Source organism: Pempheris klunzingeri, chromosome 22, assembly GCF_042242105.1.
Source record: "Pempheris klunzingeri isolate RE-2024b chromosome 22, fPemKlu1.hap1, whole genome shotgun sequence".
Lineage (NCBI taxonomy): Eukaryota > Metazoa > Chordata > Actinopteri > Acropomatiformes > Pempheridae > Pempheris > Pempheris klunzingeri.
Window position 1 is genome coordinate 13,456,512 of NC_092033.1, and position 70,512 is coordinate 13,527,023.

The 70,512-nt window shown below is 42.3% G+C and overlaps 5 protein-coding genes across 6 annotated transcripts in view; 3 read left to right on the forward strand and 2 right to left on the reverse strand.

The window, feature by feature from the left end:
- Positions 1 to 762: 762 nt before the first annotated feature.
- LOC139221603 (methionine aminopeptidase 2-like) lies at positions 763 to 8,725 on the reverse strand. Its single transcript, XM_070853517.1, has 11 exons — positions 8,550 to 8,725; positions 6,473 to 6,568; positions 6,317 to 6,379; positions 6,049 to 6,151; positions 5,090 to 5,251; positions 4,231 to 4,412; positions 3,583 to 3,677; positions 3,349 to 3,445; positions 2,467 to 2,570; positions 2,172 to 2,287; positions 763 to 1,873 (listed from the first exon to the last, which is right to left on the reverse strand). Exons 1-11 carry the CDS (start codon positions 8,704 to 8,706, stop codon positions 1,621 to 1,623), a joined length of 1,428 nt encoding a protein of 475 aa, XP_070709618.1. The 5' UTR covers positions 8,707 to 8,725; the 3' UTR covers positions 763 to 1,620.
- Positions 8,726 to 9,932: 1,207 nt separating this feature from the next.
- vezt (vezatin, adherens junctions transmembrane protein) lies at positions 9,933 to 24,553 on the reverse strand. Its single transcript, XM_070853768.1, has 12 exons — positions 24,404 to 24,553; positions 22,985 to 23,122; positions 19,071 to 19,160; positions 18,758 to 18,942; positions 17,159 to 17,443; positions 16,133 to 16,279; positions 15,587 to 15,734; positions 14,882 to 15,240; positions 14,222 to 14,415; positions 13,156 to 13,262; positions 12,835 to 13,042; positions 9,933 to 11,608 (listed from the first exon to the last, which is right to left on the reverse strand). Exons 1-12 carry the CDS (start codon positions 24,437 to 24,439, stop codon positions 11,085 to 11,087), a joined length of 2,421 nt encoding a protein of 806 aa, XP_070709869.1. The 5' UTR covers positions 24,440 to 24,553; the 3' UTR covers positions 9,933 to 11,084.
- A 410-nt stretch (positions 24,554 to 24,963) lies between these two features.
- On the forward strand, positions 24,964 to 44,548 carry fgd6 (FYVE, RhoGEF and PH domain containing 6). Its single transcript, XM_070854111.1, has 21 exons — positions 24,964 to 25,213; positions 26,826 to 28,908; positions 32,284 to 32,395; positions 34,273 to 34,340; positions 34,466 to 34,496; positions 37,241 to 37,392; positions 37,798 to 37,954; positions 38,386 to 38,473; positions 38,997 to 39,047; positions 39,138 to 39,196; positions 39,284 to 39,355; positions 40,030 to 40,098; positions 40,252 to 40,335; positions 40,518 to 40,597; positions 40,724 to 40,826; positions 40,924 to 41,067; positions 41,154 to 41,256; positions 41,473 to 41,567; positions 41,710 to 41,838; positions 41,928 to 42,076; positions 42,820 to 44,548. The coding sequence occupies exons 1-21, from the start codon at positions 25,204 to 25,206 to the stop codon at positions 42,860 to 42,862; spliced, it is 3,882 nt and encodes a 1,293-aa protein (XP_070710212.1). The 5' UTR covers positions 24,964 to 25,203; the 3' UTR covers positions 42,863 to 44,548.
- A 1,412-nt stretch (positions 44,549 to 45,960) lies between these two features.
- Positions 45,961 to 47,758, forward strand: ndufa12 (NADH:ubiquinone oxidoreductase subunit A12). The gene is made up of 4 exons (XM_070854005.1): positions 45,961 to 46,063; positions 46,859 to 46,944; positions 47,130 to 47,217; positions 47,501 to 47,758. Exons 1-4 carry the CDS (start codon positions 45,975 to 45,977, stop codon positions 47,679 to 47,681), a joined length of 444 nt encoding a protein of 147 aa, XP_070710106.1. The 5' UTR covers positions 45,961 to 45,974; the 3' UTR covers positions 47,682 to 47,758.
- A 6,108-nt stretch (positions 47,759 to 53,866) lies between these two features.
- Positions 53,867 to 70,512, forward strand: part of tmcc3 (transmembrane and coiled-coil domain family 3) — a 37,738-nt gene continuing 21,092 nt past the window's right edge. Inside the window, exon 1 of one of the 2 annotated variants that reach the window (XM_070853732.1) lies at positions 53,867 to 53,955. In XM_070853732.1, coding sequence (XP_070709833.1) covers positions 53,911 to 53,955 — 45 coding nt within the window. In that variant the 5' untranslated portion in view covers positions 53,867 to 53,910. Of the gene's footprint in view, positions 53,956 to 68,288; positions 68,538 to 70,512 lie in introns of those variants that run through there. The other variant, XM_070853733.1, reaches the window with a different exon arrangement.

Below are 70,512 nucleotides of genomic sequence, written 5' to 3' on the forward strand. Positions count from 1 at the left end.
GGATCAGGCATCAGGGAGCGCTGTACTAAGACAAGGAGACTTACTGAGGAGTTGGCAACACTGGTCATTTCCTCGACCTGAGAAACGTCGCAGCGTAGTGACGCAACCAGCCAGGAAAGTTTAATAACACCTCTGTAGATGTGTTCATCATCTAGTCCTCTAGTGCAGGTAGGAGTTTGGGTTCAGGTGTTTTGCATTTATGAGGACACAGCGCCCCCTTGTGTCCTGTAGGAGTAACTATTTATCAACGTTCCTCCACTCGTTTTCAGTTTTTTCTTTTCCTTTATTAGATCTTTATATAAAAAGAAATGACACAGTTGAACAATGTTCAGTCCAAACATCCCCAGGATGTGGATGATGCTCACTTTATCCAACCTGTTCCTAACTTGTCATGATTAATAAGAGTCCCGGCCTGAAGACATCTACATGCCAGTTAGTGACCACAGGAAGTAAGACTTTTGTGCCAATCATCATTCGATTTGCATGAAATGTTCACGGTTGTGGATGTGATTAGTGGCTGTTCTCTAGCGCCACATAGGGGACACAGGAAGTGACATGTAACTCCTTGATGCACTGTCTGAAATTCTGAGCTTGGCATGGAAGGTTCGGCGTCCAGCAACAGGACGAAGCCGACGTGCACAAAGGTGCAAGGGCCCTTCAACGCTGCTTGCAGCTTTAATTGTACCTATAATCAACCTAAAGATCCTGTTGTGAGTTTAGATTTCTTGTACCATCATATTAGAGACACCAGAAGAGGTCAGCTCACAATGAGCAAAATCATTTTAATCATCTTTTTTTTTTTCCATACAAAAACATTTTCAGGGAGTTCAAAATGAAGCTTTTTAATTGGGAACATACAGTGGCAGCAAACCATTTCGAAGATATTTTACAAATATCAAAGAAACGATGATAGAGGGCCAGAGTGCAGAGTTCCCTCCTGTAGCGACAGAAGCCAAACATACAGCTGCAGATGCGCGGTGCCTGTATGAAGATGGCGTTTATTACTACGACACCCCGAGGTTTAAATGCCGGGAACTGTCTGCAGAGATTTCTTGGCCATGCATCGGCCTGATCACTTCTTAAACCTGTCAGTAGCATTTGTGCTTAATTTAACTCGAGCACTAAAGCACTGGAGGCTCAGAGTGGAGCCATAGAAACTTTAAAAATGAAAGGGAGGGGGTCGTTCCCACGCTCAACATCTCTCCAAATACTGTGTGCACCTTAGCTTCAGCGGCGGCTTAAATAAACATTTAACTGTTCGACAGTTAACTTCTTAATGTTTTGTAAAATGAGGTCCGTGGGACACTGAAGGAAACTACGACGCTTCGTCCGACAGAAACGTGTTGGCTTGTTTACAATTTCTTTAGCTGTGGTTGATGATAGAAAACTCGCAAAGCCAGTCCTCCTTCTTTGCAAGCCGTGAGTGGTGCATTGTGGGTAGAGTGCAGTAGCATTTGGCATCCCTCAAAGCTGTAGTGAGACAACCACGTCCTGTTTTAGAAGCTTTTTTTTCTGGAGGAGGAGGAGGGGGGGTTGCTAACGGGCTCTGGAGGTGCTGTGGTGGTTGTAGGGAGGGGGGGGTGTTGAAGGGTGGGGTTGTTGAAGGGTGGGGTGGGGGTGTCAGTAGTCGTCTCCCCGGCTCACCACCTCCTTGCAGGTGGGCCTGAGCAGGATGGTGTGCTCAAACTGAGCGGTGTAGCAGCCCTTGGTGTCGCAGAGGGGGGGGTAGGGGTCCACGATGCCCAGGTCGCACAGGTTCTTCAGGGCCATCAGGTACTTGCTCTCGCCCAAACGGTCCAGCCAGCGCCGGCAGAACGCCAACGTGCCAAAGTTCTCGTTGACGACGTTCAGCAGGTGCTTCGCTCTGGGCAGCCTGGAGAGGGAGGAGACATCAGTAACTTTAGAGGCCGCAATTCAAATTGGGCACAACAACACTGCTCTTTACAAGACACGTTGTTCTAAAGGTAGTCCTGCAACATGTGCTTGCACATGCTCTACATTGATTTACAGACTTTTATCCTTACCAGACATCAAAGATTCCAGCAGTACGTGTAATTTATGAATTCTGGGTGTGATTGTTCACACAACATGTCGATCAACATTATACTGACATAAAATAATAGCTGCATGTCTTGTGAGAGCAGGAATTCAGCATGGAGAGTGACTCTTACCGGATGGGGACGTGGCCGACGTCAAAGTTTTTCATGTAGTGAGAGCACTCCATATCATCGTGGACCACACCTTTACCTGTGCTGCCAAAGGTCTCAATGGCATAAACCTCCCCCTCCTGCAGGGAGACAACACATCATCAATAACGGGACGACTGTGAAAAAGCCTCTGAAGCCATGCTTCACATACAACTGCATTTTCATCCCATTTGTCTAAAGTACTAAATGTGTTTGACACGTGAGCCATCGAGTCCCAAAGCAGTATCAGTCAGGACGATGACAGTCATAACCAACTCACCTCCATTCTCGTTGCTTCTCCTCCTTTTACGATGGGCACGGTCTTGCCAGCGTGTATTCTGTACTGACCGATTGAATGACCGTTCAGGTTTCGGATTGGCTTCACTGGAACATAAACAACATGTTTTGTTAACAAAAAAAAGGCACTATATTATTGGAGGTAAATCCCCCAAAATGTTGAAAAACGAGGTTTTTGACACAAAGATTCAGGTCTTTATGAGTTCTGCATTAAGCATCTAATGTTCACACTAATGAACTAGTGATTGGCGATTACACAGGTTCACTGAGCTCTGATGGCAACAAATCTGTTAGCACTCTGTCAGTTAAGCTTTCATTGATATCATATCAGTAACTTACTTAGCATTATAGATTTGAATCAGGTGTTTAGATCAGGTGACTCATGAAAGATAGGGTGAGCTACATAAAGCAGGCTACAGCTGTTATTCCGTTATTTAATCACCATTTAGACGAACAGAAGTTTCAGATCTGATCTTATCAGCAGATATTCTGTATTGAAGATTCAAGACTGAGATTGAGACTGAAGACTTGGATCTGGACTCCCTGTCCGTTCGCCCCAAACACGAAGTGCATTTTTTTTTGGCATTTCCATACAAAGTTAATGCAAAGGTGCAAATGGATGCAGATTTGCGCCGAGCAACCAGAATCATGTGAATGACGCTTTCGTGTAGTCGTGAAAAATTCAACTGCCTGGTTCTAAAAATGTGCCTGTTTGATTCTTCTGGTTGTTGGATTCCAGCTACCAGTTGTACTTTACTATGAACCACGTTAACTCGACAGTTCATGTCTGCAAATGCACACCAAGGGTCCCGCGGTCAAACTCGTACATGAAGTGTGAACATAGTGTGTCGTTAGAAGAACCAACCTTGGTATGTTTTGCCATCGAGCTCGACCTCGTAGGACTCCATCACTTCTTGAATCGCCTCTCCAACATCACACAGACGCACATCAATGCCAGCGTTCTGCAACAAACAGGAAACCATGAGCTTCGGGCGCCGTACACCGAAAAAATACATACACACTAGAGTGAGTGTTTGTGTGTGTGTGTGTGTGTGTGTGTGTGTGTGTGTGTGTGTGTGTGTGTGTGAGTGAGTCATACTTTGATTCCAGTATTGGTGGCGTCTCTCACGGCCTCCAGCAGCTTGTCATACTTTGGATTAAATGTGACGGTGAAGGCACAGTCAATGATTCTCCCTGTGAACAGACACAGAACACAAAGCACAACAGTACGGCTTTAAATAGATTTGAGGCTGGTTAATGTTCTCAGAGGTTATGTTGGAACTATTTTGCCTCTCCTCAAACATCCAGCAGCAGAATACCAGCAAAGCAGATGGAAAATTGATTTTAAGCTTTTTAAAGCCGACGACAGATTAACATTTGATGCGTCCATGTGGAGTTGTGTCAGTGTTGTGTAAAGTGTAATGACCACTATAGAAAGTTTTGAATTTATCATCTCTCATCCCGTCTATCATCGCTATTCAAGGTTTCATCACATTCAACATCACGCCTGCATTACAGGACCATAAAACAAAGATGGAACCTATCTGGAAAAAATGTTCAGTGTGATGAATCGTCTATCGGTGCCAAGTTTGCAGAGTCTGATATTGATTTCCGTTTTGTACTATAATGAATGAGAACCCCTAGCTGCCTGAAATCCTCTGTGGCAGCTACTCTACTCTAACTGTTATGCATTCAGGGTGGGCCCTTTAACATCAGCACAAAATGCAGTCGAGGCAGCACTTAATACCGTTGATGTGCGTGCCGAAGTCGATCTTGCAGACGTCGTCGTACTGCAGCACGGTGGTGTCTCCGGCGTTGGGAGTGTAGTGGGCAGCACAATGGTTGAGGGAGCAGCCGGTGGGGAAGGCCAGGCCGGCGTTCAGCTTATTCTCCTTAATTGTCTTGCGAGAACAGTCCTCCAACCGTTCGCTGAGGGAGAGGGGGGGAGAAATAAAATGTGAAGAGGAAATTAAAAAAAACTAATAAAACTAGAGTTAGCGCCTCGTGGCTGTATGCCTCTGCCAGTCAGGTTACAGTTTACATCAAGGCCTTTACAGACTCATATATGTAGGGAAGACTTTGAAGAAATTGTTGAGGGTCTAAGGATGGAGTCAATAAAAATACCCCCAACACTTGACACATTTTGGCGAATTAGCACCATTAAATGTATGATGAATTAGCTATTAGCTATTGTACAGACGACTATCACTGGACTACTTTGATACTGAGGAGAACCTAAAAACATGATGATTGTCAGGCAAGTTCTGGAGTTTTTTCTTTTATTTCTAAGCAGATTTATGGATGTTTATTCATGATGACTGTTGGAAAGTCACACTTGGATCTGAAAATGTGTTTCATGCTTGTGTTCAAAAGGACGCAGCAGTCAGGCGCTGAGGGTTTTCAGCACTTTAATTCCCTCTGCTGCCTCTCCAAACAATAATAACTAACTTTTTGATGTTTTTAGAGCTCAGATCTACACCATGTCCCTTTCACCCCCCTGATGAGGCTCCTCTGTTTCAGGACTGTGGGTCTGGTTTCGAACGGCCACATATGCATGTAAATAATAACAGCGATGAGGTGGATCGCAGCGATAAAGGCAGCCTCACCAGATCTCAATCATGGTCATGCCCGGTTTCATGAAGCTGCGGACGTGCTGGCGGACTTGTCTGTGGGCCTCGGCTGCCTGTCTGAAGTCGTTCCACACCTCCTCATTGGCTTTGTCCAGCACCCGCTTCTCTTCACTGGTCGTACGCCACGCTGCGCTACGACTGGTGGGAGAAACAGAACAACACACATTTTTGTTATGGGCCCCAAGGCAAGAATGCTGCTTTGTTAGAGGCGTAGCACTTATAGCTGAAGGCGGCTGAATATTTTGGACAGTCAGCGCATAAAAAAAAAAACAACATGTAAACGCTGCAGGCGGTGACTGGTTTTACAACATAACAACGCCCCTGACTCATTGTCTGACCATTATCACATGACTGGAGTCAATGAGCCCATCTGCACAGACGCACAAGTGCAGCTGCAAGGCTGTCGCCACCAACCTTTACTAACATGCTGATTTGAATATTTGAACAATATGTTCCTCCTGGAACTGGAATTGTAGAAACATGTAATAATTTGATTCACACAATGTTTGACATTTAAATTTAGACCCGTGAGTGGTTTTAATGGTAACAAACACCTGAAAACAATATACTAACTAGCAATATTTTCAGTTGTCTCAAACTGTATTGACACTTGTGAAGAACTGCAGACAGGATGCTGTCAGCTGACAAATGCCTGTGTGCAAATACCACCCTCTGATATGGTTATGTGGCACATTGAGTCACAGGTGCTTCACAGGTGGACAAACAGGGGAAAAGAGAGATGAAAAGAAATTAATAAAATAAGATACAAGCTGAATTGAATAGAAGAATTGCCAAAATAAAATGTATAAAATCAAGAACACAAATGATTTCATGTTAGGAAAAGCCCAACTATCATTGGGACAGGATTGATGAACCACTGAGGGAGCAGGTTGCCCTGATACTCATAGAGGTGTAGAGGTGTGTGCTCTTCTTACCCATCCTGCAAGGGGGGGTATTCACACTCCTGTCCAATGGGGAATACTCCATTTGGGTATAACTCACAGATGGGCACAGATGGGGGATCAGTCTGACATTTGGCTGGGAGGAAAAAAGAAAGCACCCCATCAGACCGACAGATGTCTTACAGTGAGTTTTAAACAGCAGACACTAACACACAGTAAAGCTTCAGGGACAGTCACCGCTCTGCAGTAGGAAATAAAGGTTCATTTCAAACACCAACAAACTAAAATGAGGTCAACATACGTCCTTTCTTCTTCTTTTTCTTCTTCTTCTTTTTCCCTGCCAAGTTTTCTCCATCATCTCCGTCTGCGCGAGAGATGATACTGTTGTTACACCAGCCATCAAGTGTAATATTTGCATGTGACGACAACGTGTGTTAATCAGGCGTTAGACAATCACCTTCCTCGCCATCCTCCTCTTTCTCTTTGTCCTCGATCGCCTGCTTCTCCAGCTGTTTGGTCACGTCGGCCACTCCATCAGCCTCCCCCTCAGCGCCTGCAGCAGCAGACGGGCCATCGACAACAAGAACAAGGACACAGTCCAATAAGCAGTGAACTAGCTGCAATCAAAGCGTGCTGGATCAGCACAGGCAGCAGAAAAACAGAGTGATGTGGGACATAAAACATGAGATAGCAACAGTAATTTGTTCATTGCATCATTCTTTAGAGTAGATCTGTTAAATATGTTCACAACACATTAGAATGAAAGAATGAAGAAAGGAAACCAATGTCTTCTAGAGAAGCAGAAAGATAACAATATCTCAAATACTGAGTACCAATTTAAAACCTTTATCTTACACTACGTGGAATTCATTGCCATCATATTTATGTAAGGTAAGGGGACTGTGGTGACTGTAAAAACTAAGTCAGCGGCCTGTTGTTGTGACTTCAATGTAACACTGTATAGTGTTGTATTGTACTCACTCTGATTGGATCTTTGCAATAGTGTAAATCATACGATTTATCTGCTAATGTTTGGCACGTGAACATTAATAACTGCGGCGACTCTAACTGACCATTATGGATGTGAATTCTAAAGGAGTCACTTTAACATCTGCAAAAATGTGGTTCAGTCAGCTGCAAAGAAATTATATTGTTCATATGATAATTTCACACTACAACTTTATTTCCTTTTTGCTTCCGAAAATGAACCGTCACCTAAACCACTTTTCAAGTGTCTCTGTCAGCTTCACCTTAAGGGTGTAGATCACCTCCTAAAGGGTAAGTACAACTATTTTTTTTCTTCCTCCACAACACGTAGGTGTTGAAGCGAGTAACATTTCAAAGCTATGGTGATGCGGCTGCAAATAATCGGAGGCATTGACATGAATGTGATAGACAAGACACATTTTTCATGAACAAACTTCTCTTTATTCCTGCTGGGTGTTCTGTAAGCTGTGAACTTTGGGTTCTCTCTAAATTTGGGTTGTATGTTGGTAAAAACGACCTTAAGTTTATATTGTTTGGTTGTGCCTCATTTATTTAAGAAAAGCATTCTTTGGGTCATCTTAGTTCCCTTACATAATAACTCTGGCAAAGAGGAATTACGAAACGGGAAAACTTGGCTGAGGCTCAGCGTGGTCGCACAGGAAAACAGTAACTAAAGAGAGCAGTTAGATGACCAGATTATTGTTTTCTCTCTCCACATAAACAACAAGTGACTTATTGCATCAGCTGTGTTTAATGTCACTGCTCCTACATGAGGATCTGAGCAAAGCCCGGCGTGTTTCATGAGGCCTGACAGGCGCTACGGCAACACCGTCTACTCTTCTCTCAACCCGCATGGCTAATGAGGATCAGCGTCAAGTCACACATGCTTCAACACCCCACTTCCGGCAAGACTTTCAAAATAAGCGTCACACTTTATGCTACATTTCTCCAATCTTGAGAAAATTGTAACACTCAGACATAAGGTGTGGCTGTCAGCGAAATTAAATTACTAAGTAGTTCATGAATTGCTTACGCTTACACTGCCGTTTTTGAAAGTACACCTACAAACTTCCATGTCACCTATTTCTGACGTGGTTAGGCATGTTATACATGCAGAGATAAAAAAAGATCTCTACTGACAATTACTTCTCTGAGTGTAGTTGAGTAAATGAAAATAAGTCCCCACAAATAGTAAATTAATCAGTCAATATATTATCATTTTACTTAGGCATAGACCTTTTCTTTATTGATTCCCGCACAGGGGGGAATTCACTTGATTACCTGCGTCCACCTACCTAGCAATGGAATAATGAAAATGTTCATGGTCTTTACGACTTATTATTCAATATTATACTTATTATATGACCAATATATTATTCAAGAACACGGTAAACATCTCATCCTACAAATCAGACTTTACCATTATTTTGAAGGCACTCTGCCAGGGTTTCCGGGCAGGTCCAGGCTAACGGTGGCTAACTAGCCGCAGCTGTAATAAGTAACATTAGCTCAGCTAGCTTGTGCTAGCCAGGCCGAGTCAGCCCCACCTGTCGTAGCGGACTTGCTCTTCTTCTTCTTTTTCTTCTTCTTTTTCGCTGTCTCTTCCGCAGGGTCGGCGTCCTCTCTGTCGCCCGCCTCCCCGTTCAGCTCCCGGTCCGGGACAGGCTTCTGGTCCTCTACCTGCTCCGCAATCACATCCGCCATGATCGCAGGCGCTGCTGGAAAAGGAAGCGCGAGGGACTGTGGGAGTGCTGTGTGTGGTGCTGCCTTCAGGCACACTCGGTGTTTATTAAGATTATCAATTATATTCTTCATATTCCCATTCTTCTTATTAATAATGCTAGGATAAGAAATATATATTTTAATAACACAGACTAAGTATATCACAGTGGACATCCCGAGGGCCCTGGTACAGTTACCTATTTTTTTCCCGGTTGGTAAACTAGCTTTAGTTACTACATTTTTGTATTTCACTATTTAACAGGGTTCACAAATTAAAAACATTTCTTACAATGCAGAACTGCAGCACAGAGGAGATTTGGTGTTATAGTCTGTGTTACTACCAAAAACATTTGATAGCACTCATAACTGGAAATACATTGGTGTGTTAGAAATCCGAGCTTAATGTGAGTACATGAAGGCAGCACCAAGTAAAACATGCCTAATCAGCTGAAGGGGAGCTTCAGCTGAGCAGTGAACCTAATGGGGAATAACCCGTGCACAGATTAAAAAAATAAACTGATTAACTGATCACAATATCATCAATGTCCTGTATAAAAAAATCTAAAATTGTAATATGAACTAGTGCCAATAGCACAGAATGGATTAAAGCTGTGGTCAGTAACCAAAGTAGATACAGTAATGACATTAATAAACATAATAACATTGATAATAAATAGCTGTTTTTATAGGTAATAGTTGAGGATGGAGATGCTGGCACAGTGTCACCTAAATCCTGCATCGTTGCTACAAGCAGTTGCAGCATCGACCACTAGATGGCAAAGTTATAACAGCAAACAACCTAATAAAAGATGTCACTAATTAAGTTGTGCAGAGCTAAATATTTTCAAGCATGTATGCCATTTGATGCCTATTTAGAAGAGACGTGGGTGGCTTCAGTTGGAGTCAGTTCCTCAGTCGATGTGTTCAATGTCAGAGCTGCAGTTACTGAAATAGGGTGTTTCCCTTCTTAAGTGTATTAAAGCTAAAGACAGGGGCACTTGTATGTTAAGTCTTCAGTCCACTTCATCAGGTCTGCATGTGAGTCTCCAAAGGCATGAACGGCTTTGAAGTGGAGCACCAGCTGTTGTGGTGAAACAAATGCGAAACCCCACAAAACATATCAAGTAACTCACCAGACCTGTTTCTTTAGCCCCACCACCAGAGTCTCTGAAACATGAGCGTTAGAAAAGACAAGAGGATACAGCGAGCACTTTCAGAGTGGTATTTTATTTCACGTTGGAAAAATGCAGGAGGGGGCAGACCCCACCCCGGGAGAGAGTGTGGAAGGGGTCAGGACAAGGCAGACATGGTGACGAGAAAGACTGGGAAGGTGGAGGAGGGGTGGGGCGGGGTGGGGTAGGGGGCATACATCAGGGCTGTCAGACTCTTATGGCAACTTCATATGAAACATAAAGTTAGAGATTGCCCTCACACGAGAGAAAACTAACCTCTTTTTTTTTATTACTATACCCGTACAGGTATTTTAAACCTCACAGCAGCACAGTTCATTGAATTCATGCCACACAGTTCAGTCCACAAAGTGTCGAGTCGTTAACAAGTCTCTGATCTTTCCGCTGAGTGTGCCCCTGTAAACACAGACGCTGAAAAATGGGATCGATTCAGTCTTTATGAATTATTCTTAGATACATTAGTGTTGTGTCACAAATATGTTGTCAATTATGTATTTGAAATTGGATTGTGAATGTATGGTCGGCTACGTGTCAGCCATGTTACCCCCCCCCTTTTCATAAAGCCCTGTTATAAGCTTGAATTATTTAGTTCAACAAGAAATGTTTTAAAATCTAGAGGACAGGTGTCAATTACCATCATCTGGGCGAATTTACATCTAACTGTTTGTAACTTGGTAACCAGTCCCAAACGTCCTTGACAGTAACTCAGATCGGAGTGACTCATGGGAAAACTGCACTTACAACCATTTTCTTCTAAAAGAATCCTATTACACATTAATACACATTTCAATTTTTATGTATGTAGCCAATCGCTTGTTTCTTACAATCTTTGTTTCCACATATGCTGAGTGGCTGTGAACAATATACACTATGTGGATGTCACCGAGTACACTGTAGACATTCTGCCTGGTCTCCTGACCGCAACACTGTAAAGTCACATTGTGTTTTAGTGGTTTCTGGTACCTGAGTTTGAACAGCAAAGAGGAGTAAGAATCGTGGGTAATGCACAGTAAACGTGGACGGATGGCTGATAGAGTGGCGTAAATTTGAGGTACCTCCACACCAGAAACAGTTAAGATGTAACACAGACCCGTCGAGAAAACACACCCAGACAATCAGACATAAATACAGTCTCTGCTCAGTGATTGGTTAAAGCGGCGAGGTTTCATTTCAGTCCTTCTCAGGGGCTTGTCTGTCGCTCTCCTCTTCATCCTCCTCCTCCTCTTCATCTCCGAACGTCTGCTCCTCCATGTTGATGAGTGAGTGTGAGCGCGCCGCCACCTGAGCGGCAAGGGCGGAGCTGAAGCTGAGAGCCTGTGAGCCGTGGATCTCCGTCAGTCTGTCCATTACAGAGACAGCGGGGACTTTAGGCTTCAGGAAGCAGTCCAGACCGTTCTGGCCCTCCACCTCCTCCAGGACGCCGTCGTACTGGTGCAGCTCGGACGCTCCTCCGCCCCCTCGTTTGCAGACCGACGTTTCCCCCTGCTGCCCCTCCTTTGCCTCCACACCGCAGCTGAACTCCGTCACTTGCTCTGTGGAGGGGTCAGGCCTCACCCTGCCGTCTCTTCCTTCCTCTTCCTCCCCTTCGTTTCCTGCAGGGCACTCTGAAAGGTGGTTTCCTTCTTCGTCGCCATCGTCTGACGGCTTTGGGGCGGGGTCTGAACTCTCACTGCAAGCTGAAGGAGCCACAGCAGCTGCAAGAAAGAAGATATGTGTCATTTAAGGTCCAACTGATCTGTTGATTCCTACTTGTTTAACCACGTACTACAAATCTCATATGATTGATTAATAGTTCACAGATTCGGCTGAATTAGTGCTGCAACTACTAATTATCTTCATTAGCAATTCATCTACAGATTATAGTTTAGTTTTTTTAGTCTTAAATCAGAAAATAGTGCAAAATACCCACAGTGACATGAAGCTTTAAATACACTCCTGCACAAACATTTAATTGATTGATTGTCAACAATTTGGATAATTGAGTAAAAGTTTGTCATCTATCAGGGAAAATTACCAAACATTTTCTGGTTCCAGCCTCTTAAATGGGAGGATTTGCTCTTAGTCAGTTATCTGGAAAAAATAGCTGACACATTACTCTCATCCACACACTGGATTACCGTGACCAAAACTTTATTGCGGAAATATTTTGCCTGATGGAGAGGAAAGGCTGCTCGTTTTAGCACAGTGGACTTTTAGACGCTCTAATACAGTGTGCAGATAATCTCTGCTTACTTCCTCTGCTGTCCTACACCTCGTCTTTGGAGAGGGAAGTGACAACAGCTACCTTCTATTATCACCATCAGCCCGCTGATACTCGACCAAATCAGTCTGTGGTCGGTTGGTTGGAGAGAAAAAAACGTTGTGTGATGTTTTGAAATAAATCAACAAACCGGTCAGTGTCCCTGGTGGTTGTTTCGACACATTCAGAATCATTACCTCTTTGCCCGGCCGTTAAAGGGTCTTTAACAGACGGCTCGCTTTGTGCGTGTACTTGTAAAATTTCTATATTTGGAAGGCTCATTATTCTGGTTTTGGAGGTTCTAAGATTTCGATAGTGATGAAAATCAGTGAAAAACTTCTAGAGGTGATGGAGAATGTACAATCAGTGACCCCCTTATTCCCAATCAGACCAGTGACATTCATCAGTGTCTCAATGATGTAACGGGTGCAAACTCAAAGAAGGAGGAGGAGGGTCCAATGTTCAGTCTTTTTGTTTTTACCCATTTTCCACTGCATATAAAATAACTACAGTACGCTTCCCCAGTCTTGTTATTTTCGGACACTATCATAAAAATTCCACCTTGTTTTCAAAGACTGTTACAAGAATATTAAAAGTGCCCACAAACTCCCCAGCAGTCAAACTCTAATGTCGTCATCTTTGAATTATCACAGAAGAGACATGACATGGGTCAGTGCAGACCTTGGTCGTTGAAGAGCAGCTGCTTCCTCTTCATCCTCTCCCCCTCTGATGCACGGAAACCCAACACAGCCTTGAGCTCTGACAGGACGCGGCGGGACTCCTCCCTCTCCCGGCGCTGCCGCTCCCGTTCCTCCGGTGACAACATGTCGGACCAAGACCCTCTGCCTTCACCGTCAGAGTCCGAGTCAGACACGTAGGCCTCCCACTCCTGGTTCAAATGAAACAGCGGGAGAAAATGACAACAGGGAAACAGACCACGGTGGGGTCATGGGACATGCACAGAAATCTTGACTGGTGAGGGAGCTTTGGTGTAAATATTACCAGCTCTTCAGGCACAGGGTCTTTGTCCAGGATCAATGGGTAGGATGGAGGAGGATCAGGAATGTCGGGTACAGGGGGACCACACTGCTCCAGGCCCTCAGCATTACCTGCAGAGATGGTGTGGACTGACGTTATTGCAACAACAAAAACAGATGACATCAACAACTTGGTATTGAAGCTTGGTCTCTGTGTTGACTGCGCTGCTCTGGTCGGTCTGTTTCCTATCCTGCATTGTGAAGGAGCTCCTTCCTCCATGATGGGCAACAGTGTTGAGTCATGGTAAAGGAAGGAGGAAGTCTACCCTAAAAATAGGCCCTGAGTAAATATGGAAATATACCACTAAAGGGGGTGTCACTGCTCTGTGCTGTATACATTTCATGGCATATTGAGAAAAGTAGGAAGATTTGTTTTTATTTGTTTATATTTCTAAGATATGTTGTTGACGAGCACCAAGCCTACAAGTACTGTATATAGCCTCACACTGAGCCTCACGACATGCTATGGTAGGTACCAGTTTGATAAAAACTGCAACACAGCTCAGATTTAATAGCATTTATAGGAACTTAAAGGAATAGTTCCACATTTTGGTAAATATATTTATTCTCATCTCTGAGCAGGGTTTGGTATGTGGATCTTGTTACCTCTGGACAGGCACATGTTAGCTGTTTCCCTCTGTTTCCAGTCTTTGTGATAAGCTAAGCTTAACTACTGCTGACTATGGTTTTATATCTAAAGTGGAAATAGACAAATGTTGATTTTATAGTGTAATGCCTACAGAATAATGACCCCATCTGCATTTAGATTGGTTTCCTATAAACCTCGCTTTCACTGTGCAATACTTTCTGCCATTGGGTAAAATCTCCCAGCTGGTAGCTGTAGTTGGCTCTCTGGGATGGACGGACTGGAGTCGGGCGGTTTACTGGTGGATTTACAGAACGGAGGATGAGGTTGTTGGAGGGTAAAACTACAAACGACAGACTTTTTCACTCATTACCAGGGATGGCCAGCTAACAGCTATCACTCTGACAGACTGAGTGCGTTTGTGTGTTCATTGAATCCAGCTCACCTGGACAGGCGTTGGCCCGTCTCACCATGCGCTCCACCTGGATGATGGTGTCCTCCCAGCAGCCCGTGCTGGCCTGCATGTGAGGCTGCAGCTGATGCAGCCGGTCACTGAGGTCCTGGTAGCCCTCGAATGTCAGCTCCGTGGGTTCTTTGGACACCATCAGTTTCTCCAGGTCGTCCTCCAGGATGATCATCCTGCATGTTGCATACAGAAGAGGAGTTGGAAAGTCGACAGACTGATAGTGATACTGCATTTGCTGACAAGTACTTTTCTTGTATTCAGTGAATACTTTCACATTTGCCCTTTCAGCAATATTGTCTTTTATGTGTGATTCCTTTAAACTGTGTGCATTTTTAGATGTTACTTGGTATTTGATGAATAAAGTTTCAACTCAAGATCCTCTTTCTAGCTTTTTTTGTATTGTCAGTTTTTTCATATTGCGTAAGTTTTATGTTCTAATGTATTTCGAGTACTGCCTTGCAGCCGTGCTTTCTATACCCTTATCTATGTCTTTACTATGTGCTGTTACTGCTCTGCTGGCGGAATTACCCAGTTTCCCCACACTGGTCATTAAAGTCCCATTTCATCTTTATGGGAAGTGTCAATTGAGGGCAGTCGGGATTGTGTGTGTGTGTTTGTATGTGTGTGTGTGTCTCTCACTCGCTGAGCACGGCCTTGAGGTGCAGCTGCAGGCTTCGGATTGATGTGTGCAGGGTGTTGAGCTCTCGGCATTTCTCCCTGGCTCTCCCTGTCCTGTCAGAGCCTGTCGTCCTCAGCTGGGTCTCAAAGTGTCGATGGAAGTCGTAGCTGCGCTGCACCTCGCCGAGGCAGCTGGCCAGGGCGTGATGGAGAGGCTCCGTCACTGCGGCGATGGAGCAGTGCAATGGGGGAGGAGGAGGAATGGAGGTGTCTGCTTTGGGTTCGCCCTCTCCCAGGTCCTCTATTCTCCGGGGTGAAAGGAGAAGGGCCAGTCGGCGGAAACATTCAGAGCTTTGTCCCACCCACAGCTGGAACAGCATCTACAGGAGCACAAACACAACACCAGTAGCATATCCCTCTCTGACTGAGGCATATAGCTGTCAAATGTTGCGTGTTTCAGTCCTTCAAGAACTAAAATGATTTCATGAATTCATGTACACACTGATTTTATGTCCCACATTACCCTATTTGGAGCTCTGACACTCCTAAACAGTGGGCTGTGACCAAACTCAGACAAAGACAGACAAGTGAAGATAATTAAATGTACACTTAATAAGGTTGTGGATAGTACACACCCTATATTGCTATAATTTAGCTTCTCTGTCTATAGCTGTATTAATGTCGACCCATTACAAGCTGCCCCCAGGGTTTAGACTCAGGCTTTACCTTCAAGGCAGGCAGGCTGTAGTCGTCGGTCAGCTCCTGAGCCTGCTCATCACCCAGGTGCTCTATACCCAGGCCGAGGCCCAGCTCCTTCAGAGGCACCGCAGACACATAATTGGTCACGTTATCGATCTCAGAGTTCAGAGGGAACGTTGAGAGGGGTTAAGGACACATCACACTTCTGTGAAAACGAGTGCAACCGTTCTTGGATTACCGCACATGAGTCAAAATTTATAGACGGCCATTTTCATTTTTTCATTTCAAATACCATGTTTTTATGCCTATAAATTACGTCAAACGTTTCATCTTGCTTTGTAACTTCTGGTAATGTGACAAGATAAGAACACTGACGAAAAAGTTTTGACTCACCATCCCAAACCCGTTTGACACATAGGAAGCAGGCGCTATGAAAAAGAATGTATGCAGTCTACTTTACACTAATAACACCATATCCAGGCTTGTTACCTGCTGTGCCAATACAACAGATGCAAAATCAGCATGAAGACGCACATATTTGAGCTATTGAGACTTTCTCCTGGTAAAGGATATGCCTTGAGCATGTGACAGGTGGCTCTACGTGAGGCTCTGAAGGCTGAGCGGAGTGACCGGTACAGGGACTTCCTCAGTCCAATCAGCTGCTGGCCTCGTGGCATCGCCCCCGGCCCCGCCCTGCTAAAGGAGCTGGCCGCACTCACCCTGTCGAGCAAACTTGACAAGTGAAATGTGATACAACTGTGGAGACGTCCCAAGGAGGCAGGGGGGCACACACAACACTGAACACCACATCACTTAAGACGACACTAACAGACAGAGACAAATCGGACACAAACACTACACAGGAGTGTTAGAAACACAACGCAGCTGTGATGGACAAGACAATGTGACATGCTATTGTTAAAGGAATAGTTTGACATTTTGGGAAATGTGCTTAGTTGCTTTTTTAGAATCAACTGACAATATTGATAGCATACTCATGTCTGTGTTGTGAGCTGCAGATGCAGCTGGGTAGCTTAGTTTAGCACAAAGGCTGGAAACAAGGGGAAACAGCTGTTTAAAGGTAACAAGACATGCCTACCAGCACCTTTAAAGCTCACTAATTAACATATAGTTTGTTTAACGTGTACAAAAACTGAAGAGTAAAGAGGAGTGCTGGTAGGAGGATTAAGTAACCTTTGGACCAAGCCAGGATGACCGTTTCCCTGTTTCCAATCTTTATTAGCTAAGCTGATTGGTTGCTGGCCATACAGACATGACAGTTGTAGCAATCTTATCTTTTAACTCTCAACAAGAAAGCAATAAGCATACTTCTGAAAAATGTCAGCTTAATTGACAATTGAACTATAATGGTGGATCAACAGTGTTTTTCTTTTCACACAGGCAGACACAATTAGAAAGAACCTAAATAATGAAAGACCTATAGACACACTACCCGAGGAGGTAAGTTAACCAACACAGTGCCAGCAAAGGAGTGAATTAACTGCGCAGACTTGAACCAAGCAGTTGGAGACATGATTGGTAATGCAAACTGATATTACGTGATATGTGTGCAGGTGCGCATAAATCGAGCACACTTACAGGGTGAACCCTCTGGAGATGACCTCCGTCTCCTGCACCAGGCGCAGGGCTTTGCGAGACAGTCCCGTCAGAGTCTTGCCGTTGTGGACCAGAGACTGGAGCTGTATGGCCCGCGCGTGGACGGCTCTCTGCATGCGGCCCTGCCTCCACAGTGTGACCCCCCTGAGCCCCATCCAGCCCAGCAGTGCCAGGCCCCACGGGGCCGCAGCCAGCGACCACAGGCCCTCGGTTGCAGAGCAGAGGCCCAGCAGCACCGCAGCCAGGCCGACCAGCCCCGCCATGTCCCTGAGAGAATAAAACAGGAGGGAGGTTTGATTAGTGCAACTTGTTCATTTGACAGTTTGTTAGTGAAAGCAGGTGCCTCCTGTCTTCTGTGGCTCTAAAGGAGGTCCCTGCAGTTTAAGAAATATACTACAGTGACATTAAATGGATATTTCGGATTTTTTGTGTGGGGTTGTATGAGGTACTCCATAATTAGTTTGGTGGAGCAGGCAGGAGTCTAAGCAATGTACTGCTGTGGATGGGGTCAGCAGAAAAACAAATCTTAGCCACCTTAAAAAAAAAAGGAACATCATTATAAGTGTACGTTATACTTTGAATATTTCCACTGTTTAACATTGCCATAAGACAGCCCCATCCCGTGGGGAACTGGCGCCGTTCTCTCTTTCTTTGCTTGTTTCAGACAGATTCCGGTGACAAATACAGTAATTTTGCCTCGCAGAGAACTGCTTGTCTACCGCTGCCTTCATCGGTTAGTTTGCTTGTGTTATTGTGTGACTTTAATGTTTCAAATGGTTGGTTTGGATCCAAACTAAAGTGTTAGTTCATCGATCAAGGAGGCTTTGGACCAGCAACTCACAACTGTTCTGTGAAGTAAAATGTTTTTGTCGATGAAGTCTGGTGGCCTTGAAGCAGGCGAAGAAAAGGAGCGAGTGACATCAATGTCCCCTTCGATAAGAGGTGTCTGACGGCGATGTAAAGCGGTATAAACAGAAAAGATAACACACACTCAAACTTCAATCAGATTTTTTTTTTTTGGTGGCTAAAACACATTTTTCTCCTGACCCCGTCCACAGCAGTACATTGCTTAGCGTCTGTGCCGGCACTCCTTTTATTTAGATGTTAGTGCCAGTGATGGGAGCCCTGCAGCATGTTGGTACCAGCTGAACTAACAGTTCTTTTTCGCCAATTTAAAGACATCGTAGCTGTTAGAAATTCTCTGACTTCCTGACTGATTTGACCATTGTCTTTTTGTACCAGCCTCTTTTAAGTTGCTCATCTTTAAGGATGGGCAATACTAAATAGTAACAGTGACCTTTTAATAGTGCAATATTTGAATCATGCAAGCAATTGCTTTTAGCGGTTTATTTCACCTTAATGCTACCTTTGAAGCATTCCTCTAAGACCAAAGCTGCAATGAATACATATATTGAATTCATCTACATTCAGCCATTAATCTAAAACAGTTTCTGTTGTTATAATCACACTGTTCCAAAACCTCTCCAGCCTATAAAGCTCTGCATGACACTTTTAGTTTATCAAGCTTTCCAGATCTGTGTTTTGTTCACATGTGTGTATGCTTCTCTCCTAACATTGTACCATAGGGAGGGCCTGGCTAAGAGGCTTGGTCTGGGCAGGGTGCTCGCTCGGCTGGATGAGCCAGAGGGCGACGAGCCGAGGGTGAGGAGACTCGGGTCTAACAGCTCGATCAGCTCCACATCCTCCTGCAGCAGCACGTCCTGGTCCAGAATGCACCTCACCGAGTATTGGCCGAACATACCGTCCTACAAGAAAATAGAAACATGTGAAAAATGTGCTTGGAAAGAAGGGATGCCTTTGAAAATAAAACTTTGAGTGAAGCTGCTGGTTTCAGTGCCAGAATTCCCTTCTTTTGCCCCCCCATTCTACCTACCAGCTGCTGCCCCAGCTTATGAGATGCAGCCGCCTGGTGAATTGGACTACATCTCCACAAGGCTGCAGCCAGTCTCCATAAGCGTCCTCCCTGGAAAGGACAAAAGCTCAGTAAAGTTGAAACATATTCCAGATCAAAACATTACATTTTCACCTGCAAGTCTTTCAGTCATTTTAGTCCGTGTCCTCTAGCTCGGGTCACTTCCAATCCTTGCACTCACAAAAATACAAGCTCACGGTCAAAAGGAGTATCCCAGGAGACAAGCCCTTTCAGGCGACAACAATAAGTGCAATGTGTGTTTGTAAAACCACTCACACCCGGGCCTGATATAGCTCTGCTGCGCCACAAAAACCACATAACTGCTTCAGTTTGTTGAATTCTCCATTTTGGTGTTAGAACTGAATGTTTACATTTCCAGCATCAATAAAAGTCAAACTTTTATTCTTTCAAAATACATGGTTGACAGACGGAAAGGAAGGATTCTTTTAGCTCCAGAAAGAGAAACGGGTTTGTACACCAAGACTCTTCAGACACTACAAAGTAGTACATACACACATTCACACACACTTTTATTTCTAGTCTTGTATGAGTCTCAGTGCAGTGTTCTTCCTCTGTAAACACTCCGAGACGTCCAATCAGAACTCCAGTGACATAGTGCCTCACATTTTTAAGTGTGTTGACATTTCTATGCATAACAAGCCGCTGGTCGAAATGCTGCAAGTTTGTGTCGCAAGTATTAAGAGCCTAAATAAATCCCAAACTGTGTACGCCTAGTTATGAATAGGATCTACTATTCACTAATCCGCTTAGAGTGTTCTCCGTGGAGATGTGTGAAATGCTTTGTTAAAAAAAACCGGACTCTTATTGAAAGGTGTTTGTATGCTGAGGCTTAAATAATGACACATTCATGTTCAAGTTAGAAAAAACTAAGGATCCTGTAGAAATCAGCATCATAACACCCTGTGAAGTGGGTGCACTCCAGATCGCAGCAGACAGATGAGCTCATTGATTCAGACTGGGCAGCCTGAAGGCTGACCTTTTCCTTGGGGGTAAAGCGCAAGTGTTATTAGTGTAAAGGCCGCTGTAGAATTGATTACTGATTGGACACTGAGCTTCAGGACTGGGCAATCAAGGCCACAGTAGAAGTAGGCCACAACTCTGTTCAGTCCTCTCCATGGTGTTGAACCGGCTAATCCCACCCATGATGTAAACCATGTATAGATTAACTCACATATGCCTGTATTCTCACTCCTCTCTACTACAGGGACAGTCTTTTTTTTGCTCATCAGTATTCTCCTGGTGTCCCACAGGGAACACTTCCCAGACACCGGACTGATTGCTACTATATGTGACAGAATGGACATACTCTGCACAGACAGCTGAATATGATGTGTATGTGTATAGCTTTGCTCCAGCTTATCAAATGAGAGGATTTGCTGATTTGCTCTGCTTTATATCACTGAATATCTTAGGGTTGTGCTCGGACAAAACAAACAATGTGAAGACTTTAATTTAGCCTCTTTATAACTTTGAACCAAATAGGTTATGTAATAATAATTGATTGAATTGATTGAATTTTAAATTACACCAAACAGAGGTAGGGCTGTGCGATGTCACAATATATGTGCTCTAATATTTATTTAATTTTGTCACAAATCACACTCTTAACAGCAGCATGCTTAATACATCCATGACAGATGCAGGCAGGAAATTTTAATGACAAAAACAAAACAAAAACAAACATGGAGGAGAGCAAACATGACACAGAACGGGGTAATTACTAACAGGAGGAGGAGGAGGACCAGTCGAGACTAAAGAAGGATCTCACCATCTCACTTGCATAAGTTTGGGCTAATTCTACCTCTTTATGTTACTTAAATATCATCAGCTTTAACATACAAATTAATTAACGTAACATCCAAGATATCAGCAAATCAGATCAACGACATTCACATATACTGTATATTCTATATAAGGTTTATGTGAGCTGTGTTCAGTGAGACAATTTGGCCTCTTACTGGTAATGTCAATAAAGACATACTGTGGTCTGTCTACGTGAACGAGGTGTTGTGCCTCGGCTCCGACTTTATCTTAGCTCCAGGAAATTGGTCACAGAGGGACGACCAGAAACCTTTCCGGTCTCATCCAAAGCCCTCATCCTCCTTAACTCCTTAGAACAACAGTGTACGCGAGAGGAAGCATGACACGTACGGAAAGTTCCTGAACGAAACAAACACAACACCGTTTCCCGTCGCAAGAGGAGGGAGAGAGCAAAGAGAGGCCGCGTCATGTGATCCTGAGCTTCCCAGGACACATTACTTGCCTGTATGAATCACAGGTTGACTCAAACCAGTCATCAGTGGTTAGATTAATGCAAGACCTATTCAAAGTTCATCAAGTGCACACAGATTCATTAAAAAAGAGGCATAGATCAGCAAAACACACACACACTCACATTTTGTGAGAGAGGCAGGAATAATGTCAGAGAGAAAGCAGAGCACGGTCGCAGTAATCGCATTTGCGCTATCGCTTCTAAAATCAGAGCAACAACCAGAGAGAGGGAGAGGTTTCACTGTGTGTGATTACAGAGAAAAGAACATGCAACATAAAATACCTGCATCAGTGTGTAGGAAGCTCTAGTTGCCATGTCTTGTCTGAGTGAAGCAAAGCAGATAAAGCACCCACAACGGTCTGTGGGTGATTGTTTGCCAATGTGTGTCACTGCTTGGAGTCAATAGCCAAATTAATTAATGAATTTCTGTCTGACTGCACAGGTCAGACTGTGACAGACACGTGCACACACACATACTGTGCAGGGTCAGGGAGGTGTGTAGTCTGAATAGTGATGGGAGTCAGAGTGCTGTGATTAGTCTATAAAAAGTCACACAAAAAAATGCTCTTCACATTTCCTATAGTCTGTAGTGATATCATCAAATGTCCTGCTTTGTCTGACCAACAGTCCAAAACTGAAGGATATTCATTTAAAATCAGCAAGACCTCACTTAACAGAAGCTGCAACCAGAGGAAGGGATTTAAAGGATCATTAGATCAAGCTGAACAGATTAATCGACTAATCGCTGTAGCTCCAGATTAATCAAGTAACAGAAAATTAATCTGCAATTAATTTCAACGATTTCAAAATTTCACTAATTGCTTAAAACATTTTTGAAGTAAAAGTGCACAAAATTCATGGGTTCCACCATCTGAAAGGTGCATTTTTGCTTGTTTTCTTCATCTTCCACTACAGTAAATTCATTATTATTGGATTTTTGCTGGTCATGCCAAACAAGCAATTTGAAAATGTCATCTCAGGTCCTGGGAAATTGTGATAGGATCATTTTTCACTCTTTTCTGGCATTATGTAGACCAAACAATTAGTAGATTCATAGAAAATATGAGAGCCGTAATATGATTAGTTAATATCTATATCTATAATATCTTTTATAGTCTTTTTATGACCTATTTTAGAGTGACTATGTAACATTTGTCCAGGGACAGGGATGAAAAATAGTCTTTTGGTGCATTAACAGCCATCTTTTTTTTTTTTTATCTGCACTGGCCTCGTTAGATAAACCAGTAAATAAATTCAAGTTATTCTACTTGTCATTGGTCAAAATCATCCACAAAACAACAAGTGCATCTCTGGCATGTCTGCAATATTCAGAAAAGTCAATCCAAACAAAATGCCAGTCTCTTGTCAGCACTTGAGCTGGAGATAAGATCCTTCTGGTTCTCAGGTAGATGATGATGTTTGGATGCACACCAGGTTTTTGTATGCTGTCTGACGTACATTGTTTTATGTAAGCGTGTTTAGAATTTGTTCTAAATATCTTTGCAATACCTTTCATGCATTTCTTTTCATTAAATTTGTGTTCATGTCTTTCTCATTTGCATCAGTGATGGGAGGAACTCACTGAAGTTTTCTGTGGATCTTCGTCGGAAGAGGTGAGGTCTCCCTCTTGTCCGCCATATTCCTCCTCTTGTGATGCTGTTGGACATGCCTCAAAGTCTGTGTGCCCTAGATCGTGCAAGTACTGGAAAAGAGGGGAGTTCTGCAAAGAGAAAGAGAGACAGTCAGACAGATTAAGCAGCAGCTGAGGAATGACAGATGAGAAGGACGTAGGTACTGAGAGCGAGAGACAGATAAAATAGTGTCAGATGAGTGGAGAGGAGAAAGAGAGAAAATGTGGTGATTCGATCATAAGTCAGATGTGGGATGAGCTGGCACTCATCCTGATTTTGTCCTAGTTTTTTCCCCAGAGTGAAACCAAAGGTGATCTGGCACTGATAAGCGATTCGTCAAGCAAAGTCTACTTTCCCCCAGGATTCATCAGCTGAAGTTGAGGCTCCACCCTCCCTCACCCACAGCCTCTCCATGCAGCTTGCTTCTATGATCTGGGAGGAATGCTGTGAAGCCTAAGTGCCTTCACATGTGAATCTGTAAATCAACCATAGAGACACCCATACTGATGCCAGGACTGCCTTCTGAGCCTGTCAGTGCACCCAAGACTTCTTCTCTCCTGCAGGAAAACTGGATTAAATATGAGCACAATCCATCAAGTAATAATCCTATCCTCTCATAGAGAGAATTCTCACAGGCGATGCTGTTTCTTACCCTGAACAAAGAAAGCTCAGATCAAAATCAGCCACGGAGGAAGAAAACATCCCGTGCTAGAATTTGTCTAAAAGATGCCTGACCCAGTTCATCCCAGCTGCTGATCCTCTCCTGTTTGGAAATCATCGCTCTTACCATCTCAGTTGTGCTCTGGTGTCTGTGGACAGCTGCACGTCTCATTTTAATGTATTTAACTATCACCCATCATAACACACTGTGTGCCTAGATAGCTGTTAAACAAGTATATGGTACTCACATGCATTGTCACTCGAAGTCGCAGCTCATGTTGTCACCATCCAGATGTAGCTACGTCTGTGTGTGTGTGAAGGTTTTTTTTTTTTTCCAGAACCGACGCATTGGGTCTGGTCATCCCCACCCCACCTCTAACTACCAGTCTTGTACGGATGAAACACCGACTACAATGCGCACACTAGCCCAGCTCAGCCTCTCTCATGACCACCAAAGCTTCTTGGCAAGAAACACAGTTAGCAGCCAGCCAAATATGTGGATTTGTTGTTTGGTCAATGCATGGCAACAGGGCTGCTGCTTATGTGAAGCTAGCCTGCCTCACATTACTAGCTAGCTAAGCTAACCTCTGTGTAAGCTAGCAACGGTTAATGAATCGGGAAGCCTGCGTCTATATTTACCTCAGAGCTAGAGGGGTATGACAAAGCACCAGTTACAAGTTTTGTTGACAAACGGCGGCGATAATACAAACCTCAAATACCACATCTTCGTCAAACTCCTCAGTCATTGCTGTCCGCCATCTATACACAGCCCGTTTTGCATTCTGAAGTTGTAGGCGACAGTAGTCAGGAACAGCCGCTGAGAAGTTGGTGGTTAGCCGGTTGCTAAAACTTCGGCTAAAACTACAATTCCCACAATGCTAGTCTTCAAACGCCGCTTCCTCGCGATCAACGAGCAGGACGCCCGTGCCAGTTTAGAGCGCCTCCAGTGGGCACGAAAGGCAGTGGCCCAACTGTATGGAAAGCTCGGCAAGGAAAATGAGTGTGAAGACAGCGGAAATATCCTATGGATAAGCGGAAATTACCTTCAAAATAAAATGTACACATTTTCAACAATGTGATATGATGAGAAAACACAGCAAAAAAGAAGCAATAACGTTTTTCCGTACTGAAAATATACAGTTTAAGATTTATGTGCTCGCTTATTTGTTGTATGTTATATTTCACTGACTGAATCAGGTCTCCTTCAACAATAGATCCATTATTTTTTAATTCATTACCGGAAATGGATTGTTTTCTTCTGTTCCACTTGACCCTATTGGGAAAAGCACCGTGGCTGAAAACTTCGGGAAAAATGGAAAAAGTACCAGGCATAAAGACTTTATCCGTGCATCCGCTGGCGAGATAAGGAACTACAGCGATGGAACAGCATGTTTTCTCCACGAAGTTGGCTTCAAACTGACAATGGTATCGAAGGAGGAAAAAACGCAGATTTTCTCGCAATTCCATTGAAAGTAAATTTACTCATGGAGAAAGGAGCAAGTCGGGAGTCATGAGCACAGGTTTGTTTCGTGGGGGAGCTAAGTTAACTCAGTCAAATCCTGCCTTGCAAGCTCTTATTGTGGTAGTTTGGAACCAAACGCAAGTATTCTCTTAAAAGTTTATTAGCAGAAAATGAAAAACTGTGCACTTTGAATGTTGTAGCGGACGGTAGCATCCACTCTGTTTTTACTCAGCCACAGTTAATTATAGTTTTTCTTAATAACAGCTTTCTAAAAAAGATATAAAAAAGGACAGGCTTCAATTTGAGTGCTTTCTAAAAACGCCATCATAACTCACAATCAGAAATATCCCTTTCGGTTTGACATTAGCGCTTCTGTTGCAGCTGAAGGGGGTTAAATCCTTTGTCTTAAAACATCTGTCCTGCTGTTGATGCAACAAGTCGGATTCAATATGTAGCTGCAACGTTAACCTCGCATATAAAACAGTTAACATTGGCTGGGATAAAGAGAGGTGCTCCCAGTGAATTCCTGTCACCAAACTGGACATGTGCCAAATAGTTTTATGATTGTTTTCTCCGAGACATGAGCGGTTTTAGTCCAGATACCTGGCGTTGCCGTTTACAGCGAAAACACAGGCCAGATTCCGCTTAGAAATCGGACAGTTTAAAGTTGCTTCGGTTATTAGCAGATCTGTATGTCCGAGGACGTAGTTTATTCACTTTGATTGCATCCATTGCATGTATTGGCAAATTCGGCTTACAGATAAACGAGATAAAGTTTCTGATTTGAATCCCCCTGTTCATCACCGCCATCCACGGTGAATTGTGATATAAATCTGGATGAACCGCTTCTAAAAGCCGAACTTTTCTGATAGAAGACGTATGCCGAATTGAAAAGTACCTCTCACTGGTTAGTACACACCCTTAATTACGGTCACACCGTGTAGGTATTTTTGTTTGTAAGTGTAAGATTTTATACTTTGTGACTTTATTAACAGAGTTTGGAGCGAGTCTCAGTGAGAGCAGGCAGAGCAGCGTGTATCGGGGGCAGAGCGGTTTTTGGTCGTTGGCCTTTTCGGAAACATCCGCTCGATGACTCCACTTCTCGTGGTGTCGGCCAGCCAAGAGTTTCAGCCTGTGGAGCGGAAAATATGGCCTACAATCTTAATTCACAGCTTTTTATTAGGAGGACTCTGTTTTTTTTATTGAAACTTTATTTAACAAGGTCTCAGATTATGAGATTATGTGTCATCAACGTCAAATATTAGTATAGTAAGATATATGTATATGTAAAGAGTTGCCAATGGGACTCAACAGAAATATACTCATGATGTTTAACATTGGCTGCTGATGTAAATAATCTTATTTTGCAAAAGTGAAGGGGGGTACAAATCTAACTGAAAATGAGCTGAATAATCCAGTTTGTGCTCTGTATTTGTGGGATGTGATTCGATCCCCCCTCCACTCCAGCCTTAAATTCATCCCCTTTGACCCTAAGAGTGACCCTTTGACTGGAGCCTTAACCACAGCTTGCAGCTGTCTATGCTTACATCTGAGGGGGTGTTGATGAAGCACGTCTTAAAGTGCTGTGCTGGTGCTGCGTGATTCATTTAAAAGGAAGTGTGATGATTTTTGACCTTTCTGAAAATCTCCTCTCTCTTCCTGACATGCAGGTGTGAAGAAGCCTCCATTAGCTCCCAAACCTAAACTCCCCACCACCACCAAACCCTCTCCCCCGCCCATCGCCCCCAAACCAGGTCTTCTCTCCCAGTCGTCAGTCGTCTCCCAACCTTCCCCTGCTACTCTCAAGAGGACTAAACCGGCTGTTGCCCCCAAACCATGCATTCCCAAACCCACATCCTCGTCTCCCCCTGTTTCCCCCCTGCCAGCCAAACCCGGTGAACCCCTTATCCAATCTCAGGAACAGGAGGAGGCTTTAGGTGATAACCTCTCACTTCTCAACTCCAAAAATGGGATTTTATCAGAGACTAACAGACGTGAATCGGATTACATCATTCCCACCTGCTCCTGTGGGCTCGAGGACTGTTCTCAGTGCCAGCATCTGGAAAACGGAAATACAGCCGAGATTGGCAGCGATTTGCACGAAGAGCTGCTGCAGAATGGGATTTCTTCAGAAGGATTCATAGGGACGAGGCCACAAGAGAAAGCAGAAAACCGGGAGGAGGGAGTAGCTGAAGAGAAGGGGGAAGGTGGAGGGATTAGCAGAAAGCCCAGGGATAAACCTCAAAGACAGAGGCACCTGGACAGGGCATTGGTAAACAAGGAGCCACAGAGGAATGACGAGCAGAGGGGGAAATCTTCAGACACTGTAAAACATCAGGAAAGTGCTGTTGCTGAGCCTGATGATTCAAAAGCAGATGTGCAGACTGAGGCCCAAAACCCAGATTTAACGGACTCAGCCTGTGATGTTGCAGGCAGCATCATTGTCTCCCAGAGTGCCACCCCTCATGAGTCTTCTGCAGAATCCTTGCAAGTAGAGCCCAGTGAGCCTGTCGGCACAGCAATCCCTCCCAGGTTACACCCTGATCTGCAGGTCCCTGCTGCCCCCAGTAAGCCTCTCCCGGTCCCTCACCCACGTAAACTTAAAAAGCCAGCCCTTGTGAGGCAGGATGGCGTGGAGAGCAGTGCCCAGGTGGCGGAGGAACAAAAATGGGGTCTTGAGATGCGAGAGGCTGAGGGCAAACTGAGTCTAACTGGTCTGTCTCTCAGTTCAGAGGGCGAGGAGCTCAAGCAGAGCGCGAGTGACGACACTTTGCCTCAAAAAGACTCAGGTGTGGGAGACGATGAGAGCAACGCGCCTGTCCCTCCTCCCCGACAGACCTCCCTCTCGCCTCGCCTTCACAGAACAGTCCACATGCCCCCCTCTCTGCACAAAAACACCTCCCACTCCTTAGTCCTGCTCTCACAACCTGACTCAACGAGTCCCAAAAAAGAGGGCGAGGAGCATCGTGTGGAGGAGGACGAAGAGGACGGGTACGGCGACTTTGAACGCTACCCGATCACTCACAGCCTCCCCAAACAGATCAAACTCGGATGTCACCCTCCTCTGGCTGACATGCGGAAAGCCTTGTCTGCCGAGGAGCAGCAGTCACCGAGGGCGCCGCCCAGAAAACCTCAGAGACACAGTCTGCCTGCACCCCCTCCACCCTCCATCTGTCCTCCTGCACCTCCACACGCTAACACCCCCATGAGGGAGCTGCCTGCACCTCCTCCGGAGAAAACAGCCTGGCGCTTCACTCGACCCTGCGTGACCTTCTTCAGCCGGCAGATGCCCACCAGGAGCAGCGTGCCGCCAAAGAGCCGAGCCCCAGCGCTGGGGGGCAAGCAGCGGGCACAGTCCTTCTCTGCAGCTGATCTGGCAACCCGGGCCGACTCTCAAAAGAGGAGCCTCTCTTTCCGGAAGCTCCTGGAGCTCAGGCTGTCTGTCAAGATGCTGCCAAAGTTGCTGGCCAAGGGAGGCCAGTCTCTGGACTGTACCAGCGTGGAGTCAAACCGGGGGGAGAGAAGCCTGGAGCGGCCCAAGAGCTGCATAGGGGAGGCTGATATTTGCGGAGAAGGTGGAGAGGAATTAGTGGAGTATGAGAACGTTCCCCTGTATGAGGAGATCCCGGAGTACATGAACCTGCCATTTCACAGTGCGAGGCTGGGCTGGCCGCATGACCCCGATGCAGCCGATTCCGATATCTATGAAGTGCAGGATCCCTATCACAAATACCAGGACCATGAGTACGAGAGGTACGGTATTTTGCATGTTTACAAGTCTGCAAACATCTTGTTTATGAATCAATGATCAATCTGTCTGTTTTTGTAGTATCTGTTTGTGTCATATTACACCTTTTATTAGAGAGCTTACTGTGACGAAATGACAAGAATTCAAAGAAAGAGAGATGAGGAAGGACCAGCATCTAAGGTCGCTAGCTGGATTCAGACTTGAAGCATGCCTTAGCCTCAAGGGCGCCACATCTGTCATTTGCTTTTTATTGATTAATTTTATTAATTAATTAAGTCTATGAAATGTCCCTCTGTCTGACATAAAACGCATAAAATCAGCAAACTGTCACATTTAAGAGGCTGGAAACAGCATCTGCTTGTCATTTTTCCTTCCTAAATGGGTTATTAATTTCTTTTATTTATCAGTCATCAAACAGATTAACCGTCTAATCGTTTCAGCTCTTATCTGGTCTTCAACTGCCTTTCTAAGATGATCCAGCAGTAGCACGTGTTGTATCTGGTGATGATTTATTGGCTGACTCACAATAATCTCTCTTTGAATAAGACTGAAAACGCATCTGTTTAACAGCCATTATCAACTAATTTGCCCAGTGAAGTTCAAGAGAAGAGATGTTTTTATATTAGGAACAATGGCTGTTTGTGTGTGTGAGGAAGAGAGCGTGAAAGTTGCTGTAGGCCAGGGGTGTAAAACTGCTGCACAACCCCTGCTGCTAGCCCTGTAATCTCACATGACCCCAAAGCCCCATTCACACACAGTTTCTGGTAAATTAGTGGGATAACCTTTGAGGTACCGCCAGTGATTTTCACTCTTCACACATACTGTACAGCTGCATTCAGGAACGTGATTATCTTGCACCTTTTCACACATGCAACGGCAGCGCTGGTCCCTGAACACTTCAGGGACAGGCTGCATGTGCGGTAAGGGGCTTTAGCCTCAGTGTGGGAACGGCTGTGTGCGACAGGTTGCACAGGTGACACCAGTGGTTTGTATTTACGACAGTGTGAAAGTCAGCCATTGAGCCAGTGGCGCTGAATTTGAATAGAGCATTGATGTGCAGCAGGTCGGCCTGTTTTCCTGTGGGTTATTTTCAGTGGCCAGGGCAGGAAATGTCTGAGAATCGCAGAAACGCCACACAGCTCTCTAGAACAGGGAAAATAAACCTCCAGCAACCACCAGCCTCCTCCTCCTCAGGCTGCCCGCCCTCGCACCGTGTTTAGCCTCTTCCTAACCTCATCACTCCATTTTTCTCTGTGAGAGGGTTTTGTTCTTGTTGGTAAATGAACACATAAATCATCTTTTTACATCACACCTGTGGAAAAGCAACAGCCTGCAGTGGGCTATACATGGAATGACAAGCTTAATATTTAAGGAAAACATTAAGCTGAAGCTAAAGACAGTGACTCACTTAAAGGACCTTAAACAGAACAGGTATGAATACATAAAATCCAATATCTCATTAAAGAAATTGGGCGTACTTCATTGTGGGAATCGCCTAAAGAAATTGAATCCTGCAAAACCTCCTCCAGCAATGAACAGGTTTCTAACTTGCTCGTTCATGTCATTGTGGATCCAGCTGTTTCTTGGCTTGAGTCATAGAGTGAGTTCACGCAAATGTGTTAATTATTAATTTGTTAATACTTATCCCCTGATAGTCCAACGTCAGTCACACAATTTATTAAAAGAATCACCTGTTGAGGTGCTCTTGAATTGATCTGCAGCTGATCATTATTCTTTTTTTATTTTTTTTTCACTTATTTTTTTCAATTAACTGATTAATCGTTAAGTTTATAAAAGGTTAGATCAAGGTCAGATAGCTTGTCCTGTCTGAGCAAAAGCAAAAGATATTTAGTTTACAATTAAATAAAACATTCAAATCTAACAGCATTAAATGATTTTTTTTTGGCCTCTCTGGGAGACTCAATCAATTACTCACTTGTTGTGAATTAATTGTTAATTAAGTACAGCAATGGTTAATTGAACAAGGGGCACCGCTGGCAAAGTTCACTCTGACCTAGTCAGATCCCATTGAGACACTTGATAGCAGGCCCAGGCTGCTGTGATGAGGAGCTGTTCCCATGATAGAAGGCTAGATGGCATGCTTCCTATTTCCTCTGTCAGACCGTCAAGGCCACATTAGGTGACACTGCTATGCCGGTGTGAAATCAGGAGCTAAAACATTCAAGATGTACCCTGCCTCTTAATTCTGTCTGGTATGCGTGGTTACCGTGGTATTTGTGTGTTAAGAGAGGAGAAAGTAGAAGCGAGTGAATCTGTAGTGTTTCCCAGGCATCTGAGTCTGTTAAGTTTATGTAAGAAGCCTCAGGCTGTAAACAAGTGGTGCTCTGTGCCTTACCCAGTGTGTTGGAATGCTCCACTATAGAGAAAGTGTAAGGGAGAAAGGAGTTGAGAGAAAGAGGAGGAAAAGTAGGTGCGATTTGCGATTTAGGTAAAAGGAACTGTTGGGAGGCACAGAAGAAAAGCAAGGAAGTGGAGAGAGCGGGCTATTGCTGATGAGAGTAAAAGGAAATGTGAGGATTTTTGGAGTCCCACAGTCTTTCCTTTTTGATATTTATTCTGAGCCATCACCCTTTTTCCCAAGTTACAGCGTCTACAAGCCTCCACTCAGAGCACTGTGCAGGGAAGGACAGAGGAACAGCAGGACAGGGCTGAAGACAGAAAATCAAGACACATTAATTCCTCCTCTTCTGAAGTCTCAGCAATCTTTGAAATCAGACAGCTTAATTCTACACAAGAAATTATGAGAGCCAGATCAAAACATTAGTGCCAGACAAACACATGTTGCCGCTTGTACAAACATGGCAGACAACTCAGCGTGTTGTTCTGATGCCAGCAACACGCAGAAATACAGGTTTTAAAGTCCTTTGGCATCATGGGCAGAAAAAAGTGTTCTGGATAAAGGCCAAACCAAAACAGAATAATATATGTAAATTCTATGCAAAAGTTCAATGTTGCATACAAGCTCAAGTGAACCTTATGAAGCTTACATAGGGACACAGCGAAGGAATCCCAGTCAACAAATGACTGTTCAAATGTACTTCAGCATGTACAACAGTAAGTGAACGCATCACTCTGTCTTTCAAGAGCAACTTTATTGAATCACTCAATCTGTGCAAGTGAAATGAAGTGAAATTGCTGAAATGGTTTCTATTGTTATAGATGTGCATGTGTAGTCAATGTTTTCCATTGTAGGAAACCTCTTTCAGTCTTGTACTGACTCACATCCTTCAGTGACTAAAGATACAGTGAGTTCAAGTCTTGCACAAAACCTACACGTGACCGTCTTTAATGCCTTTCTGACTGCCGCTCCTGCTCTGTCTGTTGTGTTGAATGTGTGCTGTCTGTGTTGTGGCGAGCAGCGGCTGGCTGGGGCAGAACGTCCACTCTGAGGAGGAGGAGATCCACAGTTCAGACGAAGAGGACAACAGCTCCACCTCCAGCAAGGAGCACCTGGACGAGGCAGACCGACAGGTGATCATCTCTCTCTACGCTGTGCGGCGAAGGCAGCCGTCAGACAGCAATGAACCATACACTAATAAAATTGTTTCCATAGCAACATGCCACTAGTTTCCACCAGTGTGACTGTACTATAATATATTATATCATTACATTATTATTACTCATGCCAAATATAAAAACAGCTTTTTACTGCTGTAGTTTGTTGAGGCAGAGCTGATTTTGTATAATAACTAAATGATGAATTTCCATAAGAATGTATCTGTGCAACGTTTTCTCCAGTAATCGATTTGATTCTTTGGTTTGTAGAAAATCAGAAAATGATGAGAAACGTCGTCACAATTACCCAGAGGTGCTTGTTTTGTACAACCAACTGTCCGAACCTCATAATCATTAAGAATAAATTCAAATTATTAAATTAATTAAAAGGAAAGACAGCATGTGTCCTCACATTTGAGAAGCCGGAACCATGAAATGTTTTTTTGCATGAATAATGACTTAGCTATCCAAATAGTTGCCTAATAATATTCTGTCAATCGAATAATCAATTAATAGAGTAATAATTTCAGCTCGACTTGTCTTAATTTGTAGAGTAACTAGCAGCTAAAGTTATCAAATAAAGGTAGTGGAGTAAAAAGTACAATATTTCCCTTTTAAATTGTAGTGGAGCAGAAGTATAAAATGGCATGAATTTGATACCACTGTATACCTCTACTTCACAGCACCTTAGAAAAATATTGTGCTTTTTACTTGGGACAACAAACTTATGATCAGTGGTTAAAATATGATGCATTGTCATAGATTAAACTAGCAGCATAAAGTATATGTAACAGTAAAAAGAAAATGTAGCTTCAGCTGCAGCAGTAAAATGCCACTTACACACTAGTCTAATAGTCACACACTCATTTTCCTGCTAGGAAAGGTTCTCTGTACGATATCGCAGCGTCTCAGACCATATCAAAATATCCTCAGATTGTTTCTTTTTTCAATCGTTTCTAGAGATGTTAAAAAGTCCCCAGTATTTTACAAGAAAAAGCAAACAATTTTATGCAACAGAAATGTTTTGACAGATTCAGATTCACTCTGCGAGCCCCTGAGGGTTCCAGACTTCTTCCCGTGTTTGAAACTGTTTTCTTAATGCGTCTGCTTTTTTTCCACACATCAGTCAAAATGCTACAGAAATGTTAGTAGGCCATAGGTAAGAATAATGCCAGAGCAACTTCTAGGGAAAAAATGACTGTGGGCTCATTTACAGATTACAGATTACGCCTCTTATCGCTGCCGGTGACTAAACAGTCACTGCAGCTGCTGAAGGTTGTGTGCACGTCTGCCGCCAAGTGTGTCCGCTGCCTGTCACAGCTCTCCAGTGCGTGTAGAAAGGGGGGGATGGTGAGCAAACACACGGGGGTTACAGGTTCAGGAATAGCTCTCTCAATGACCAATAGACTTTTTTTTTTTTTTTTTTTTTCCCTTCGTCCTGCATGACCCTCTCCATGATACTGTCAGCGCCTGCGTCTCATGCCCCTCACACACACACAGGCTCCGATAGGACCGGTAGGACATTTCAGTCGAGCTGGGGCCAAGGCCGCTGTCCAAATTAAGTCATTGAGAGACCACCCCATTGCCATTCAACAACACACACCATCAGAAAGACACAGGGAGAGGCGAGGGAGCGGGAGAAGGGAAAGGTCGGTGCTCTGTGTTCGGGCCTGGTTGAGCTGTTGTTTGGAAGGCTGTAAACTGGACCCCGATGGTTTTAGCGACTGAGGCAGGATCCACTGATCATGGTGATTTGCAGCGAGCCTGTGAGTGAACACGGATTTTTTTTGGTGAAGTCCGTGGCCGTTGGCTTCTCTGTTGCACAGCTTAACTGATTCTGCTCCTCTTTTCAGCAAGAGGATGAGATGAAGAGGAAGAAGGTGGTGCACATCGCCCAGGAGATTATGAGCTCCGAGAAAGTGTGAGTGATGTTTGTCATGAACCAGGAACATTTCAATATCACTCCTTAAATAGAATATGTGGTTAAAATCCCTAATGTGCTGTATTAAATGCTGTCTAACTGATGTATTTCCACTCTTTTACCAGGTTTGTGGATGTTCTAAAGCTTCTTCACATAGTAAGTGTCTTATTTATTTAAAGAGTTGCATTAAAGGAACATTTTCATGAGTTGTTCTAGCAGTTGAGGGAAGAAGAGTGCCCAGCATAATAAATCGTGCTGCATGTGTTTTTACCCACGCCGACACTGTGATTGTTTTGAATGGCGATCAAAGCTTTTTCTCCAGGATGGGCATGAATCCATGAGGCCTTGGCTGGTGTCGTCTTTGCTCGAGTGCCTGTGCAGAGCTGAATAATGCACTTATTTCACAGCTGAGGCTTTTAAAGTTGCTGTGTTGGAGGGTTTTGGTTTCCCCGGGGGCGGCAGCGGGGCAGGTAAACGACAAGTAGGGAGGCGGCGCTTTGATCCGTACCATAACGTCAGGCAGTGTGTGTGAGAAAAAGAGAAAGTGTGAGTTGAAACCAGAGATTATTAGCCTGTCCTCAGTTAAAGTTTGTTTTGGCTCTGTTAAGGTGAGCTGTATAGTTTGTTTTGTAGTTTAAATGCCAAAAATATGTCCAAATTTATTTTTATTGATAATTTCGCCTTAAGTAAGTGGGTTGAAATGGCAACGCAGTAGTTGAACAGGATCTTATTGGCACACATGCACATTTTCCCCAGTGTTTTTGTAGTCTCAAGACAAAAGTCAGTACATTTTTTTGACAATTAAAGTCCATACATCCTTTGTTTTGCAGTTGTTTAAAGAGATTAATCCTGTGCCAATTAGCCAATGTCAATAAATATTTAGAAAACGTTAACTGCACGGAAAACCTATATTTTGTAGATTTTATTTTCTAAGTTTGTACATGTAAGACAAGGCAATGAGTGTGGAAACCCTTATCGCAAAAACTTTATGTAGTTACCTTGATGTGAGTTTCCTGTTAGCCACATTTCTGTAATACACTGTTCTGCCAAATGATTTAGTTAGTCAAAGAAAAATGCTAAACGGCTGTGTTATTGCTCATTATGTAGCATGTGTCCCTGTTTTGAATGAAGGCCAGACTAACAGGAACCATGTGACTTCATGACATCTAGTTGATATGAGCAAATTCAGGCTGGTCTTGTGACTTCTAATGTCAGTATTTGTAAACCCAGGGTGTATCGCTCAGCTCTGTGTCCATGTACTGTTGTTGGAAATGTTGTCTTATAGCCGTGTAAACTTTTGGATGTGTAACACAAATGGTAGAAGTATTTTTTTTCCTCTAATGCTGTCAAGAGATTACAGTATTTTTTTGGCATCTTTCTTAAGTCTGTAGTATTGTTAGGGACCTGAGGGACACTTTGTAGTACGGCTGTCCCTGAGGGGAATCCCAGGTGAGAGGGTTCAGACAACCCACACCGAGGGTTGAGGGTCCACCTGTCTGGCGGCCTCAGACGTGGCTTTGGTGAAACCCGTCACAGGATTAGTAGAAAACGTCGTCCTGTGGCTGACGGGGGAGGGTGAGGTGTAGAGCTCTGTCCAAGAAAAGAGGTCAGATCGCATTCTTCTCTGTCCGCGGATGGCCTGGCCGCGCTGCAGCTGCTTCCTCAGGCCACAGAGGCGACCTCCAGACACATACATACCTTAGATAATCCTGTGTGTGTGTGTGTGTGTGTGTGTGTGTGTGTGTGTGTGTGTGTGTGTGTGTGTGTGTGTGTGTGTGTGTGTGTGTGTGTGTGTGTGTGTGTGTGTGTGTGTGTGTGTGTGTGTGTGTGTGTGTGTGTGTGTTGTATGGGCATTATGTGTCATGCATAGGTTGGTAAGTGTGTGTGCATGCTTGTGGCAAGTCATCCAACCAATGTGTCCAATGTGTTTACAGTTTTTTTGTCCCCTTTTGAAGCTGGTTTATTTGTAGCCAGAGTTCATGTGTGTTGTGTGTGTTTGTCAGTTTACCTGAAGGACTGGAGAAGTCTGAAAGTGGCCATTTTTTCTTTTCTTTTGTCTTATAAGCAGTGCTAACAGTGTATGATAGTTAATACATGAAATATTTAATAATCTGAACTGTTGTGACTAAACCCCAAAATCTATGTTCCCTTGTTCTCTGAAGCTTTTTGCATTGTTGTGGTTAGTTGTGTATCCGTCTCTGCTCAGGTCAAATGAGGGTGCAGAGATTGTAACTGGAGGATTGTTAATCAGCTCGTCTTGTGTTTTTGTTGTTGTTGATGTGAAAAACATGTGAGCATGTCATGTAAAGAAAAATGTGGAGGGTTGTGATTAGATTTAAGAAAAGTGCACTCAGTAGAGTGCAGATATCCACCAGATGATCTCTGCTACGCCTGACCGTAACCTACCTGCAACTATAACCACACATCATTAAAGGCACAAGATAAACAAGTGTTTGAATGTGGCCATGTGGCAAATTACATATCACATCAAATGAAATCTATTTAAAAAATCGCTGTCGCTGTTATTGTCTGATATTGAGTGTCACTGTTGAGTGAAAGTTAATGTTACATTTAAGCAGTGGATGTACAGAGAGAGAGAGAGCACACACACACACACACACACACACACACACACATCAGGATCCTGCGTGGTCCCCCTGCTTCCTTCCAGGTGGATGTATGTGTTGGCACGCTGAGCAGAGTCAAGACTGCTGACTCAGCTGTGTGTGTGTGTGCGTTGTACAACGTACGGGGGGAAGGGTGGCGGAGGAGGCAGTTTATGAGGTGATAACCAGGTGTTCCTGTTCAGCTGCATTACAGTATGTTGTCATGTGTCACCCCACCCTATACATCTGTGAAATTAAATTAAATGGTTGCATTTGTCCTCTGTGTCTCCTCAGGACTTTCGGGATGCTGTTGCCAAGGCAACCCGTCAGAATGGGAAGCCGGTGGTAGACGAGCGGATGCTCAGCCAGATCCTGTATTACCTGCCACAACTGTACCAGCTCAACAGAGACCTGCTGAGGGAGCTGGAGGAGAGGGTGGCTCACTGGTAAACACACACTTACATTTTATTCATGTAAAAACATTCTGGATAGAGCTAAGTCTTCTATTTGGTAAATAATCATGCTGCAAGTTTTGGAAGCACATTTCCCATAATGCTCTGAAAGATGTTGCTATGGATTCAATGATATGATGGGGGCTTCAACTTGAGGCTTGCTTTTTTAGCCTTTTATTTGTTTGTATTAATTTAAAAGTATGCCGAATTAGCTATTAGCAGCTCCTGTTCACAGTGTGCTCATGGATGCATAGACAAACATCACCGGATTACTTTCATACGGGCCAAAACTTAAAAATTTGATGATTCTCGGGCAAGATCTGTTGTAATAAGCTATATGTTTTCTAAGCCGAGCGGAATGACCTATGAAGGGATCGCTTTATGTCTGCCTGTTTATAGGAGCGACCACCAGAGACTGTCGGACATCTTTGTCCAGAAGGGTCCTTACCTGAAGATGTACTCCACCTACATCCGACAGTTTGACAACAACGTGGCTCTGTTAGACGAACAGTGCAGGAAAAACGCTGCGTTCGCTGCTGTTGTCAGAGAGTTTGAGGTAGAGTCTGAAATGAGGTTATGTGTTTGTCTTCCTACTGAGTGATGTGTGTTCTTACAGGGAAAGTTGTTGTAAGTGCATTATTTGGGCTAATAATTATTTTCACTATTAACTGGTTTATCTTTTTCATTAATTAATTACTTAACCAGCAAAACACCAAAGCTGTTTTTCAAATCTGTAACTTTTGCAAAGTTTGGTTTTCCAGGTATCTAAATTAACCTTTATCAGGCTTGAATTTTATATTTTTTTTCTGCCAACCAACTAATTACACATTAGACTAAATCAAATCAAAAATACTGTTTCAGACTGTTAAGCTATCTACAGCTTCAATCCAGAAAGCAGCCATCAAAACACTCCACCCGTTTGTGTGTGTGTGTGTGTGTGTGTGTGTGTGTGTGTGTGTGTGTGTGTGTGTGTGTGTGTGTGTTCAGATGAGTCCAAGATGTGCCAGCCTGGCTCTGAAACACTACCTGCTGAAACCAGTGCAGAGGATCCCTCAGTACCAGCTGCTGCTCACAGGTACAAACACTCTGCTCTGGTCTGTTCTACAGTCCTCTGCACACTGAAGGTCTACAGTTTATTGGATCATGGTGCTCTTTTATTGACAGCGCGTGAATGTGCTGATGTCAGGTCTGCCTGTTCTGGCTTCATTCTGGTGTTGGTGCTATACTGGCACCCAGTGGACAGTAATACAGCAACAGAAACAGAGGGATACATTCTGTAGAACAAATCTCGATAATTTGAATGAAGTATATGAGTATTTTGCTGCAATTTTACTTTTCTCTATTCAAGTAACATTTTGAATTCAGGCCTTGAAATGAAGTATTTTCAGATCATGGTATTTCTCCTTAAGTAAAGGATATGACGTCTTCCTCCACTACTGATCATCAAAGAGGGTATTCAGAAAATGACATTTTGTAATATTTGTTTTTATGTCTCTCCCTGGTGGAAAGACCTGGAAAAAAATGTTGATTTTGTCTCGTGATCTGCTAATCCACCTTTTTTACTCAAAATAAATCAAAACCACTTTGCTCTTTTCCAGATTATCTGAAGAACCTCCCAGAGGACTCTGAGGATTATAAAGACACACAAGGTGAGACAATGACTCACCGTCAGCACCTACCAGGATAACGGTTTGTGCTGTACATTAGAAACACTAATGTTGTGTCTGCTCTCCATGCAGCCGCCCTCAGCATAGTGAAAGAAGTGGCCAACCACGCTAATGATATTATGAAACAAGGGGTAAGACCTCATTCCACGTGCAGCTCTGAGTTTTGTCTTTTACTTCAGCCTCGTGCTTCTCCTCACCTGTCTGATGATGTTTTTCAGGATAACTTTCAGAAGCTGATGCAGATTCAGTACAGTCTCAATGGTCACCATGAGATCGTTCAGCCGGGCAGGGTAAGTCACAAAAGTGAGGCCAGGATTAACGTGTTTTTTGGAAAATCCCTCCCAAACCAAAGTTCATATCCCAGTTAGGTTTTACATGGGTGTGAATTCTCTCAGAGGGCTGACAAATACCAGCCAGTTTTAAATAACTTTCCTTTGCCCACGTTTAACAAATACGAAACATAGCATTCAAATTTAGATAATCATACCCAGGCACCATTGGATATCTTACTGAATAAGATCTACTGAGTACACAATACTGCATACTCAGCATGTCCCGTAAGTCAGGGATAATGTACAGCAAACGAACAAACCCTGACAGGGTGATGACCGCCACAAGCTGAACATTATCCTGCTTATTATGTGGTTTTATACTAAAAATGTTTCATTGCTTCTGCTATCAGAACTGCATCCACAGCAACAGTCTGTAAAATGCCATAATTGACCAGAATTGATCAGAATTGGGTATTCAACAAAGCTGTGTAATAACCAATAATAATGCACCTTAATCTACCACCAAAAGCTGATAATACAGTGTCGTCTGCCCCACAAGTCGAAGACGTTAAATGTGATCCCTCCCAGTCGGAGCCGTCTCCCACCATCACCGCTCTGTGCTTCTGTTTTGTTTATTATTTTGAACTTTTTAGCTGAGAGCCCATTTAGACCAAACGTGTCCATATTTGCAGGTGTTTCTGAAGGAGGGCACTCTGATGAAGCTGTCCAGGAAAGTCATGCAGCCACGGATGTTCTTTCTGGTGAGCAACACGTGGAAAACTGCCTATGACTGAATCCGGTTTATGTTATGCTTTTGCACTCGTCTTCCTGTCTGTCCTCTAAAAATAAAGTGAAGTTCGGTCTTTAGAAGCAGAAATATGTTTACATTTTCTTTTGCTCCTGTGTTCCTTCAGTTTAATGATGCACTCATGTACACCACGCCGGTCCAGTCTGGCCAGTATAAACTCAACAGTGTCCTCTCTCTGGCTGGGATGAAGGTCAGAGACACAGTTCAAACGCGACTTTTGCTATTTTTTGACTCCCAGACTCATAAATTTACACTGAAACATGAGCACTAGTGAATTATTGATGTGTTGTTTGCAGCATCAGTTTCAGCAGTGCGCATACATTTTCAATTTTACACAATCTGTTATTTATGGGTCCCTGATGTGTTTTCCAGGTGAGTAAACCCAGCCAGGAGGCCTACCAGAACGAGCTGAACATTGAAAGCGTTGAACGCTCTTTCATCCTGTCAGCCAGGTCAGCGCTCAGGCTTCACCACTGACAGTTCCATCAAAAATCACATCAGGAGCTGTTGACTTTATAGAAATTAAATGTTGTTGTGTTCGCTGCAGCTGAAGTTCTCTGTGTACTTTGTGCTTGCAGCTCGGCTACAGAGAGAGACGAGTGGCTGGAGGCCATCGCCAAGGCCATAGATGACTACACAAAGAAGAAAATAACCTTCATATCAAGTCGAAGTCAGGAGGAGGTAAGAATGTCAATCTGTGTGGGTGTATGTGAAGGATTTCTGAGAATAAATAAACCCTGAATGCCTCCATGCTAACCCTCATTCCCTCTCGACTCAGGCGGAGGGTGTTGTTGACAGCGGGGCCCCGTTAGGTTCCAAGGCTCCCATCTGGATCCCAGATTTGAGGGCCACCATGTGCATGATCTGCACCTGCGAGTTCACCCTCACCTGGAGGAGGCATCACTGTCGTGCCTGTGGCAAGGTGCGTACCACGGCGACTGCCACTGCTGTCACAACACATGATGTAATTAACCCCCTTCTGACAGGAGTTACCTGTGTATGTGACAGGTGGTATGTCAGGCATGCTCTGCCAATAAGTACTACCTGGAGTATTTGAAGAACCAGCCAGCACGTGTGTGTGATCACTGCTTCGCCAAGCTGCAGGAGAACAGTAAGCAAACAAGGATTTCAGTTTCATTTAAAAACCAAAGATGAATCCAAATATATATCTTACTCATCTGTGCGAAACTGTATATTTTTGGCCAGTTTTTATAGACTTCTATCCTCAGAACTGATCGGCTTGGATGGAAAGTATTGAAAGACAAAAATAAAAGCACAGAATTTTGTCAGGTTATTTCTTGTGTTAGAACTTTTCTGTGTTTTACAGGTGACCGCTGTGCCTCGACATCAGTATCTCCTATCAAATCTGGAGCTTTCTCCTTCACTAGAAAACAGAAGAAGATTCCTGCTGCACTAAAAGAGGCAAGGATCTTAGATTTACAGTCATCTGCTAAATTTGCTCAGTATGTCTCGGAGTTCGACTTTGTGGGTTTTTTTTTTTTTTTTACATCTTTCATTTTGCAAGTACATGAAGTTACTTGTTTTTCTCACGCTGGTTTTCCAGGTTTCCGCCAACACAGAGAACTCCTCCATGAGCGGCTACTTAAACAGGTCAAAGGGCAACAAGAAGCAGTGGAAAAGGCTGTGGTTCGTCATTAAGAATAAAGTCCTGTACACCTACGCTGCCAGCGAGGTACTCAGATTATGTGATTTGTTGTTTTGTTTTTTACTAAACTTTGTGAAGCTGGAACATTTTGGTTGAGTAATTATTTCTCCCTCCAGGATGTTGCAGCATTGGAGAGTCAGCCCCTGCTGGGTTTTTTTCTGAGGGAGGAGAAGAACGGGCCGGCTCAGAAGCTGCAGTTTAAGCTGTATCACAAAAATACGCTGTTTTACATCTTTAAAGCTGACGACATCCCCACGGCACAGAGGTATCTGAAATGAAATAGGAGAAAATGCCTTAAAGTTGTAATCCTGGTTGGTTTGGTAACACCTGTGGTTATCATGGTAACAGCAAGTGCAACAATGATGATGATGATAACAATAATGATAATAATGATAATATTAGAATTATGTAGCACCTTTCAAGAAACCCAAGGACAGTGCAGTTCCATATGATAGCAAACACTGAGGGAGGAAGAACTGGTGTATCTGTTTACAGTGCAGCCAAACAAACTCAGGTTGTTAAAAAAAATAAAAGAAGAAGTCAGTCAATATATCTACAACTGCAAAAATGAATGTTGGCTTGGACACATTGTTGATGAATGAACATGGTCAGCGCTAATCTTTTTGCTTCTTGGAACTGCTTCTCAATTAAAGCTACCTCATGTTTCACCAGTTGGTTGCTTTTAATGTGAAGCAGCAGCGGAAATGTTAGGTTTGCAGCAGCAGTCACTTATTACAGCTTTGTGTCAGGAGAGTGAACAGTGAGGCTTTTTAACATGCGGCATCGCTTCCTGTCTATCCAAAACAGGAATGGCAGACCCTGCCACTGACAATGAAAACTACTATATAGAAAGATAATTAAATACATATTGCTGACCTATAAACAATATCAATATCAGTTTTTATTTCATTGAAATCTGAAGGATTATAACTGTAAATGATGTTGAAGTATTTTAGTGTATTTGTCTCCAATGGAAGCTGATTTTCTGTTGTGTATTTTTGTCTGCAGATGGATCGAAGCCTTCCAAGAGGCCATGATTCTTGAACAGTAGTTTGGTTTGACAGCAGTGAAGTTAAATCACAGCCCGGGAGCCAGTTGACAGACAACTTACGACCCCTGATTGATCTCAGATCAAGGGTCACCAGCTCAGGAAGGACTCCGGACGGACTGTTTATTTTCAACAGAAACCCACTGCCGAGCGCCACATACTGTATGTGGAAAACAAGACTGCTTTCCCCTCAAAGAACTGGATTCTGTTTCTCTAAACATATTTTCTACTGATGCTCAGCAGTGCTGGCTGAGGTCAGAGTTTGCAGTTCTGTTGCAGCTGTGGGTCAAAGGTCAAGTCCAGAAGCGTGTGTGTGGAAGTGAGACAGAACAGTTGTCAGGAATATTTAAAGCCCTCTGAAATCATAGGAAGTCATGGAATTATTTTTAAAAGCAGACAGATGAAGGAATTACTTTAATGTGAGACAAAATACGCAAAACTGCCCACTTTCCTCAGACCGTCTGGATATTGGCTACACTTCGTAGTTTAAAACCAACAGTGTAATTTTGTTAAGACAAACTATAAAGAGAATTGTAACAAAAACACACACTCATAATAAGATATTCAAAATGGTAAGATGTTCCATCTGAATCATAGATGCAAAGTATCGCTAATGTCAATGTTGTAACAAGGTGGGATTTTACTGTGAAAATCCAGCTTCTACAAAGAAACAGGAAGTTGATGTTCTGCTCTTGAGATTGATCTCTCTGGTTAAGAGATTTTGCTCCTGTATTTTTAGATTTAACATTCAAAACATTTAGATCATGGGTTAGAGAAACAACATCCTGGAGAAAACTGGAATTGTCATGAATATTGTTGATATGTTTCATACATTTTTTAAAAAAAATGTGTTTTTGCCTGTTAAACACATTAGAAACGGTCAATGGGTAAAACTGTGTATATGGACACGAAAAGAGCAACATGGACCTTTTTTTTTATATATCAAAGCCAAGAGCTAATATTTATGAAATAGGAAGATTTATTGTTTGAAAAAGCACAGACTGCCTTTTATTTTGGGAGTCAGGGTTTGTTAGGAAATATGTTTCCATCAAAACTTTTATTCTTTTAAATTCAAGAGATTTACCAACAGAAAAGGGGCTTTTTGAGCAAAATACTGTGGAAAGCATGCATGAACTATATTTCTAAGGAAATGCTCAAAAGGAAGAACACATTTCAAATTTTGATGCTTGTATTTACAGACATTGTGCCTTATATCTCCTATTCTGAGATGAGTTGCAATAATATAGGTGCTCTGTTTGAAATTCTTCACTAAATAAGGATAAACTTAAGCATTCAGTTTGCGTGACTACTCACTTTCTAGCCAGGGTACTCTGGATTTGTATTCCTAAAAACAGTCATTTTTCAGGTCTGTTTCTTCTTGGTTAGGCTGTCATATGTTGCACTACCGCATTAGGGCAAATGAGTTTATTTCACAGTTGAAGAAACCCAAATCCTACTTTTTTAGTGAAGGAATAAAATGATTAATGCTGCCATTATAGCTGTTTGGCTGCTGTCGTCATGCAACTTCATGTATGCCTCCTTCAGAATTTGGGCGAGTGCGGCAGAAATCTGCAGCAGCCTGGTATGAAAATGCAAGTCAGGAGCTGCCAAGCATGCATTTCCTCATGATTGTACATTAAAAGTGACCATTTGTAAACATCTACTCTATCAGAGTTAGAGTCTAAACTGTCAGGCAACAGTTTTTAATAAAAAATATATATATAAATATATACATCTTGTCCTCCTGTATTAATTTCCTGTTTTGCTGCTTCAAAGGATGAAAAGCAGTGAGCTGTGGAGAGTACACAGGATCCTAAACCACTCCTTAATTGCAGAGTGCAGACAGATGTATCTGGGAGGTGGTTCAACTATTTGTCACATGCATCTGTCGTCTGGGTCTCTGGTTGAGCAGGCGATCAAAGCAAAGGCTTCAGAGATACGACATTTTTAATAAGCTAATTTTACCGTGGCTTTATGCCTTCATGCCACAATTCCCCTCCATCTCTCTGAGCTGTGACCCTGGACCGTGTTGAATCCACCTCTGGGACAGCAGAGGGGCGTAGCACTTTGAGAAATTGTCCTTTAACTAAAAAGAGTTCAAGTCAGTGTCAGGAAACATCAGCTCTGCTGCTGAAGTGTCCTCGAGCAACCTGTGAAATGTCCCAGGGTTGCTTGCTGAATTGCCAACATATTCGATGTGTGAATAATGCTGTGAAGGATTTGCTTACAGGGCTTCTGCTCATAATTTGACAACTTGATATCTAGGCAAGTATTCTGCTGGAACTGATTTGAATTTTTCCCCTCTTTTCGCCTGCTGTATATGTACCCTGCACAGTACATACAATATGGCTATGCAGTATGTACATGCTATTACTTGAATTGTGTTAAGTGTGTAGTGTCTCAGTCTGGCTTTACTACTTATGAACATGTGCTGACACCTGTCACACAACATCTTATATGTACAGTGTGAAGTAAAAAGATTAGTAGCATATCATGCTTTTAAATGTGTGAATAAAAGTTATATACATGAGGCAAGTAATAGGAAAAAAAAAGAAAGTGCTAGGGCCAAGATGAATTAAAACCCAGCGTAAACCACCATCGCCATTTACTCAAGTACTGTACTTTATGCTTCTAGTGCACTATAATTTGGCACTCTTTACTCCTCTACATTTATTTGATAGTTTAAGTTACTTTGCAGATGTAGATTATTAATACAAAGTTTAGTTAGCCTTATTAAACATGACATATTATCATTTAGCAACCAAGCAGTTTATAAAGTAATTAAGATTAACTCCAACTTTACCAGCTGCAGCATTCTTTCGTGTAGAATGTAGAACTTTTTCTTGTTGACAGTAACTCTACATGGTGGTACTGCAACTTTTACTTTGAAATCAAATTTTTTTATACTACTACTGGACAAGCTTAAGCTTAGCTTCTGGAAAATTGGCTGAGATAGATAATATCATAATATATTTCATATTATTTCTATACTAAGTACAAATGACAACATACAGATTTATTTCTCCATGTGGAACTGAAGTTCACAGGCTGGTGGGTGTAAGTCGGACCTGTTTTAATGCGGAACAGTCCGTGTCGGTAATTCTTCCGTCAAAAGATGGCGGAGTATGCAAACCTTGTCCGAAGGGCTTTGGGGCAAATAGGAGGTCATGGTGGAGTCCGAGGGTTTCTTCTTCAGTTATTCAGGTCAGTTTAATCAAGTAGTTTTGTTGTGTATAATGAACCTCTGTTGAAAACTGTGAGCTTCACACAGACAGAAGTCAGATATGTGACCTGGTTTTCTATTCAGAGCCGAGTTAGCATGTTGACAGCTAACTTCAAACCAGATAACAGCGGAGTCTGTTAAATTATGTCAAACATAACATAAAACAGCCACATGACAGTAGTGTGAAACATTTGATACATTTCTTTTGCTGGTGTGTGAATGAAATGTTACGCCAAACTCCATTCAAAAATCTCACAATTTAAGTTAAGCAACACCAGTTCTATAAATTTAAACATACTGAAGATCGATGGTGAAAGAGGAGCTCAGATGTTTTACTTGACTAAAAGCCACAGTGTAGAAATAACTCTGTTACCAGTAAAAGTTCTGCATTGAATATCTTAAGTAAAAGCACATAAATGGCATCAGAATGTACTCAAAGTAACAAAAGCAAAGGTGCAGAATGACCCAGTTTGGAATAATATATATTATTGGATTAGAATTAATGATGCATTCATGTGTTCATCATTTTAATGTTGCTGCTGGTAAAGGAGGAGCTCACTTCAACTGCTTTATGTACTGCTGAGGAGCTTGTGCAACATTATAATGGGGATTAATAAAACTTTATCTGTAATAATGTCATATGCATATTTTGTATTATTACTATATATATCTGCAAAGTAACCTCACTTAAATAAATGTTGTGAGGTAAAAAGTAATAGTCAAGTAAAGTACAAGTACTTCAAAACTGTCCTTGACTGTCATTATTTCATTGGCAGGGTGAATGATGTGAAGACAGGAGCCCTGATTGGTGTGGATAAATATGGAAACAAATACTACGAGGACAAGACCCACTACTTCTTTGGTGAGTTGAGTTTCTCCAAATGATTTCAGGTGGCAGGACGCCAAAGATCCAGTGTTTAGAAGGATTTTGCGCAGGATGTTTAGATCTGGGTGTTACTTTATCACAAATATTCAGAGAATTCTGCACCTGCTTCACATTTGGTGTGATTTGATAAATAAACAATAAATTATCCTGAATGTGTTCAGGACGTCACCGCTGGGTGATCTACACCACAGAGATGAACGGAAAGAACACCATGTGGGAGGTGGACGGCAGCATGGTTCCAGCTGAGTGGTACGACCTCCAATTTGTTATAGATTTCATGCAAATAAAGACCACTTGGGCTAAAATTCTCCATGTTCCTCGGTAAAGTTTGGCATGTACACTATTAACATCTAAAAGAATCCACATTATACCAGTTCTTCTTTAGATATGATGTATCAATGTCTAAAAATCATAAACTGAGGTTTAGTATTTGGAAAAAATATCAGAAATAAACTGCTGTTTGTAAAAGAAAGAATTTGCTCAGAAGCCACAGTTAATTAAGCCAGTCGTCCTCCTCATGTTCGCTCTTCAGGCATCGCTGGCTGCACTGTATGACGGACGACCCCCCCACCACACATCCACCCGAGCCCAAGAAGTTCCTGGCTGAGGTCCACCAGTTTAACGTGAGCGGCTCCTCCCAGCAGTACGTGCCCTACTCCACCACACGCAAGAAGATCCATGAGTGGGTTCCACCCAAAGCCGGAGCTCAGTGAGCTCTGTCCACATATTTGTAAATTATGATATCCTGCTTCTGTACCCAGCGCGTCCTGAATAAAATCTCTCTACAGCCGTTTGTGGTGGGAGTGGCAGTCTTTACATGATTACAGCATCTGGTATTTGAGTGTCACAACTGGTACACTGGTACCATGGGGGGTTAGTATAACAAATATATTAGGTCGAGTTTTGGAGAAATGTGTCCAATTTGATGTACTGGAATATTTCCACTTGATGGAAAACACTTTCACTAAAGTTTACCGTTCTAAAGCTTCTGAAGCCTTTTCCAAACCATAAAGGGAACATATGAGGGGAAAACTGAATTTCAGGTGGTTTAAATCAAGTGGTTTTGGACCACTCACTTTTAACTTTAAATCAACTTCAGTGTTAAAATTCAAAGAAGAATCTGTTAGTAGATGGACTAAATCAATGGGAACTTTTACTTTTACTTTTTAATTTAAGTGTCGACTCAACATTTGTATTCACTTTAGCCCATATTTACACATACTAATGGACAACGTCAATAATTATAAAACAATGAAATATTTAATTCTGAATGGAGGAAAATAAACAATTCATGTATTTTGCATATGTATTTTATTAAGGAAATAAAATAAAAACTCAGGATGACAAAAAAAACAAAACAAACACTCAGTAACACAGATTTCAAAATGGCCGTGCGCTCCAATAATGGTCTTCACACTTTTGCCATCTCCTTCACCGATTCATGTGTCGAAGGTCCATTTAACTCCAAGAGAAGGCTTGATCTTCCTGCTGGCCTACAGGCGTCCAAAGTCAAGTAAAGTCGAATGTTTTGACCTCACATTACACACATCTTTGCTTGGTGAGGCACTTTCACTCCACCAATCTTTAATTAGTAATGTGTTGTCATATTAATGGTGAAAAATGCCTGATAGTGTTTACCAGATCCTAAGGCAGCGACTTTAGACTCAGGATCAGTGCGGTGTTAAATTCAAACGCACCAAATATTTTAGCAGTTGTGGAAAATAACTTCAGTACATTTACTCAGTTACTGTTCTTGGGTATAATTTTGAAGTACTTGTACTTATCTTGAATATTTTCTCTTCCTCTCTACTACATGTCAGAGGGAAATACTGTGTTTTTTAATCCACTACATTTATCTGACAGCTTCAGTCAGAGATTTGTAAAAACAGAATTTGTAGAATACGATGACTTGATATATATTATACAAGTACTGTCAAAATGAGTTTTACAAACCAAACAATCAATTGATTGATACAGAAAATAATTAGCAGATGGATAGAAAATGAAAATAAACATTATTAATCAATAATCTAATAATAGAATATCTAATAGTATAACAGCCACAGGGAACATTTTCCTGTACAGAGTAGTTTTACTTTTATTACTTCAGTATATTTTCCTGATTATACTTACACATTTTTGTTTCAGTAACATTTCCAATGCAGGGCTTTTGCACTAACAGTGCAGTATTAGCACTTTTACTTCAGTAAAGCGAATACTGAATACTTCCTCTACCTCAGTAGCTCAGTACACTGGCAGCAGAGACTGAGCCCAGTGTTTTGTGTGGCAGCAGGCTTACAGTACAGCACTGTGGCTCCGTGGCTCATTAATCACTGTGGGATTATGCTGAGCTGAGAGAAAGTTGCAGCATGCAGCATTTCACACTGAGGTGTGCAGAGATTCTCCAGAGCTGACTGGTCAGAGTGTGTGAAACTGACGGGACATGCAACACACACTCATAATGACTCAGTGCCTGCCAGAGTGCCAGTGAAACTCGGACCAGTGCTCTCATGTGGGACTGCACAATATCAGGTTGGTGACTATTTCTGCTTTATTGATATTATAGGTGGATATTCAAGCATTTTTCACAAGTTAATTTGTGTTTAAGTTAAAGTAGGTCCTCTGAAATGACCGAACGTTGAATCAATGCCTGTTTAACTTAACTTTAACTTTGACGAAGGACAGATTTATTGCAGGATTGTCGCATTACACTGTTAATTTCATCTAGTTGTACCTAATATACTGGCAAACTTTTTGTGGAAAAAATCATACGAGGCTGATAATGTTTAAATGTATCAAGACGTATATGGAGGGGGTCAAATGTGTGTTTCTGTGTAGAAAATATGAAAATTAGCATCATATTGCTGTGACTTATGTGTTTTAAACAACAGTAGTGGAACTTTGCTCAGTACTTTTACTCAAGTACTATTTCTGTGCAATTGTGCAATTTTATGTTACTTTACACTACTAATCCACTGCATCTCAGAAATAGTATAGCTTCTGAAATATCTTATTCTGCTTAATGAGTACTTCTACTTTTGGTTCCTTGGTAAATTTTGATGCTAATACTTTTGTACGTTTCTTGAGTACATTTTGGAATGCAGGACTTTTTCTTCTAATAGTGTTTCTACATTGTGCTATTGCTACTTTTCCTCAACTGAATCATACAAGTATTTCTTCTGATCACCACCACAGATCTTCTGTTGGTTTAAATCGGGTAAACTTGGGCTGCTGAACTTAGATTGTGAAATTTTTGAATGGAGTTTGGCGTAACAAACCATTCATACAACAGCAAAAGAAATGTATCAAATGTTTCACACTACTGTCATACTGATTTTTTTTTTCCATACAGGTTTGACATCACTGAATGTTTACAGGTCATTACTTTACTTAAATAAGCTTTTGAATGCAGCATTTTTACCTTTGAGTACTGTGGAGTACTTCCTCCACCACTATTCAACAGCCAAAGCTCCATGTTTCTTTAGTATGGAATTTAAATTAATGTTTGTATTGTTGACTGTGTTTCATGGTGTAATATCATTAATACACGTAAGGAATGTTAAGGATGTTAAAATGATATTAAGTTTGTGTTTCAGTCGTTAAGACCTTGATTGTCTTTCAGGGATCTGGACCTGCTAAATGAGGAGGCGCACTGTTTTAGCACTTTTTCCTCGAGGGGATGATTTAGAGGAGGAGGAAGAAGAAAATGAAGAAAGTCAGCTCAATGTAAGCTTCACACGCCACGTCTGTAATAATGTGCAACAGCCAAGAGGGGGCATTGTTCCTGTTGATTCATGCCTGTGAGTCATTCCTCTCACCCCGGCTGTATCAGTGCAGCATCACTGAGAGAGAAGGAAAAAGGCTTTTGGCTTCCTCTTGAGTCAACATCTCAAGGAACAACAGCTCCCTCTCGTCCTTGATTAGAAATCAGAGTCTTCTCATCCAAAATCCTTGAAATTGATTAAGAATAATGAGCCGGAAGTGCTTTGACGGAGGACAATAAGCCTGAGTGGCAACCCAGATTTTACATTTGTATTCAGTTTGTTGCTCTCCTGTTTTGTCTGCATCCCACATTAGCTGATAGCTATTATTATCTGATTCATCCTCCTCAAATGAAGCAGATAATCTCTCTCGGCCTCTGTAACTGCTGATGCAGCAGTATGCTAAAGTGGCAGCTGCGAGGGATGCCAGCTGGGCACCACAAAGAGGATAAGGAGGGACGTCTTGATGTCCAGACACGCTCCCCTTCCATCTTCCGTCTTGCCAACTGTCATATCTCCTGACTGTATTCGCCTCCATCTCCTCTCTTTAACATCACTGTCTCTGGCTTCCCTCTCCCTCCCCGTCCTCTCCTCTTGCATCATTCATGCCCGGCTCCCTCCCATGCAAGGTTTTGACTCTAAGAGCAAGAGTGTGAGATCCTTAATGAGCATTTCTGGGCTATAATTCTCCAAATTCTTGCTGTGCTTAATGGGTCAGAGTCGGTGCCTTTGGGTCTTTCATTTTTTAGGCCTCCTCTGAGCATTTTGCTGTAAAAATACCAGTGTCCCAGTTCTGTCGGCTTCCCGTGTGTGTTTCTGCACACAAGAGGGAGAAGCTCGGAGCTGGAGGGAGAGAAAGTCAAGCTTAAGTTTTCAGGGTCTTTTGGTTTTAGCTCGGGCTTTTCTTGCCAGGTGCTGCTGCTTCACTTGTCGATCCATGTGACCAGTGATGTCTCCGTCCTTGGTTTCTCTGTAGGTGCTGCGCTATTCCTTTTTTCACCTCCCTTGAAATAGAAGATTTTTATTCTCAAACAATCCTTTTTCATGGCAGACAGTTATTGCATGTCCTCACAGGAGCGCAGCCATAACTAATCTTGTTAATTAAGGCTGAATCACAAGTGGGCGTTAAGGTTCTTGCGATTGATGTAATTAACACACGTGCTTTTGCTGCAAACAAGTCCAAATGCCTCCTAAATGCCAACCGTAAAGTGGGCAGAAATTAATATGGACATGTCTTAAATTACTCATTTTACATTATGTCTTTTTGTTATTATCAATTAATGACATGAAAAGAGAATCAACAACACTGGAATTATCCCCCCAAAAAGTGTCTGTGTAGCCACAGCCTGATGCATGGCTCACAATAAATCACACACGCCACCATCCATGTAGTGAAGATGAATTAATGGAAAAATTATGGCTCTTTTTAATTAAAGGTCAGGTCTCTAGTTATTCTAACAAATAAGAAATCCAGTGAAAAGACCAAAAGTAACAATGTGTTGGTCATTATCTCGATACTCTCTGACTTCCCATCGCTGTACCTGCAGCCTCACAGGGCTGCAAGCACGACTGTAGATTCTTAGTCTGGTTCATCAATGATAGACACTGTGAAAGTATCCCCTTTTAAGACACTTTTTACCAACAGTATGCTTAGTCCTTTTCCATTCTCAACATCACTTCAACAGGTCGGGAAAAAATGAACAAAAAGTCTAAACCTTGATCTGAGATATTTTGGTCCAAGATAAAGTTGAGATTCTACCGTCATGCTTGCCAAAAGACCAAAACTTGAAAGTCGATTTTTTTTTTTTTTTGTGTGAAACTTCAGAGCTTAAAATAAATGTCCAAACGTCCAGGAGCACTGGACTGTGACAAATATGTCCCAATTAATACATGGCAGGTGACATTTACTTAAATTAAGTCAAACAGCACAGTCAGCACTAGATCATCTAATCCATACTCAAAACAAGATAGATTAGAGTTTGAATTTGAAATCTAACTTTTGACTTTAGATTGGGAAGTTTTGGATACACAGAAAACACTGGGCAGTGGGATGAATGTATTGTTAGTTTTGGGCTCGTCTGTGGAAATATGTTGCAACAGTGGAGGAATTTTACTGAAGTAAAAGTACTAATACCACACTGTAAAAATACTCTCTGTCAATGAAGTAGGCTAATTGATTAATCAGCTAATTAATCAGCTGTCAGATAGTTGTAGAATAGTACATTATGTCCCTCTGAGATGTGGAGAATTTGAAAGTGACATCAGAACAAAATATTCAAGTGCAAGTACCGAGTACCTTAAATTTGTTCTTGCACAGTATTTCAGTAAATGTACTTGTTTGCATTCCAACACTGCATTTAGGTTGGCTGGATGACGAGTAGCAGCAGTGACCTCGCTCCCACTCCCACTTGTAACAAATGCCTTTGAGCACGAGTGGGAGTGGGTTCAGAGTCCAACCTCGGTCACACACACACACACACACACACACACACACACACACAGGCTGTTATCTGGCTCAGCAGATTAGGAGTGCTGTCAGAGTGTCCGTCCTGTAGAGAGCGTTCACCCCTCGGGGAGCAAGTCTGCCAGGAGATTCCTGCACTAACTCAACGTTCCCACAGTCATTCATTCCCTTAAATCTCTCCCCTTCCTCCCTCCTCTCCCTCCCCCTCCCTCAGTGTCCATCCCCCAGCTCTCCATCCTCCCTCTGCTGCCTCCTGATTGGCAGCAGGGGTTGCTGTTACCGTGGCGAAATGTGGCCGGGCCAGTGCAGGGTGGCTGATAGGGATCAAAATATTCCAGCTTCGTGCCTTTTAAGGTGGTCCTTTCCCAATGGGGGGGGGGGAACAGTATAGAACAGCATAGCTTGGGAACGCACCTCAGCACAAGATAATGTGGTGCAGATTGGGATTTGAGTGTGTGGAGGTGTACAGGGAGAGCTTAGAGTCGGATAGCTTCTAAAACAGAAAGCAAAAGATTTCACAAAGAGAGTGTTGCACACACACACACACACACACACATACACACACACACTACTGGATAGACAGACACACACTCCTCCTCCTCCCTTAGAGGGTAGTCCTTAAACTTCAAAGAGGCAGCCAGAGCTCTCTGGTGTGCAGGTCTCCTCTGAAGCTGCTGTGGCATGCACTTTGACCCCAGGCTGTGAGGAAGAGGAGGCATGAGGAAGAACTACAGTGCCACTCCGCTCATCTATGTGACAGAGGTAGCGTTTGCATTTGTTACAATTCGAAATCAGCTCTTTGTCCGCGTGATGTGTGAGGATCAGGGAGTCAGTTCTCTTGCTGTTTGTCTGTAAACTGTAAAAGGTCAAATGAAGTCAGTCGCAGAGTCACATGTAATCAGCAGCGCGTTATTACCCCCATGAACTCTGCATTTATGCTGGTCACGTGCGGAGCTTCAGCTGAGGAGACAGAAAAAGTACATTTATCACTTGTTTACCACTGAAGTGCTTTTTTCACTGAGCTGTATGAACCTTGGCATTCTCACCATAGCTTTCTCTGATCAGATAATAGTTTTAAATGCAGGAGTATGAAGACTTGACGTTGATCTTATGGGTTTTTTTTCAGTACAGCTGTATTGACAAATGAGTTCTTTTGTGTTTTGCAAGCAGAGACGAAGAGAGGAAGTTGATTTGTAGCAGTCAAAGGTTGATTCGGACAAGTTTCACCACGTCTCTTTCTCTCTTCTCTTAGTGTCTGTGTGAAGCATGTGGTCGGCCTGCGCTACTTGTGTAACATCTCAGGAATGTATATAGCAACCCATAGATCATGCCCACCTCTCCAACCGCAGAGCCTGTTTTCATTTTCTCTCCCCTGCTCTCAAAGAAATATCCCTGAAGTTTCTCCGCTCTGGCTCCGAGTGCTCGAGCAGGAGGTCATGTTTGTGTTCCTCCTGTCTTTATCTGTCCGTCACAATCTCAGCCAAAATGTCTGACTGTTGTAGTCTGTGGCTAAAAGAGAAGCATCCCAGAGCCGATCCCTAGGTGGTGGCTGCGTTTTGGGCTGCCCCCATTGTGCTGACACTTTGTGTTTTTTGAGTGTGCATGCATTATGCGCCACAGTCTGCCAGTATATGCAGCAAAATGCCACGAAAAATAAGGTTATGTAATCCATCCAGTATAATGGGGCTTTTCCTGTCAAGCCACAAACCTTCGTCAGTCCACAAGCAAGGAAATTGTAGAAGGAAGAAGTAGCAGGACGTTGATTTTCTTTATTGCTCCCTGGTTGTGTTTTCCCTCTCAAGGTCTCAGCTCTGCAGAAAAGTTCTGCAACAAGTCTTTAATTAGCCCTGATCAGTGTTTTAACAGCTTCTGCACCGCTGATACGCTGTCAGATCCTCTGTCTACATTATATCTAGAAAGCCTTAGAAATGTAAATGCCCTCCAACTGTTAACTGTGGTCCACTGGTTTACCATGGTAACAGTCACAATGTCTCAGACACACAGCGATCAAGACCTTGGTGGAAGCCTTTATTTGCCCCAGTCTCTGTCATTAAGTGTTTATCCCATAGCAGATCTCAGGGGACATCACAGTGTAATGTGTCAACAACACACTACTCTTGAGAACATAGCTACCAGAGTAGGTGAGTGTGTGTTCTGCTTTTATCCTAACGTGCACTTAAATTCTGAGGCAAAACAAGGACATTTTGCAGCTTCTCACCACAACAGAGGTTTAGTTTAGGCAGAGGACTAAAACTGGGAGAGTGGATGTGATGATATAGAAAGTCAGTCATATGTTTGTATGTATGTTATAAATATGTTTTTATTCTGTGGTAGCTGTTGCTCTAACATCTCTCTGTACATTAGACCGTCTTGGCATTTTTGCAGGGCTGTTCTTATTGGATTTTGAGCCCTGCTAACAGCGTGGTTCTGCGGATGTCAATGTTGGTTTGTCAGCTAGTCCACCACTGTGGCCCAGACTGAAATATCTCAACAACTATTGGATTGGAAGGTCTGTGGTTCGATCCCCCTGTGAGTCAGCATGTCAAAGTGTCCTTGGGCAAGACATTGAACCCCAACTTGCTCCTGAAGCAGCTTCAGTGTGTGAATGTGTGTGAAAGAATAGTCTCCTCCAACTTAGATTCCTCCTGTAAGAATGATGTGTGAATGGGTGGATGAGGATGTGATGTAAACGCTTTGAGTGGTCAAAATGACTAGAAAGGCACTATACAAATACATACCATTTACCATTTACATATCCATCATCATAGCGCCACCATGAACTTGACGTTTTTGTTTTTGCATGAAAAATCTCAAAGGTTTTTTGATCAGTTACCATGAGACTTGACAGAAAAAGCTCTATAGAACAGAACTGTTTCACTCTTCAAAACGTTGAAAAAGAAGTCCTGCATCTCTGCATCAGTGTGTGAAAAGCACTGATTTCACTTTGCTGAAAATAAATTCCACCAACTCTGGTCATGCTTCCATTAAAGTGAAGTGATCACATAAACCACAGACCTGCAGTATGTCTATATAAATAATGCAGGAATAATTTTAAAGATGATGTAATCACATACAATTTTAGACATACTGGTGTAATGGGAATATTCACATACATGGGAAAAGGGCAGCTTGGTGCATTAACAACACGTAACTTCGTATCAAGATAAGCAACTTCTGACTACAAAAGAAGAATCAACTATTTCATGGTTGGTCCTGATTCATTATTTGCTCCCACTGGTTAAGTGCAGTCCCATTATTAGTCATATTTTCCTGCCACAGTAATTAGGCTGCTTTCCATTTTTGCTTCCAGACGTTTCATAGAGTGTATTCAGTCAGTCTGAACAAAAAGAAAAAGAAAAAAGAAAAAACCCCACTCTAATGCCATTTTTTCTGCTGCATACAGCTCACATCTTTTTCTGCGCGCCCAGAAACTATCTGGTCTCATTATACATTTCAGAGAAGACTGGTTGCACCAGAAGCCACTGGCTGTGATGAATCGCCAGTGGCTGTAATTTGTCCAGTCCAAGCACAAGTAGTGAATTATGAGTGTTAAGTGTCCATGAGAGTTCATGTAAAGTTAGTTTTAACCCTGGAGAACCCAAGAACCCTTTTCTTCTTTGGAAAATTATGAACTATGCATTAAATGACTGCTATAAATTCACTGAACACCAACATATCCACTTTTTCAATTTTAACCCTTTATTCCCTAATTTAGGATTAGGGCCAAATTTGACCCATTGGGCTTTAGGCGTATCATTTCAAAGAATCACAATAACAAACACTGTCAATGCAAACTATTTTAAACTTAGGAAAATAATCAGTCAACCACACAGCTACATTTAACAATGCTTTTTTTGCATGTTAGAACTGGATTTCAAATGTACAAACACACTTTGGCCAATGGAAACAAGAACACAAGGCCAAAAAACTAACACCATGGGTCTTTGCTTATCAAAAAATCTGTTCTGCTAGAGAGAGGAACTCACACTAGACATTGTGGTAGTCTTTGAAACTTTTTTTGTTGATGCAGAGAGGAACTGCACATTTTTCACAGTGCATTTCAGTTTTGAGGTCCTTGCACACAGCACATCGACGGCAATTTACTTATTATATATATTTATATATAAGATAAGTAATAAGTTATTATATTATTATAGTTATTATAAGTATTAGTCTCTGGCCCTGTACTACCGAGGTAACTTAGTAAAATATATTATACAAATGAATTTATTTCAAGGCTTTAGCCAAATACAGGACTGTCACCATTCTCCATCTACAAAGTCACTCAAAGAACCAAAGGGTCATTTTTGACCCGACATTTTTTAACCCATACACCCAGAGGGTCATTTTTGGCCCATCGTTTTTTGAACTAGCTCAGAGTTGCTAATTTATCCAAAAAGAATATAAAACGTACTTCTAGGCATTCTGCAAGCTAACACTAAATAGATTAACAAAAAATACACAATTTTACCAACCACTGGTTTGCTGAGAAGACGATTTTGTTTGGGTAGGTTTCCAGCTCAACAAAACAGCATGTGGTCAGTCATCTTGTCACTACCACTCTGGCTCATGTCAGTTCAATATTCATCCACTAAGTGTCTCTATGCAGGGGTCAGAAGTGGCACTCTGGGTTTTTGAAGTTAAATTTGACAATTTTTTTTATGTTTGTTCATTTTGGGTAGCAGCAATTAACAGCGGCCAAATTTGACCCCGTGGGTTCTCCAGGGTTAAAAAAACGTTCAACCTTTTGTGCATCTCTCCTGGTCTTGTGTTCCATCACAGTAATGATCTCTTAAGAGCGCGGCTGCAAATGATTAATGTAATTATTGTATTCATTCATGTTTTGATGATTGACGTACGCTTGTTAGTCCACCACTTTGGTTCAGACTGAAACATCTCTACAAACATTTAATTGATTTCCATGAAAATCTGTACAGACATTCAAACTTCTTTACGTACATACTTTATCACCAAATACCTGCAAAATGAGTGAGTGAATGAATCAAAATGACTAAAAGTATTTACTACAACTTGTTTTCTTAAGGGGATTAAAATGACGTGTAATAATGTCATGTGTGTAATGTAGCTTTCGTCACTTCAGTCACACACAGGAGGTCTGACCTACTTCAGACTCTGCTCGATACTTATATATCTATAACAGTGCATTATATTTTATAAACTGATCGTAACTTATCTTATCCGTATCTGCAAAGTAACTTGTAGCTGTCAAATACATGTAGTGGAGTGTTCCTCTAAATTGTCCTTAAATACAGTACTTGAGCAAATGTATTTTCCTCCTCCGTTGTCCTTACAAGAATAGAAGAGCAGACACTGGTGCATTCACTGTTTCCACCTGTTGCTGTGAGGGTCAGAGGATGAATCATGTCAAAACATACGTCAAACCATGCCATGACAATGACATTTATAGCAGTTGCACTTGTGTAAGTTGTCATTAGACTCTTGAGGAGAGGCATCAGCAAACAACCCAAGTGCATTTTCTTTCCACATGTGTGAATAGCATCACAGCAGATATGATAGGATTTGTTCATAATGGACCTGTCTAGTTAAATCAAAGTTAAACAGAGCAGTGTGTGTCTATGTGTGTACGCTCTCACTGCTTCATTAACATATAACCTTGTCTGTGTCAGCCACCGTAGCCTCTGGCTAGCTGCTCGAAAGGGGGAAAACAAGCATTGTACTGTAAACAGAGGTTTAGTCTTTTCCCTATTGCCATCCATTTTTTCAGTGAAGTCAGCAGCAGAATAAATGTTAGATTGAACCTCTGTTCTTAATTTCACACTGTGTTGACTTCATGCATACTCCAGTTGCCCGTTTATCAGTATTTTTCTAGCTCTGGTACAACAAGAAATCCTGGCTTTATGATGGTTATACCGTTCAGTTTTGTTTCAGACTGTTTTGGAGACGTATTGATTCAGATTTCATTTTGGAAGCTGTGATTGTGATGGAGAGAGGATTCTTTTATTTTTCTCTCCACAGTGGGAAGAGTTATCACATCTAAACTACCAGAAGACTCAAACCCAGGGTGCTTGAGCTTTTTAATGACTTAAAGCAGTATTTCATTATTGTTAGAGATGCCATTCTCATACGCTAGCTACAACCAGTCACCTAAAGCTCAGTGAAAACACTACGTATGTTGTTTGTTTGATCCATGCAAAAAGTGAAGGGTAAAAATTACAAGCCATGTTGGCTGTTTCTGTCTGTTAAGCTAATGGCTGTAGCTTCATTTTTAACAGAGAGACATGACAAAGATATTGAACTCTCTGTAAGAATATGAATAAACACATTTACCAAAATGTTGAACTATTCCCAATGATGAATCGTTCATGAAAATAGTCGTAGACACGCGTCCTTTTGACCAACGAACCAATTAATTGGTTCTGACCTCTCTGCTGATAAACTAATCAATTAATCAACTTGTTCAACGCTAAAAGGACAAGTTGGACATTTAAGAAAGTAAATATTTGTTACATGAGAACATCAATACCACTCTCATGTTTTGCGAATTAAACATGAAGCTACTGCTGCTGGTTAGCTTAGCTTAGCATAAAGACTGTGGGAAACACAGCCAGCCTGACTCAGCCCAAAGGTAACCTACCAGCACCTCTAAAGTTCACTAAGAATTTAGGCTATATCTTGTTTAATTTGATATGATTTTGATATTTGATTATATGACATATAAGAATGACATGCTAATGCTTCCCCTCTGTTTCCAGCCATTATGCTAAGATAAGCTAACGACTGTAGCTTTATGTTTACCGCCCAGGTTTAACAGTGGTATCGGTCCTCTCATCGAACTCTTTGTAAAAAAACAAACATATAAATGTATCTCTGAAAATGTGGAATCAATGATAATTGATGATTAATTGGCTATGACTTTCGTGTCGTCAACTAATTCATTAACTGACTCAGTAGTTCAGCACGAGAAGAGAGTTTTAGCCGTCAGCCTTCCGACACTATATGAATGTTCAATGTTTTCTCTGTGAGTTATTTGATATCTTGACAGATTAATGGGGGTGATGTTGTCATATGTCAGTCTGTTGAACTGTCGCCTTTTATATCCCTCTCTGACCTCTTGCGTTAATGTCGCACTCTGTATCCTCCTCTGCACATAACGCCTACATATCACAGCAGCTGTCATTTATTCTGGAGAAAAAAAATTGTATTCTCCAGAGAGACCTCAAACCACTCAGAGGAAGACAAAGCGGCTGAAATGTCACAAGCTGGCGGTGCAGGGTGGCCAGTGGCGTGGGTGTGTAGCGAGATGACACATGAAAGCGTGGCTGTTGCCCCACCCCTCCACCTCCACACGCTTTGAAAGTGTGACCCCTTAGATATTTATTTCAAACGGCCTGTGGTTGCCCGTGTTCCCTCAGAGAGGCCGAACCGTCCTTTGTGAAAGCATTCACACATTCTGATAGTCAGATCAGTCCACAGTACAGTGAGGCTGCAGTGTTATGATCACTAGAATATATCAAAAAGTAGATAAAAGCTTAGTTAAAACATGAAACAGGCATCATAATCTTAGGCACAGACACATTTCAGGTGTACCCATCGGTGGAAGAGGTACCAATACAACAGTGATATAAAAGTGCTGCATTCAAAATATTAGTTGCAATTAGAGGCCAAATGTACTTTAAGTGCAAAAAGTAAAAGTATCCATTGCACAGAATGGCCCAGTTCAGAATCATATGCACATATGTACATGTATATCACTTTAATGTTACAGATAGTGAAGATGGAGCTAATTTTAATCACTTTCTAAACTGCTGCGTAGCTTTGCCTATAATAGTACATCATCATTCTTTTTGTTTTAATGATCTGAATCTGCAAAGTAACTCAAATGATTAAATTACATGCTGTGCAATAAAAAGCTGTGAAATGTGGTGGGGTATACAGCTCGCACTACACCACACCTCACATGTGATGAGATTAATATATATTTAGTATTAGATTTATGCTGTTGTCATTGTTGTTTTTCATACTACATAGTAAAAACAATTGTAGAGCTGCAACTACACTTATTTTCATTATCGCTTAATAAGTGAAGAAAAATCTTGTAAATACTGTAGGCTATATTGAATTAATTTTGAATGGACTGGATTATCTTGACAGAAGCGATGTTAGGATGTGAAGGTGAACTCCAGCTATTTAGCATCTCATTCCCATAAAGTTGAGGGATTCGAGAGACAGATAAAAAAAGAGAAGTGAATACTTATGAGGCAGAGGGCGAGATATCCCGACCTTTGAGCTCCCCGTATGAATTAAGCTCCAAACCCTGGCAGAATCAAAAGAAGATTGTGAATAAAACCTTGTCACGTCACATGTGGTTTAGCAATTGTGCTGTAGAATTTCATACAGTAAGTAGGGAGACAAAAGGTTGGAAAAGTCTGGAGGAAAATGCCATCCAAGGCTGTTCAAGCATCAAGAACAAAGTGACAAGGAAACTACTACAAGCTGCTTGTTTGATGAAACAGCTTGCTTATTACAAATACAAATATTTCTTGTGACTTTACAAGAAAATAGTCACAACCTGTGAAAACAGTGGGTGTCAGAGCGTGTACTTGTAGAATTAATAACCCCTGAAATGCTGCTTGTTTGAGAACAAAAGGGGGGGATCCCACCAGGGCCTGAACTTTAGAAATACTGAGGTCAGGAGGTTCCATTGTGTTTTCTGTACATTTTACTTTCCATCTTGAAGGTCTGCATGCTGGATAAAGCTGTCAAAACACTGCCAGGAGTAAAAGTTAATTGGAGACTTTATGAATCCTTTACTGGGCCGACGGTTGAACCTCAAACATTATGAATGTTAATGGAAATGTGTGCATAGCACCAAGTATTGTAGATTTCGTGTTATTAAGTCAAGGCTTTTTGTTTAATTTCTGTTTGATAAGCAGTTTTATTCATTTATTTTTAAAGATATAATTAATGGCTGCAAGAAAATCTGGAAATTAAAGAGAAGTTAAGTCTGTTAAATGAAAAAGTATCAAAATATTTCTAAGTATGGATCCTATCAAGTAATAAGTGATGCAGCTAATAATGCAGCTAAAAGGCAATTGTATGATTTATTTCTTTACTTTTGCAGTATAGTTTTGCACTAGTCTTAAAGAGAGGGGAAAGCATGGGGGATTTATGATTCCTTTCACCTTCTGGGCTACCAAAACCCCCCGTCTCTGTCCTGCCTGTTCAGGAGACCATCTGTTTCTCTCCCAAATATGCACCTCATTGTATTTTTCTGTCTTTAATAGCATCATCAGTGCCATGTCCTGTACACAACTGCTGTATGTAATAAAAGTGCATCAGGTTTTGTGCACTTGCGACTGTGTGATTCACCTTGACAGGACTGCATGTATCTGCTGCAGCGCCTCAGCTCCAGTCGGTTTAAACCTACAGCCAGAGTCCCCCAAAAACTGTCAAGCCTTTTCCATCCCCAGCATGTCCATTCAAGTGCCTCATTGATTTAGTTACCCTGCCAGGCTGGGACAAAAGATACGGCTGGAAAGCAGGGAACCTTAGCCCTCCCTGAAGAAAATCTATTATAGAGGCTGAAAAGAGCTTGATGACCGTGAGGGGGAGGAGGAGTGAAGCTTCTTCGGTTAATTTGCTTGAAACTATTGGAGCTCTGAAGACGGCTGCTCCAGCTCTTCATAGGTTCAAAGTTAGCCTAGTTATACGAAAAGTATTTTACTAAGTGAAGGTTTGTGTATCACTAAATTAAAACCACAAAAACTAGTTCTTATATGGATTTTAGATGTTACAGAATATTTACGCTAGCTGCTACCTAGCTTACAGAGCCAAGCTAACGTTAGCGTGCAGGTAAAGAACAATGTACCATATCTGTCACATGCTATTTATTTATTATCATTTCATGTAAACTGGGAAGACTTCAAAAAACAACACAATATATCTCAAGTTTCAAAATGTTATGTTAGTAATTCAAGCTAAATGATAAGGATATTAATAGCTACATTTTAATAAAAACAAGCTAATAACGTTACCTAGGTTAGCATGAGCATATATTTCCCTTTCATCCTAAACTGCTTGAATACTACTGACTTACAGTTTTCTCTATATGTAAAAGTCATACCTAAGATGGCAGACAGTGATAGCGACATTATGGTGAAGAAAACGGAGAAATTAGCCAGTAAAAAGACAGATATTTCTCTGAAGCCTTGGTGGAGACCAAAACTAGTTAAAAAATAATACTAGTTTTAACTAAGTAGATGTTATTAAGTGTTTGGGAAAGACTAACCCAGCTTTGTGACGGATTGGATGTGAGTACCTGGTGCAACTTTGGTGCAAATGTTCGTCTCTGACACTGTACTTAAGTCTACATTTCATACAGGCTCGGCATCATTACTGACCCTGCCGCTGGGGCGTGTTTGATAATGCCATGTCAGGCTGACTCTCCTCTGCTGATTACTTCTGCCTGGTGATATATGGGGATGCTCAGACTGATTAGTCACCGTCCCCACTGCCAAACGGTAGCCACAGCAGCAGCATCCCTCATGCCTCTCTACCCTTTCTGTCGCATCATGTTTGTGTTTGTGTGCGAGTAAGGATCATTACTCGTCCTCTACTGAGCCTAATGGGGCTCATCAGCATCAATAGCACAAGGTGGAAAGAACATCTATGTAGTTTAAACTATCCATGCTGACAAATCCATCATTTTTTTGTGGGTGAGATCCAGAGTTTTACATAAATTTCAGTTTTTCAGGGTGAAACTGAGTGACACAGGTCATGAGCTCTTATTGACTGAGGCAGGGCTGTAGCGCTTGAAGGGCTTGCTGAATGTGAAAGGCAAAGTTACAGAGGTGCAGCAATAAATGCAAGAAAGGAGGGTGAGATTGTGAGAGCGATAAAAGCTATGAAGCGAAAGAGACAGGCTGGGAATTCGTCATTTGAGGAGACACATCATAAAAGAAAATGTAATTGCTGGCACTAAAGCACTGTCATAAGTGAGCAGGAGGTTGACAGCTTTAATAAGAAGAGAGTGTGATTTGAGGACAGGATACAGAAGGCAACCAACAAGGGAAGAGGGTGCGATGAAAGAGAGGATGTTTTATTTTTATTTTTATTTTTTTGGATGGGATTTCTGTTAGGGTTACGTAATCCTAAAATACACCATAACTTCACTGCTCCAGTTACTGAACCCAAAGGACGCGGATGTGTATCTCCTTGTTCGATTGATTCTGACTGAACTGATGTTGATTCTGTCTTCGCCCTGCGTGGCACTGGGGATGAAAACCACACACATGAGCACAGCAGTGGGTCACAGCTTTTTGTCTCTGTGCCCATCTGGATGTAGTCATGTTCCCAGCTGACAATAGGAGTTACTGAATGCAAAATTATAAACACATTACAGCGTCTCAGCGAGACATTAGGCAGGAGTCATAACTCCTATAAATATATCGAGATCTTAACGTAATTCTCTCCACATAATATAATTTACTCGCACGCATACATTCCCTGTCTATATGTAATGGGTATAAATGACTGCAGGATTAATTAAACATTTGACTGGCTGTATTACATCCATTAAGTCCAAGTGTGTGCCACTGTCTGTCTGAGTAGCAGTGCCATCTTACAAGGAGCAAAGGAAATGAGAAGGCAAAGTGATGTTTTTCCTCACACACACACGTCTGAACACACAGTCTGCTCACAGTCTGATTTTCCCTTCCTGTCTGAGTCAGACGCAGCAATAACTGGGCCACATTAGGACAGCTGTTTGTCAATTAGATCTCAGTTTCTTGTCTGACTTTCTCTCTCCGTCTGTCACTTTCTTTCACACACATATTGGATAAAGTCCACCAGTGAGCTACGGCAACCAATGTTAGCATTTATATCAGTTTTAAATGACAGTGCAGTGCAGCAAAAAACTGCCTTTGTGCCATGATCAAACATTAATTCAGTCATATATAGTATCATATATTCATTATTCTCTGGTTTCAGCTTCTCAACTGTGAAAGTTTGCTGTTTTTCTCCGTTATAAATCATTGAAAAATCAATCTCTGGGCTTTGGACTACAGGAAATTTCAAGACGTGCCTATTTGAAAATGTGGTGAAATATTTTTCAGACAAAACAGTTAATACATTTATTTAAAAAAAAAACAACAAGCCTCAAATGTACAATAGAACTGAACCAAACAAGCAGCTTAAGTAGAAGTCTCTACAAAAAGGGAACTTCTTAGGTTATTGCAATGCATTGCAAGGTCATTGCATTGCATTTCATCATACAGGTGGTTCCTTTTTTTCTGGGCGCTACAGATGCTTTGGCATCAGGTGTAGTGAGAGAAGTAGCTTTGAAATTAGCTGTGCAACATGATTTTTTTTTTTTAGTTTGTTTTTTTGGCTCCTTGACAACAGAACAAGCTGTTAACACATGTTGATGCTGCATCACCTTTTTTCTGCTAGCAACAATTTGCAGCCCTGTTCTTCACCACTTTCTGAGTGCACTATGTGGTTTTAGCTAGAGCTGATTTATCAGAGCTTTTTTTTCTTCGCTAAAAACAGCTGCTGGCTGCTGCTGAAAATGAGGTTGGAGAGAAAGGAGGTTACAGCGAATTGAAACAGTCAACTTGTGGATCTTAAAACCAAAACAATGAGCTAAAAGATAGTAAAATGATCTGTAGAGTTGAAGGGTACAATGAACTCAGTGGATAATTCTCTGTGGGTTCGTCACTACGAGCGACAGCTTTTAACATTACCTATGGTCATTTGGACTACTATAAATATACCAGTGTTGTTAGGTCCAGCTTTAAGAAGAAAAATCAGTCTATGTTCACTGTGTAATCCACAAAATCAAGTGAAATATTCAAGAACATTATCAGAACATTCTGACCCCAACAGAATTATCTGATACTTCTACCATGTTCTAGAATCCTAATGGAAAATTCTGACCCTAGTAACGTGAACATGATTAGTAGAATCCCACCAGTACATCCCAAGTTAAACATTCCAGTTCCCCCAACATAATGTTCCAATTTCCCCCCCTTAACATTACATCATCCCATGGGAACATTCTGATTCCCTCATCTCAGCATTCTGGAATCCCTCCATAATGTTCCTCAAACATCCCAGATCCCCCCTAGAACGTCCTGATCCTCATCCTCACCTAAACAACCCAGGGCAACACCCAAACGCTCCTAGCCAGTATCAGTGTTCCAGACGTTTGTGGCGTTACGGAGGTCAGACTGACGTCACAGCTGAGATGGAGACAGGAAGCGCAGCAGGAAGTCCATAAAGAACACAAACATCGCTGGTGGGGAAAGGGAACAATAGCATCTTGTGATTAACAGAGTGAATTTTATGTATACACGCAGATGCCTGAGTCCTTGACTCACGCATGGATTTTCACATAATCTTATAGACATTAATTACTGTTCATACACAGCACATCAGATATCTCATTTTTTGTCAGATATTTGGATTTTGAACTCTGTTGCACTCATTAAAAGTCAAATGTGGTGACATTTAGATGAAAAGTCGCAGTGGCGTGCAAGTCAAAGAGTGTGTCTATGTATGTGTGTGTATGCTCAGCTTTGACAGCATTTTTAGATTTTCTTGCAGCGAATTAAGGCAAATGCTGCTGCGGTGTCACACAGTGCTGCACTACCCATTAAAGATTTGCTCTTAATGGCATTTACGTAAGGCTAAAGTTGTTTTCTGTGTGCTCACAGTCAATGCGCTTTCTGCTCCAAATCAATGCTAAAGTAAAAGAGAGCGCCAATCTGGACCTAATTAAATTTCACATTTAAATCTCAGTGTGCTATCTCTCTTTCATGGGAAATGGACTGCAAGTGTATAAGGTTATTGGGATTTATCACAGCACAAAGATGTGTTGTGGATCAAGCCCAGAGCTATCTAAATATGCACACACATTCTCAGAGAAATCATATGATTGAATCAGCCTGGATCAGATTCAAATTTCAATAACAGAGTTCTTGCCCTGCAGGCAGCCGCCGTGCCAGGTGCCGTTCACTGCCCTGCAGGCTGAATCACCGAGCCTCAGAGTGTCCAACCTGTCAGCATGCTCACTCGTCACAATGATTACCAGGTGGATGACTCAGTCACCATCCTCATAAAGTGGGCATCGGGTTAATGTGTGCATAAGAGGGCAGAGAGTAATAAAGAATGACAGAATAGCATGACCCCTGTGAGTATGTCAGTGGTCTTTAAGATGGCAGCTGGAGGAATGGACCAATATTGTGAGGATGAATACTTAATGTGTGCTTGGACAGTAAACTAGGTCCAGATCACATGACAGGGCGACTAACCACACTAATTGGTTTCCTTATCAGTAGGGCCAGAGTAGACCTGCTGTGCCTTTAAATCATTCATGATTCATTCCCCAGACCTTTGTGGGGGTAATTCATCTATCCATTCACTTGAGATATAGCCGGTGTCATGTTTATCTATTTCAGCGATCTAATTATTGAGGTGTTTATGCAGTACAGTCACCTATGGACAGCTAAGTAAAATGTCTGCCTGTAAATCATGGGAAAAGTAGTAAAGAGAAGAGTTGAGGGATAAATATATATATATATATATATATATATATATATATATATATATATATATATATATATATATGTGTGTGTGTGTGTGTGTGTGTGTATATAAACTTACAGTATATCTGTAAGTTTTTTTAACATTAAAATTCAGTTTACACAATGTGTCAGTAACACCAGTAATAATAATAAAGAACACAGTAATGTAAATAGTCTAATAAAACAGTCTGCACACTTCGATATTTGCTCATAATACTAATGCACTTTTACTTCGGAAAATTTCTGATGCAGGACTTTCATGCATGTATTCATTGTAAATACTCCACCACTGAGTACTTGTGTCTACTCTGACCTCCGTAGTACAAAACCTTATTGTACATGAGACTAACACAGCTGCTTTACTTTGGGGGACCTCGGCCCTCTGCTCTCTGTGGTTATGAATTAATTCATGTGGGTGCACTCGATATCCCCCGCAGCCCCTCCCTCTGTGTAGCGCGGTGGGCGGGGCGTAATCACACACTGTGCCTCCCTGGCTGGCGGTGTTTGGGAGGATTACCGCGGCGGGCTGGCTGGAGAACGAATCGTATCGTAGCCGCCGGTCGGTCGGTGTCCAGCGGCAGCAGCGGTGGTGACAGTCAGCGGGACCCGTGATGGCGTGTGTTTCTCGGCCGATGTCAACGGTCACCGTTCCGCCTGAGGACAACGAAACCGGAGGTCCAGTGTGAGGGGGAGATTATGTCCGGAGCTGGTTGTGCTGCTGTGGAGAAAAGTTTGGGGGAGAAGTAGGGACACACGCACACCAGCGAGGGAAACATGGTAAATATACATTTTTAACTCTAACCAAGTTAAGCTAACGTTAGCTAACGAACCACAAGTTACCCCGGTGTATGTGACGGAGGTCCTCTGAACTAGCGGCAGACTTTCTGTGTCTGAAGTTGGAAATCCTCGCTGCTGCCTGCCGACCAGTCCCGACACGTTTTGTTTTCTTCTGTGAGGATTTGTCACACAAATCTTAAATTAGTCCCTTCCAATCTCAAATTGTGCATATCGGCTACAGCACAACATATTCACATCCCAGTCATGGATCTTCGGGAGTCTTTTCGGCACATTATCCATGCTTATGTTTTCCTGTAAAATTTGTGATCTACCAACATGCACTGCGGTCACCGGTATGGAGAATTACTCCATACTCTCTCTGAAAGCTCTTATATTATGCTATGCCACTGCTATACGTTTCTATCTGCACTCCAGAGAGGCAACGTTAAATCGGTAGATTTTGTAATGGAGTTTGGTGGAGATGCACAGTGCTCCTTACAAATCATCTGCTGACCAGACCGTGAACTTGTCATAATGGTTTAAGTCATTTTGACTGTAGACTGTTCATCATCCAGACATCATGTGTGCAAAGCAGTATATGCACCCATGGGCACAGCTGAGTGGTGGAGCAGGTTCATCCAGCCTGTCTGCAGGTGTTGCACTGATTTCAGGTGAAGATTCAAACCTTTTCTCTGTTATCACCATATGGACCAGATGACTAAAGAGATGTCAGGGGAGATTGCTGTTTGGTCAAGTTGTGTTCAAGAGCTCCTTGTTGGAAGAGGGCAAATATGCCAGACAGTATGTGCCTTCCTGTTATGGGTCACATGAATGCCACACATGCAATGTTGACATGCTTGTGTCATTACGTTATTCCTCCTAAAGGTTGAATAACATGCCGTGTTTTAGAGAAACAGATTGTGCTGTGACCCAGTTAAAGGGGGCTCACATACGGAGAGCTGCTACTTTGAGCATCCCTGCACACAACATACTCAAAGGCTAAGAGTTACATGTCAGCTTTCAAAGGAAGAGGAGGTCTAAATGGAGACACGCTGCACTGGCTTTTGTGTTGCCATGTGAGCCCCAATTTTAAGGTTCCATAAAATTGCTTCAAAATCGCAAATTATCATCTTCAGTTTGGCTGTAATTGTCAAACGAGCCACTCAGACTGCACAGTCCTTAGGGAATTGTATTTTTTGCCAGCTGACACCCACATGCACAACTGTGGACCATGTTTCTGTGGTGTCCTGCTGTATTTTAAGGCCTCAGTACATCCAGGTACACGAGATAAAGCGCACAGGCATTTTTCAACTCATGACAGTTTCATGAGGTGTTCAGGGACTGGAGGCAGACCATCCCGTCCTCAGTTATTACCCTTTATTAGACAATACTCAGGGGATACTGATGAGATGTCGACTGAACATCTTTCCAGTGATGCTTCACACTCACACCTGGGAGCTGCCTGCTCACAACAAACATGGTGTGCTGCTGCTGGTGCGGGCTGAAGAGCCATACCTAAGGGCTGTTTTGGAAGGATATAGAATTAGTCATTTTCCTCAAGCCCTTTTTCCAGACAGTAGCTGGAAAGTCTAGCGTCTGTGAGGGAGTAGAGAGAGAAGGATCTGTTTACCGAAGCTGGGAGAAACACTGAAGCCACTGTAACACCGCTCTCTTTCTCTTAAGTGGTTGCACTTCATTGCTTCGGTCATGGGACAGAGAATTTGATCCTGTTGACATTAGCAGGACTGCACAGATTGATTGTTTTCAATATCGGTAAATCTGCTGGTTATTTTCTTAATGAATCCCTATATGTCTATATATTGTCATAAAACAGGGGAAAATGCTTTCTGACAGCCCAAGTCGATGTATTCATGCTCTCATTTAATTTCCAGCATGTACACAAGAAAAAATCAATTGTAGAAACAAATTATTTTAATGATAAATAATCAATATTCATAGTGTGTAATTTAAGAAC

Bases quoted from the DNA above. Each gene is read 5' to 3' on its own strand.
- ndufa12 (XM_070854005.1), top strand. From the start codon at position 45,975: ATGGCGGAGTATGCAAACCTTGTCCGAAGGGCTTTGGGGCAAATAGGA. The intron at 46,064-46,858 runs GTCAGTTTAATC...TTTCATTGGCAG, and splicing joins TTTCTTCTTCAGTTATTCAG to GGTGAATGATGTGAAGACAG. The intron at 47,218-47,500 runs GTACGACCTCCA...TTCGCTCTTCAG, and splicing joins AGCATGGTTCCAGCTGAGTG to GCATCGCTGGCTGCACTGTA.
- LOC139221603 (XM_070853517.1), bottom strand. From the start codon at position 8,706: ATGGCGGATGTGATTGCGGAGCAGGTAGAGGACCAGAAGCCTGTCCCG. The intron at 3,678-4,230 runs GTATTAAGTGCT...GTCTGTTCACAG, and splicing joins CTTCGGCACGCACATCAACG to GGAGAATCATTGACTGTGCC. The intron at 1,874-2,171 runs GTAAGAGTCACT...CTCCCTCTCCAG, and splicing joins GTCGGCCACGTCCCCATCCG to GCTGCCCAGAGCGAAGCACC.
- vezt (XM_070853768.1), bottom strand. From the start codon at position 24,439: ATGACTGAGGAGTTTGACGAAGATGTGGTATTTGAG. The intron at 16,280-17,158 runs GTAAGTGTGCTC...TTTGCTCGACAG, and splicing joins ATCTCCAGAGGGTTCACCCT to GGTGAGTGCGGCCAGCTCCT. The intron at 15,735-16,132 runs ATATCCTTTACC...ACCCCTCTCAAC, and splicing joins ACCTGTCACATGCTCAAGGC to GTTCCCTCTGAACTCTGAGA.
- fgd6 (XM_070854111.1), top strand. The intron at 40,598-40,723 runs GTCAGCGCTCAG...TTGTGCTTGCAG, and splicing joins TCTTTCATCCTGTCAGCCAG to CTCGGCTACAGAGAGAGACG. The intron at 41,568-41,709 runs GCAAGGATCTTA...CTGGTTTTCCAG, and splicing joins TTCCTGCTGCACTAAAAGAG to GTTTCCGCCAACACAGAGAA.